This window comes from Populus trichocarpa, chromosome 7, assembly GCF_000002775.5.
Source record: "Populus trichocarpa isolate Nisqually-1 chromosome 7, P.trichocarpa_v4.1, whole genome shotgun sequence".
NCBI lineage: Eukaryota > Viridiplantae > Streptophyta > Magnoliopsida > Malpighiales > Salicaceae > Populus > Populus trichocarpa.
Window position 1 is genome coordinate 1 of NC_037291.2, and position 69,288 is coordinate 69,288.

Below are 69,288 nucleotides of genomic sequence, written 5' to 3' on the forward strand. Positions count from 1 at the left end.
AAAAAATACCTAAATTTGTGCAAATTATAATTATAAAATATATTTATATTTATATTTATAAAAAAAAAAAACTTTAAATAAAATATCTTTTTGTTGTTAAAAAATAACCCTTCACAATAGGCCACTTTTTTATATATTTTTATAGTTTACAATTTAGTCATAAATTAAAAACTAATTCTCTTTGAGTGAGGATGGAGATAGTACCGCGGTTTTGGATTTTTAATAATAATGTAAAGTTAAAGTTTAATTTTTCACGGTTAGATTTTGTTTTTTTACTAGAATATATTTTCATTAGTTTGGACAATAATATCTAAGAAAAGGACATATTACAAAATAACGTTATATTTAGTGACAATGTGGGAGCAATTAATTTTTTTACGACATATTGGAAATTGCACCTAAAATATAAGAATAAGTTGGGGCTTGTTCCTTTCTTTTTTTTGACTTTAGGGTTATTTTCAGTATAATATTAATCATGTATATATTATGTGATTGATTATGATAGTTTGACTGGAAAATGTCATTGGAATGACAAATTGAAATCTCACTTACTTTATAGATACATAATTAAAGATACAAGAACAGATTAGACAACATTATACAAGGATAGGATTTTGTCATTACCCACTCTATTGATAGCATATCTTACCCTGCTTTGCTGCAGCGGTGATTCTGCTTCTCGGTTATCGTTTGCTTAAGAGTCTGTTTCGCTGCAGGCCGTGTCATCATATACAGTTCTAACATAGGATCCTGTCCTAAAAATTACAACGAGTCCATATCCATGCCTGCTGTTAAAACTGTGGTAACTATCAGTGCAATAAATAAGGTTGGAAGTTGAACCAAAGTAGACGAGGAATTCAAGATGGCACGTTCAGCTAATAGAAGTGCAGGCAAAAATTATACCATTCAAACCACCAAATCAATGAATACTTGCAGCTAAACCTGTTCCGCAGCTGCAGCTGATGCTGCTGCACAAATAATGTTCGCTCAAAACAGTTAGAAGTGAAAAAGAAAAGGATTTCTCGATGTTCAAACAAAAGGCAGGTTGACCCAGGAAATTTGCCCAGTAGCTAGCAACAAGTTTTATGCGAAATTTGATGATACAGGATCGGATGACTTCAGTTCTTTAAATTAGCCCACTGTCAACCCAAATCCAAATTTGTAATCCTTTTTCTTATGATCCAACTGCAATATGTAAATTCAAAACTGGTTAGAATATGTACATGACACAAAAACCTCCAAGAAAGAAGAGGAGAGAGGATCAGGCTTTGGGAAAATCTGTTTGAAGGAAGTGCACATATAAATGCAAATAGAAACTGACAACATGGCAGAAGCATCATGCTAAGAATCTAAAGATAAAATGGTCACATACCTCTGCAGAAAGAATAAAATTGAGACCCATATTCAAGCGTTCTTCCAAGAAGGCAGAAGTGCACCCATTGGAATCAATCTTTCCTCTCAGACGAGCCTGAAACAACCACAAAGATCAGTATCAATTTAGTTCGTCTCATATCTAGGCAAGTTTAAAATTTGAGGCCCAGCAGGATTGATGATCAAGGTTACAGGTCAGAGTATGTGTAGACAACCCAGGCAATAATATGTTGACACTCTGAACATGATGTAATATCAATATATCATAGCATAGTGCATGATTTGCTCAAGGAGTTTGCTAGAGCTAGGCTATGTTGGTGGATCAAGTCTTACCAACTAGCAAAAACAGAGGAGGTTTAAATCCTTACTTCAGGACCGTATCAGAGAGCCCAAACCCAGTGAGGAGTCGAGCCATAGTCTGGCCCAGTTGCCAAACTGAGATGCGCAAGCAAGCACTCAACTCTAAAATAAAGCACACGTTAAAACTAAATGACAAACATCCTTTCAACACAGTGACACCACATCCACAGTTCAATTTGTTCAGGCACACTGTTTTGAGAAAATGATAGTTTTCAGTCCAACCAAAATCAACCCTCAGATTTAAGCTAAAGGTTTATTAAGATAAAGCTCATAACAATCCTTAGATTTAAGCAGATGTCTATTAAGATTAAGCACCCAAGACATCTATCAACCTTGTCTGTAGAGAGGGTATAGAGTAGGATTTAAAATATATATTATCTATTGCAACCACTTTTTGTAGATAAATTACTGCACACAAGAAGTATATGAAAGGAGTGCTAAAATGATACAGGTATCTAAGTGCTAAAATTCATAGTTTCTAAAAAGGAAGAAAAATTGGCATCGCTCCACTTACTTGTCTGAGGGCATAATCATAGCCAACACTAACTGTCACATCTCTTGATAAGTAGTTGTACATGAAGTCTGTTGCTAGTGAAACCTAATATTAACAGAAAAGATTATGTAAGAAATTTATTTAGATAACAAATTACAGCTTCCTCAAGAAACTGATTACCTTCTCAGAAACCTTCTGCACATAGCTCAAAGCCATCAATCCAGTGCTAGCAACTTGCCCTGCAGCAACCTGTAGGGAAAGAAGTAATTTTATCCGGTCAAAGCAAGAAATGAACAAGTCCTGGTTAGAATCCCAGTACAAGTTTGTGCATGCATAATGAGTTGAAATATCTCTAACAAATGGTGAATTCACAGGGTTTACAAGCTTGGAGATTCACTTAAACTACCAGCTAAGCAGAGATCAATAGCCTTCTCTCTTTAGAATTCTTGCTCTGCAGAATCATGGCTAGACTAGACATCTCTTTCATTATCAAGAGTTGCATATAACAACATTATATTAAAAATTATGCGTGACATTCAGTTCTACACAGTGTACATAAAAGTAGAACCTGCTCAAGTTTATGTTTTTCTACATCTAATTTCATTCAGCATTTAGTTTTCTCTCAATGAACCATATGATCTTTTGCACATGGAAATCAACTCATTAGGCCCAGTAGCTTCCAATTGTGGAATTGAAAAACAAGATTTTACCCAATTCCTTGAAAAGGGCATGCCAAGTATTCAATGCCACTCCAACACTTAGAAACAAGAAAGCATGTGCCCCTTAGCTCATTGATCAATGCAAGTTACAAGAGCCAAGGAACCTAACATAGTTACCCTTCCACAACAATCGAACTATGATAGGTCAACGAGCTCAAACATGCAATAAAGGATGAGTGCCAAGCCAATTACCATCTTGTCTGTCTCGTACCGACCAGCATATCCAACACCAGACTTCCGATGTTGACCAGCCCAAAATACTTCAGCACCCAAGGACAAGTGAGGGGTCACACTCTGCATTATGAAGATCCAATAAACAAAATAACAATGAGCAAAACAATTAAAATGCAGCTGGAGAGGAGGGAGAAGAGGTGTAGGCATTTGTAAGGTATTGAGAATCACAAAAGATAATGATAACTAACACCACCAGTGATTGAAAAAAAAAACTAGCTATATAAACTGTTTTAAGAGAAACAGTGCATTCTGAATCATAGCAACTAAATTATGGAGCTCGTTGCCAAGAACGATCATATATCCAAACATATTGTTGAAGTTATGCTCTGGTTATTCATTGAGAATGACCCTTTGGCTTATTAACTACTCACTCACAATCACAACGATTACAAATTCATATATCATTCTACTAACAGAAATTGTTGTTACCTGAATGTAACTGGCACCAAATAAGGCACCATTTCCTAGTTGCAACTGGCTCCTGTAGTCTTTACCCTGTATGAAGTAAATCATATCATTATAAACAGGGAAAAAAGCATGATCATTTCATCTTTAAGATGCTTGACACTAATACAGATGCTTAAGGTAACAAAAATGTCTGCCACACCAACTTTCATTGTTTGTGAGGGAGAATGAATATGGAAAGATATGTGCACATTTACATGGTAAAGAGAGCTTCACCTTGTAATCAAAGTTCAACATGACATGAGACATGTGAGGCTCGTTTGTGAGCTGCACAAAAAGAATATGACAGAAGTTAAAAAGCTTACATGCTTGTCCATAAACTTTGCTCACATTACCCAAAAAAACAAAAAACAAAAAAACAGGGGTAGGGAAGAAAAGAAGTCCAAAGATAAGGTGAAATGAGCAAATATTTTACCTGAGCATTAGCCTTCAAGGCAAGATCATCAGTCAAATCACACTTCACTCTTGCATTTAGTCTCCCATCAGTCAACACCCTCCCAATAAGCATTGTCTGCAGAGACCCCATAAAGACACTTAATTGAAATTATGATATGATAACCCCCCAGAGGATCCATTAGTAAATGATTTGGAAAGGAAAATATGGCTGTGACAGCCCACCCTTTGGTCTATAAAGTTAGCACCAAACTCGTAGTGAGCAGTCGGGATTTTGATGGCTTCCGAAGATTGAGAAGGAATTTCCATTGGCCCCATCATTACACTGAGAGATGGTGAAAAATAAGAGCCAGGCTCCAGAAGAAAAAATGAATTAAGCTGTTTGGAAAGAATTTGAAGCATAAAGAAGCCAAAACTACCTGTGACTCAGTGAAAATTTCTGATTCAGTCCTTTGGTAAAATCAAAACGCATCCCCTCAAAATATTCAGGCTTTAAAGACACTGCATAAACATTTTTATGAAATTAAAGTCAAACATATTAAAAAGGAGAGAATTCTCCAGCCTAAACTTCTAAAATGAAATGCATTTCCACAACATACACAATATGATTCAACAACTAAATATTTAAGTGACTATAACAAACACATAACATTCAGCATGTATGTGACACTCTAAAGGAATCAGTCCCAAAGCTTAAAGCATACTGCTCTTTCCACACAGGATTTGCTAGCACAATTGGCCTATGAGAGCACCATGAATGTAAAAGTTTCAAAAGCCAGTCTCTCGATAGCACCAAGAACTAGCCAAGACCTGCTCTTTGTTAAAACAGCAATCTAGTTCATACCAAATTCAATCATAAATCCAGAATCAGACAACTTTAAAAAAAAAATCTGAAATAAAAATAAAAAGGTTAGTTTCTTTTTCCACTTTTGACAAAACTAACCACAATATCATTGCAAGAATTACAATTGAAAGACATTTAAACATCAAAATCCATTAAATTTCACAACCCAAAAACACTTCAAATCTCAAACTCACACAATCCCACTTCACTTCCCACACAAAACTCTCAACACAAGACCAAAAACCCATATTTAAATCACCTCAACAACAAGAAATAACCAATAAAAAAAACCAAACTTTACAAACCAAATGCCCCAAAAAAGACCAGCCAAAACTTAAGCCTATTAGGGTTTCACGGTCAGATTAAATCACTAAACAACAAAAACAAAAACCCATATCAATAAACAGATCAAAAGACGAATACAGAGAGAGAGAGAGAGAGATTGGAACTGAACTGAGTGCTTCACGATGGAGTTCTTCGTATGGAATTGGACAAGGAAGGTTCATGTAATCAACGTTTTTGTGCACTTCATTGACCTTTTTGGCTGCTGCAGATGTTGCTTCATTGCCTAACAACGTTGTACCTGGAGGTACAAACCCCGCCATTATTGTCTCTAGAGTTCAGTTTAATTGGTCACCAGAGAGAGGCTGCGAAGGGAAAGAGAGGGAGAGAGCGTGTGAGACGGTGCTGGGGGGATTTTGTCTTTATGGGGTTTAAGAAAAGGGTTTTAACCATAGTTTTAAAACCTGACCGGCTCGGGATCCAGCCGCTCCGAGCTAGAAGCGGGCTGGATTAAAAAAAAACAGGGGAAGGAAAAATCTGATGTGACCCGGCTGACTCGGCGGGTCGACCTGGCAAGACCCGATCAAAAATATGGTTGTAACCCGTTGATTTTTGTTTTTTTTAACTAAAACAACATCGTTTTGATTTAAAAAAAAAAAGAATTGATCCGGTGATCCAATCAAAACCCGGGCCTTGAACCGTGTCTAAAAACTATGGTTTTAACTTTGTGAACTTGTCTTATGGGTTATACCTCTTCTTTTTTGTTTTTAGAATTTATTTTTTTGCTTATTTTTTTTTTCAATATAGTATTGGCGGGTTGATTTAATGGTTAGATTGATTTAGTGGATTTTGTTGCCAGGAAAGATCGGCAAAAGTAAAAAAATAATTAGATCTGATTGATCGAGGCAACCTAACAAAACTTGGTAGAAAATTTTTTTTTTTCAAATGTTTTTTTTCTCTTAACTAAAGACCTCTTTTTTTATATATTTTTTAGCTGGTTATTAACTATATAAATATTATAATAATGTTTTATTTTTTCAATGTGAAATTTGAAATATTTTAATATATATATATATTCTATGTTCACAAGATAAAAAATATTTGAAGCCTTTTAGTATATATATACTCTATACTTATAAGGAAAATGTTTTTTTTTTCAACATGGGATAAAAAATCTTTTTGATTTAAATACTTCACTTAAAAAGATAATATAGTATTTTTTTCAATGTGGGATAAAAAACACTTGAAATGATCTTTTAAACTTCACTATTTACTAGGTGTGTTCAAAAAAACTGATCAATCGATTAAACCGATTAAAAAATAAAAAATCATCCGGTCCGGTTCAGTTCCAATTTAAAAGCTTAAACTGATTAAACAGGACTAAACCCCTTCCTTTTTCCCCTTTCCTCCTTCCCATCCACCCCCCCCCTTCCCCTTTCCCTTCCCTCTTTCCAGCCGCCCCATCCCTCTCTCTCTCCAACTCCCTCTCCTCTATGCTCCTCTCTTATTTTCTCTAATATGTTAACATTAAATCTTATTTTATTTTATCACTCTGGTTTATTTCATGGTCAACTTCTCCTACAATCACTCTTGCTCTCTGGTTTATTTCATGGTCGACTTGCAACAACGGTTGCAGCAAAAACGTTTCCATTTTTTCTGGTTTTTAATGCTAAAAAATTGACCCGAACCGCACAAAACCGGTTCAGTTTGAACCGGTTCTTGGTTCGGTCCGAGTTATATTAACAAAGAATACTATTTTCCAGTTCGATTGAATTTTTGGGTTAAAACCGAACCGTGAACACCTCTATTATTTACAACATGTATAGCTTATATTCACATTGATTTTTATTTTAATTTTTTTCATATGAAATATTAAAATTTCAAATATTTTTTTTAATTTTCCTGGGTTGATTCGGGTTGACCTGGGTTAACCCGTGTAACCCGAGACCCGGTTTCTTGACCGGGTCAACCCCGGGTTGGGGTTGATAAGATTATCTATGATTTTTCAAGTGAAAATTTTAAAGTATTGGTTTGAGCCCTCACTGGAGAAGAAGAAGAAATGTTCGTGCTGTTACTTTAATATAAGTTTTATTTAGACCTCGTCTGCATAAGGTCTTGCAGTTTTATTATTAAAGTAACGTTTGATTTAAATTTTATTTAGCCCTTAATACTGTACTTTAAAACCCGTTAAAAAAATATTGTGCAAGTACCGTATATATAGACTCATTATATTTTTTTTCATTTTTTATTTTAAAATTTGTTGCAGCGTGTTGGGTCAAAGCATGGCCGCCTGACCCAAGAATCTTGGGTCCGGCATGGCCGCCGGACTCAATTTTTTTTAAATAATAATTTATAAAAATAATAATTAGAATTTTTGTTTATAATATTTCAAGGGTAGTTTATTTTTTTTATAAAAATAATATATATATATATATATATATATAATTAATTAATTAGCATTTATGTTTAGAATACTTTAAGGATAGTTTAAATGTTTTTTTTAATAAAAAACACAAAATATTTATAAAAAGGAATTATTTAGGATACTTCAAGGGTAGTTTTAATGTTTTTTTTATAGAAAAAATTAAAAAAAATATATAAAAAATTAATTAGTATTTCAATTTATGATACTTAAAGGGTAGTTTATTTTTATATATATATAAAATAGAAAATGTTTATAAAAAAATTATTTAGGATACTTCAAGGAGAATTTTAATGTTTTTTTATAGAAAATAAAATTATACAAAAATCAATTAGAATTTCTGTTTATGATACTTTAAGAGTAGTTTAAATATTTGTTTTATAAAAAATATAGCAAATTTATAAAAAAAATATTTAGGATATTTTTAATATTTTTTAATAAAAAATTATGATAAATTTATAAAAAATATATTTAGCATTTCTGTTTGGGTCAATACATGGTCGCCAGACGTAAGGCTCTTGAGTTTAGCTTGGCTGCTAGATTCAAAATTCTTGGGTCTGGTATGTTTGCCAAATATATTTTTTAAAAAATAAAAATTATTTTTTAAAAAATTAATTAGAATTTATGTTTAGGATACTTTAATGGTAATTTATTTTTATATATATATAAAAATACATATATAAATTATTTATGATACTTTAAGGGCAGTTTTAATTTTTTTTTAGAAAAAATAAAAAAATTATAAACAAATTAATTAAAATTTATATTTATGATATTTTAAGGGTAGTTTAAATATTTTGTTATAAAAAAATAATAAATTTTTTTAATGCCAGCTTGGTGCTAAACTCAAAACTATTAGATTTGGCTTGTTCATAGATTAAAATATTCTCAATTCTCTTTATATTTTTTATACGTATATATTGGCAATATTTTTTTAAAAGTTTATATAAAAATAAAAAATTAAGTTCAAAAGGCCTCTCAATTTAACAAGGCCTCTTCTATCAAAATAAGCAAAGCCCACATTTTTATTAAACACCATTTTCTAGACCCAGACTCCTGACCCGCATCGTTCTCGGGTCATCCATAAAACGCCACCGTTGGTCCTCTCTCTCTCTCTCTGTCTCTCACACACTCTAACTTGCGGCAAGAATGTACTCAAGTTCAGGTGACAGTAACGGATACCACCAAGACAACAAGCAGCAACTCGGGATGAGTCAAAGAGACCGAGTTAGAAGAGTACGCGCCAAGTCACGTGATGGATATGGTGAGGAACAAAAGGTCACTCCTTGTACCGAGTTTGACAAGGCTTACTTTAACTCTTATGCTCATGTTGGTATCCATGAAGAGATGATTAAGGTAAGTGAAAATGATGTCATCCTTATTAAAATGTACTTACTTTCATAATCTGGGTTTTCGTTTTTCTTGTAGGTTGTTATGGTTTTTTTTTACAAGGCTTTAGGGTTTTAGGTTCTGTTGTGGCTGTTTTGTTTGATGTGTAAGTGAAGGCTTTTGGAGTTTAAGGTTGTTTGAAATGTTTCTTTGTCTTGTTAGTGTTGTGGCTGTTTTGTTTGATGCGTAAGTGAAGGTTTTTGGAGTTAAAGGTTGTTTGAAATGTTTCTTTGTCTTGTTAGTGTTGAAATTCTGTTTCTTGAATGTGAAATGGGGTTTATGCTTTGTTTTCTTGAAAGATTTTGATAGGCTTTTTTGGGTTTTCACTTAGTAGTTTTTTGTGTGTTTGATCATTTTTGGAATGCTTGAGTTGAAATTGTTAATTGCAAAATCTTTTGTCCTTGGAAGTTAGGAGTTTGGTTCATTTGTGGTTTTTCATTTTGTAATCAGAGTGTTTTTTATTGAATGATATAAAAATATCTAAATCTTTATTCTATCTATGTAGGATCATGTGCGGACAAACACTTATAGGGATGCAATCTTTCACCATCAGAGTTTGATTGAAGGCAAGGTAATGCCATTGTGATCAGTATTCTGTTGTTAATCTATAATATTGTTCTCTTCTTGATGTAAAACTATGTTGGAGGAAGCTTTGTGTTTGCTTGGCACTTTGGCATAGAGCTTATACAACACGTATGATTTCATATGCAGTAAGACCATGAAATATATCATGTCATAGAATTGTATAAAAAAAACTTGGAATAAATATGTCGAGTATCAATATTCTGCATAGTGGTAAGGAAATTTTAGGAATATTTCATGCAGTACGTGTCCTGATTGCTCGATTTGAATGCATGTTCAGGTTGTCGTGGATGTTGGTTGTGGCACTGGAATTCTTTCTATTTTTTGTGCTCAGGCTGGTGCAAAACGGGTAAGATACATCGGAGTGATTCTTTTACATGAAGTTTCTAGTAATTTTGGAACTGAATTAATGAATTGCACATATAATCATCACTTGCCCTCATTGTTGCATAGTATTGTCTCATAAGCATTGTCTGTGATATGGACGAATCGAACTATTGAACTCTCATACTAAATGGTCATTTCAAGTGGTGCACGGAAAATGCTAATATTTCAATGCTGATATAATGTTTATTACGTTGCTCCATCTTAGAACTTTTATATTTCTGTTCTGAATTCATGAAGTGATCATTATCAATTGATTCCTTCTGACATTCTGCACCATGTTAAATTGTCTCCAGAAAAGTGGTTTTGTGCATTTTATCGTGTTTTTAGAGAAAATACTTTGATTCTTTCCTTATGTTCAATATTCAATTAAGATGGTTTACGCCTAGGCACAATTTTACCACTGTGCTTGCATGAGTTTCAATCTACATGTGTCTTACATTTGAAAGATATTGTTTCACCAGGTATATGCAGTTGATGCAAGTGATATTGCTGTGCAGGTACTGTGTTTGTGCTCATCTTTTTGTATTACATTTTCAGTCTGTTATTTAGCTATTTGGTTGCTACTTTCCATGTGGCTTGTGATGAGTTTGAACATTCTTTTTCAATAAAAGAAGGACGTAATAGATGTTCATTCTTATTAGGAGAGAAAAGGATGTTGATGTGTCTAATGGTGTTCAATTGTCAAAATGGAAAATTCATAATATCACATTACATGATCAGTGGTGTGCATAATATACAAGTTAGTATTGTAAAATCAGCATAACTTCTCAACAACCTTTAAATTATACTGCCAAGCATAATTGATGCACAGAAAAATGTAATGACTGCAAAATATCTTGTCCCCAGCTTGCATCTGAAATTGCTAGCTGTTGATAATTATAAGACAAAATTTGCAAATTATTATTCAGGATTTGCTTATCTTAGAGAATGTGGAATCATAGTTTATGTCTTATATTTCTTACAATCATTTCTCATGTGACCTTTTTCCTGAGTGGGATATGGTTAGGTGTTCCACATTTTGGTCTTTGGTAAATATTTGTGATGGCTATTAATCATATGAAATCTTGTAGGGTTTGCATGGTATGCATTTTGTATTGATTTTATTAATTCTTATAAGATTCTTAAATGTATAAGAACTAAGTTAAGATGCAGTTTTGAATTGATTTTCCTTTTCTTTAAACAGGCAAATGAAGTTGTGAAGGCGAACAATTTATCAGACAAGGTCATTGTATTACATGGACGAGTTGAGGTAGGCTTCTGTATAAATAGCTAACATGATGTCTGTGCTCTGAAATGGGTTCCCAAAGGATCTGTAGTCTTAAATTATCATGCAAAAGAGTTGTGTTTATTTATTTGATTAGTTTGATTGTTTATAAAATAGCAAGCATTTGTACAGAATATATCAGTTGCTGTTTTTTCTGTACAGAAAATGCAAACATTGATTATTGACAATTGGAATCAAACTTATCTCCCAACGCAAAACATACCTTTTTACCAGACTATCACCACTTGCTTTCAACCCTATTTCAGCAATCATCATTCATGTCAATTCTGTAGATAGGCAGTCATGATATTGATCGGAAAATGTTGGAGTGTTACTGTCATTTTTTCTGTTTTGGGAATGCCTGTTCCAGTGAATGATGTAGCATAGTTGCTGGTGATGAGATAGAGAAAATTTGTTGGCTATGGCTGTCTGGGGCACGTACAGGTCATTTGCACAACTTGTGAATTGGCAGATAGAGTGCACTAAGGTTGTCGTGGTTTGGGGAATATAAGGTTCACAGCCTGATTTCTGCTGTGCTGTGAAAGGCAAATGTAGTGTTTAACATTATGGTAGTGGTTGCTTTTCAAGTGTTATTTTGCTTGGAAATGCATCAAAGTAATTTTTTTTTTCATTTTTTAAAATTTATTTTTTACATCAGCACATCAAAATGATCCAAAAACATTAAAAAAAAAATAATTTGAAGAAAAAAATCAAAATTTTTGAGAAGCGCGGCTGGGCCGCAAATACAAATGGCCCCAAAGGAAATGGGCCAACCTTTGTCTGTCTTCTTGCATGACTTTTGCAGTGGAGGTCTGGCTGCACCTCTATGTCACATAGTTTGCATGAGGGTTGAACTTTCATGTCCTCTTCTTTGTTTATTGGCTTGAAAAACTTGGCCACTGGTTGAGTGCCCAAGTTTGTTAATTAACAAAAGGTAGCCTCATGCAGATATGTCTATACATGTCAATTGAACCCTTCAAAGTCTGATAGGGTAAGTTTCATGTAAATTTGAGGGAGAGAACCAGAGTGCTGGCTGAATTGTGTTATTTCCTCTTGCATTAACTTATATGCTTCCTATCTGCTGGTCACTTCACTGTAATAATGATTTCTGCAGGATGTTGAAATTGATGAGGAGGTTGATGTAATAATTTCAGAATGGATGGGCTACATGCTTTTGTATGAGGTGACTGTTAAAATTTTGAATTTTATATGTTTGTAATCAGCAAATCCAGATCCAATGCATTTAGTATGGACATGACATTATGGCATCTAACCTTTTGTAGGCAGATGTACTGTCCCACGTTGCCTAATTACATACAATGTTTACCATCTTGAGGACTTCTTTTTCTCTTAATTTGTAGAGCATGCTGGGAAGTGTCATCACTGCCAGAGATCGCTGGCTAAAGCATGGAGGCCTTATTCTTCCTTCAAATGCAACTGTAAATTTTCTTCCTGCTTGGCAAGTTGTCTTATACCACAGTATTATGTGGATTTATTAGTCTTTTCTGGTTCCATTTACATTATGTAACTAGGTTAAATGTTCAGCAGAATCACACTTGGGAAGTCTACGGTTTCTTACTTGTCAATCAAGTACTCATGTGTTTTGTAATGCTGATTTCTTCTGAATACTGCCTGCAGTTGTACATGGCACCTGTCACACATCCAGACAGATACCGTGAAAGCATTGAGTTTTGGCGAAATGTTTATGGAATCGATAGTGAGTATTATGTTCATATGAAACTCTTTAAGAAGCTACATATCTGGATGAGAACTTGGGATGGTAGTTGGAAACTTAGTGTCTGTTTTTGGTTGCAGTGTCTGCCATGTTGCCCTTAGCAAAACAGTGTGCATTTGAAGAGCCGTCTGTGGAAACAATATCAGGTGAAAATGTATTGACATGGCCACATGTGGTGAGTCTCCTCACTTTCTTTGTTGTACAGTTAACTTCTTTGTAAGCCTTTTAATGACTTATTGTACATCATTAAAAAAAAGAACAAGAAGAAAACTTCCTCTCGATATGTGGCTTGTTAACCGCATTTGTGACATGTAAATGCTCAAGCTGCCTACTTCTTCATGATGCACTCCAATTGAACACATGTGTCCATTTGGTAGCATGTTCGGAAGTGGGTGAGTGACTGAGCATGTCCGCACGCTCGCTCATGTGAGAGATAGAATCTGCAAAACCTACAGTGGCTCAGATTTTGTTGAAAGTTTTAGATTTGATGTCCCTTTAAATCTAATGCTTGGATGAAAGCAATTTTAAGAGGTGATGACTGATGAACATATGGTCCTAATGATATTTCTTTTCATTTGGACTTATTTTTATTTCCACAGAGAGCATGCTTGCATAAACACTGCCCTTCTGTTGAACATGCTTTGCAAGGGCTGTAAAATTCATGAGGTGCTCCTCTGAGAAAATTTGAGGCCTATATTCATACTTTCACACATTTGCTATGTTGTGTATTTGGAAGGAGGATAAAGAGACTAAAATATCATGATAAATAGGTTTTGTTGCTCTATATGAATAATGTGACGAGCAATCTCAATGGATTTGTTTTATTTCATTGGTTATGAAGTTTATTGGTCCACCACATGCCTTATTTTATTCAATGAATAATGCTTATATTAATATATGGACCTTGTTATCTGATACAAATCCTCGTGTGCCCCTATTGGTCTGAGATGTCTGTGTGAATGGATTTTGAGATTCTTTTGCTATAGCTGCTCTGATTGTATATTGAGCAACATTCTTATATCTTGTTTGGATGCATGCACACTCTTGTGAAAGCTACTCCATTCAGAGATTTGAGATTTAGTGTCGGTTACAGGTTAAGCATGTGGATTGCTATACGATTACAATTGATGAACTAGAATCTGTCACAACGACATACAAATTCAGGTCAATGATGAGAGGTATGCTCCCTTTCTTTTATTAATTTTGAAATCCTTTTCTTTGAACACGGAACTTTCCTGCTCTGGTTTAGTGTTAATCAATCAACCACTTCAAAGTTTAAGCTATCAAAATCTGGCATGCTGAATAAAAAACATTCATATACCTTCTCAAATTCCTATATATCATCTTGTTTTCCAGTCTGAAAATTCTGTTTCCATTCTTTTCTGTTTTGCTGATTACTAAAAGTGTGGTTTGAATGTTATTCTAGCTCCATTTCATGGGTTTGCGTTTTGGTTCGACGTTGAATTTGGTGGGCCTGCAGCTTCTCCGATCAATCCTCGAGCACCAGTCCTACCAACTGCACCATCAAACAATTCTCCAATGGATGGTAGTCAGAGGAAGAAAAGGACAAATCCAAATGAGGCACTTGTGCTATCCACTGCACCCGAGGACCCTCCAACACATTGGCAACAGGTATTGTGTATTCATGTCCTTGTCATTAATGTGCATTATCTGCTTTTGTTTGGTTGGCCCTATAAGCAGAAGCAAACATTTCCAACTGCTACACCAGCATAATAAGACCTGTGTAGATTATTATGACCTTAATAATTAATTCCAGCAGTTACCTTGGTCGGTGTTGTTTACCAGAAATTTGTTTTGGAATCACTGTTTATGGCTGAATTCATGTGCAAATGTACACAGAAACTGATTGGTATAGAATCTGCTGAATCTTTCCTTTTGACATGGAGAATTTGCATGGGAGGCATATGTTGGGCAGTTAAGAACTTTCCAGTGATCAATGAACATAACCCTTGTTCAGTCCAAAAACAGTATCCTGTATGTATACTTGGTGAAAAAGTAGAAGAAATGTGCACTAATATGATATTATCCTTGTGATTACTAAAGTAGCTATCTTCAGTGGAATTAAGTGTTATTGAAGTTTTATTAACTGAAGTGGTGTTTTCATATTCATTAAGTTACAAAATTTAAAAGAGGTAAATATGATCACAATTTCAGGAGGATTGTTGAAAAAATCATGAGAGGTCGATTTTTTTTTCAAAAAGTTTTCTTTCATGTTGCATCTGTACGGGTCCTGGTGAGCTGATTTTTTGTTTTTTTGTTTTTTCTCCTTTTCCAGACTTTGATATACTTCTACGACCCAATAGATGTGGAGCAAGATCAACTCATTGAAGGCTCAGCAACACTAACACAAAGCAAAGAAAACCGTCGATTCATGAATATTAACCTACGATACTCGTGAGTCAGCAGTCATTTAAGCTAATAGATTCATCTCCTCTTCCATCATCAAAGTAGAATCAGATCACATCTATTTATATATTTCTGCCTATTGATCATTTGCTTTGATCATTGTTCATACAGTTCTGGCGGGCGGTCCTTTGTAAAGGAGTCTGTGATGAGGTGATTTTCTTAAGAGTGTTTACAGGTTTGATGAGTCCCAATAGTTCATTCCTGGGTAAGATAATTCCAAGCCTTCCGAGTTAGTGCGTGGCACAACTTAAAGCTCTCGTCTGCAGAACCTGGCAGACTTTCTTCTTCAAAGGGAGCTCCTCAATTGACTATGCAGATTCATGAATTTTTAAGAATTTCTACCTTCAGGACATGGAGATGAAACTTACTGTAAACACAAATATAGGTGAGCTGATTTACAAAAATTCATTTAAGACTGTTCTTGGGATGCGGGCTGTGTAAGAAGAGCAGGCAATGTCATTGTTGTATTTTTACCCATTTGACGTTCGCACATGCAATTTTTCCGAGCTAAATGTCTCACAGAGCTTCCGCAAGTACCACACCACGTACAAATACAAACAACATGCAATACAACTACCTTCACAGCATTATTCCGAGCTAAAAACATGAAAAGCAAATAGACTAGGGTTTGGAGGTGCAATTAGGAAAACATACAGGCTGAGCCGGCAACACCTTAAGCTGTTAAATAATGTATTATTTTCTTAACAGTAATGTCATATTGGCTTCACTTTTAACATGACATGCATAGAGGATTCAAAGTTCACAGATAGCATGGCCATCCCTTGTTCATTTCGCACAATTACACCAAACCCCACACCTTCTTCTTGATAGCAGCATCTGTGTTGATTTTGACTTTCCCTGCTGTAGGAGCTGTCTTGAGAATATGAATACCATGAGTCACCATAATCGAACTAGATGGCTGTTTATAGTTTTCCATCTGATAATCAAGAAGGAAATTTAGGGATGGGGAGATGGGAGTCTCCTACCACATTGTTGAAAAATAGTTCATTTCTAGACCTCCACAAAGCCCATACGATTAACACAGAATTGCTCTATTATATCCTTATCAACTGACTTCTGCGGACCTATTACCCATGACCTAAAAGGAGGAAACTTGCATGTCATCACAACGTGGAGATACAGGGGACAAAAACAAAATGCTTCTTGTCCAACCACAATCCTTGAGCACATGTATATTATCCTCGCAGCCACATCTGACACAGGATACATCATCAATCTGCACTCGTTTAGCAAGGTTTGATCTTGCAGGTAGGGCTTCTTTATAAGCACGGCACACAAAATTTATAACCTTCGGAGGAATACTGAGTTTCTAAAAGGTCTTCCACCGGTCCTTTTCTGCGTTCTCCATCTCGTCACTGGAAGTACACGCCTGGTATCCACTCTTGACACCATTTTCCATCCCTAGAATAATGCCATATCAACTTATCCTCAGGAAGCTTCCAACTAATAGGAATGTCTGTGATCTGTTCCACTTCAAAGGGGTAGAGAGTGGAATTGAGGAGTCCCACATTCCATGAGCGAGTATCAGTATCCTTTAGCTGATGTGCAGTAGCATTTGCATCAGGATTCATTATTGGAGACCACACTCGAACACCATGATGTCGCAGTAGCCACTTGTCTTTCCAGATTTTTATCCTCGTTCTACCCCCCACCATCCACCTGGTTCCATGCTCCAAAAGCTCACGGCTCTCCACTACACTACGCCATGTATAACTAGGATTATAGCCCTAACCAACATGCCAAAAATTTGACAGAGGCTTTAAGAATTCTAGCCAACAAAGAATCAGGAAACTTATGCAGCCTCCAACCCTGTTTGGATAAAAGAGCTTTATTGAAACAGCATCAACTTTCTAAAACCCAAACCTCCTCCTAACTTGTTTCTGCATATTATGTCCCAAGCCGTCAAGCAGATCTTTCTCTCATGATCCTCATATTCTGCACATAGTAGGAAGAGGTATGTAGAAAGCGGGGCCCCCTTCTTCAGTCCTCTCTCAGGATTAAGATTCTCCCCTGGAATTCCATTAATCAGAATAGAGTATGAAGCCGTGGTCACACATCGCATTACTAGATCGACCCAATTGTGATTGAATCCCATCTTCAATATAATACCCCGCAGAAAAGACCATTCAACCTTGTCATATGCTTTACACATGTCCAGTTTCAGACTCATAAATCCTTGACGGCCTCTCCTCCTTCTCATACTGTGAAAAGACTCAAAATCTATCAAAGCATTATCAGTAATCAACCGACTAGGAACAAAAGCGCTTTGAGTTTCATGAATTATCTTCGGCAAAATTAATTTCAATCTATTAGCTATCATCTTAGCACCAGTTTAAAAACTAGGTTACTCAAGCTACTTGGTCGAAATTGAGTGCGTGATTCTTGGTTATTAACCTTTGGAACCAAACAAATATGAGCATAGTTAATAGCAGTAGGATCCCCTCCATTATTAAGAATACTCAAAACATAATCACAAACCTCAGACCCCACCACAATCCGTTAAGATGCCTTTCCATAAAAGTAAGGTGTGTTCTTGTCTCCTTCCTTCTTCCATGAAGACCCAGACCGTTGTGCCCACATAATTTCCTCCTTTTTAAGTAATCCATCCATCTCTTCTTACAGATCTGTCACTGCTTTAAAAGTCTCATCCGAGGGAGGCAAATACTGTAGCCTATCAAGTTCTTTCCTGTACTCCTTCAGAGCCCTGGCCATATGGCCAAATGTATTTCCAACTCTACTATTGCAGTTCATTCCCCCATGCTTCTATTCTATTAGCAAAGGAAAAATTCTGCGAATCCAAAGACAGATTCATCCGAGGAAGCGCCCATTTTCCTGCCATTTTCATTAGAGCCATTAATTTTTAGGTTCAAATGAATAAGACAATGTTCTGAAACAAAACGAGGAAGGTGTGTAAGAGAGGCACCTGGAAACAAATTCCTCCATTGGAAATTCACAACACATCTGATTATTTATCCATGTATATTGGTTCCCAAAGAAACCAATATCTTGAAGACTACAATCATTCAAAGCTTGATTGAATGTTTACATGAGTGCAAAATCTCTTGGCAAACCACCCTGCTTCGCATGGGAGTAAAGAACTTCATTAAATTCACCAATACAACACCATCATTCTAAGGCTTCAAATCTCGTAATGACTTCCAAGTCCTCTCCTTTTCTGATCTCTGGTCAGCCAGACACTCTTGCAAACCTCCACTTGTGCTCTGATAATGAATCACGGTAGACTTCAGTATCAATGTAGTGTACAGATAGTAAAGCCAACCCACCATTTCTCCTATTGCCTTCCCTCTCACAATCTACAACTAAGCAACTTTTGAACCCCATACGTTCATTAACCTTCTGAAATTCATGATTTTTTTTTAAGTCCAGTTTCCATCAGGAAAACTAGACTGGGAGCTTCAAGCTGGATAAACTCGTGTAATCTGTTAACTGCTTGAAGCTTGAAGGTTACCAGGCCCTCGCAGTTCGGAACCATAGCTCTAGGCAGGGCTGTGCCACAGCCTTCGCCTCTCTTCCCCTAGAATGAATCAACTTCAGTTATAATTATATCATCTCTCATTAGTTTCTCCATCGGAAAGGCTCCATCCCCATCACTGCTATCTCTACCAACTCACCCTTACGCTTCTCCATATTAAAACTCGCCCCACCAATACCACCCCCATGTTAAAACTCCCTCACCATCTGTCTATTTTCCTTCAGTTCTCTGTTGACGCTTACAGGTTTTAGAAGAGTAAACAAGACTCTTTTTTTCTTAGGGTTTTTACTTTTTAGCATGCGGTAGTTTGAGTAGGGTGTGTTTAGGTTGCAGGCTGGGTTTGATAAAGAGATTCTTCTCCAACTGATATGCTTCTCCAGGGCGGGCGCCACACATGCATTCTTGATTGTGTTCGTACGTAAATGCTTGAGCATTAAAAGGACGGTCCCTAACCAGCCTTGCAACTAAACACCATGTTGGAGGTATCCATTGGTTCGCATCAATGTCATCTACCATCACAATCTCTTCCTCCTCCATTATTTACTCCCTCTTGTCTCCACCATCTGAACTAGTAGCCATTTATAGTGAAAAGAAGACGAATAGCCTTTATTTATTGAAAGGGAAATTCTCACACTGATAAATAATTTATTTATGCTCGGTCTAAATTACACGTTCACCAAGGTTAAACCTCTTTTTCATACCTTTTTAAAAGCACCCCTTTATACTTCGAACTTATATTTATTAAATAAAAAAATTGAATATATATTTATCAAGTAAACATGCTTTGATTCTTGACAATAAAATTAATTAGTTTAATTTTTAAACCATATAAATATTTTTAAGTGGACTTAAAGTAAACATTATGGGCAGTTGAATTATCTTTCAAATTAGTTAGGATAAATATATAACTCTTAAGAATAATTATTACCGACAAATCTTGACTCACACATTATATTATTATTACGAACCCTTGTTATTTTAATAGTTCTTTTCAATTATATTATATGTGACATAAATATAAATCATAAACACATTCATAAACAAATAAAAATTGTATAGATTATTTTTTAATATCATCACTATTTCTCCGGTTCGGTGGAGTAAAAAACAATGCAAGAACTATTTTTTTATGAATTCATAATGTAAATAATTAATAAAGTAAGGTTTTACAACAATAGCAGAAAATAATAATTTAAAAAATATTAATTAGAATCCATAAATTTTGATGTAATTTAATTATTATTTTTTAATTTTAATACTTTATATTTCTTATTAATTTATATCTAAAATCATATGGGTTTTGATAGCAAAAATAAAAAAAAAAAATAGCTCCAACAAAGAAAAAAAACCTAAAATATAGGAAACTAAGAATGATTTTTTGAAGAAAAAAAGGTGGGAATTAGTTTTAAAAAAACGAGAATATTTTTGCCAAATTAAATATTTTCACCTTATCACAAAAAATATCAATTAATATTATCCACTTACGGAGAAAAAAATTCCAAGTCGTGGCTTCTCTCCACCCTGCTCAAACTCAAAGCCAGCCATGGAGAATTGTTGCAGCTTCATGAAATTGAACTTATCATCTTCCATAACCAAACCCGCTCTATTCAAAACCACCAACATCTTCTTCTCCTCTTTAAATGATGAAAAACTACCCTCCACAACTCTCAAAACCCCCCTTTCAGTGTCACCCCACAGACATAAAACAGCAGCCACTCAAATCTTTAAAACCAGTAAGTACCCATGTCTTTAGTTGTCAATTCGAGAAGAAATTCCCATTCAAAATCTTAACTTGGCTTTAGATTTTTAATATTTCTTATTTATCTTTTGTGTCAGGTTTTAAAGCAAATAGTAGCATAGCAAATGCTGAAGTGCCTGTGGAAGTGGAAGTGGAAGTGGAAGTGGAAGTTGCAGAAGGGTACAGTATGACCCAATTTTGTGATAAGGTAATTGATGTGTTTTTGAATGAGAAGCCTAGAGTTAAGGAATGGAGAAAGTATTTGGTGTTTAGGGAAGAGTGGAATAAGTACAAGGAAAGTTTCTACACTAGGTGCAAAACAAGAGCAGATAGAGAGACTGATCCAACTATGAAGCAAAGGTTAATTTCACTTGCCTCTAAAGTTAACAAGGTAAAATAATGATGCATCTATCATTTTTCACCTCTTCTTTCTGTTACTTGGAAAAATTTAGTAAAACAAAGGAAATTGATGTGTTATTATTTATGTTGTTCTTGATTTGTTTCCCAGGATTGTTGTTTCCTACTTGGTGTGTTTTGATAATAAAATATTCTGAATTTTAGGGGGAAAAGAAGATTTTTATGTTTTTGTGTCTTAAAAAGAGAAATATGCAATTGGGAAATCTGGTTTTGCTTCTGTTTCTATAAAAGGTTAAGAGTTGGATAAATGTATATATTATATACTCCTTTGGGTTTAGAGACTCTTTGGATTGTGGTGTACTAAGGAATAAACATTGCAGATTGATGAAGATATGGAAAAACATGATAAACTTCTCAAGGAGATTCAAGATAACCCAACTGACCTCAATGCAATTGTTGCAAAACGGCGCAAGGATTTTACTGGGGACTTCTTTCGTTACCTTGCTCTTCTTTCAGAAACTTGTGACAGCTTGGAGGACCGTGATGGTAATTACGAGAGCACTTGGGATGTGTATTATTTTGATGGATTGTGCGCATTTTTTTACACTAAATTGCATGGTTCGTGAGAATCCCTTTTTGCTATGATAGTTTGATCATATGCTAACAGAACTCTTATATATGCACATAAATACTGAAATGTTGGTCATTTTGAGGATGCTATTGTTAGCCTACATGTTTTTAGAGTAAATAGAGACCGTAGTTATTTACCAGAGAATGAGGCCTAGCTTGAATTTGTTTTGAATGTAATCTCAAATTAATGCAACGAGTTAGAATAGTAGCCAAAATAATCTGAACTATATCCGCCTTGTCATTTCTTTTCCTTTCCAATCTATATCACTCTATTATACTCAAGTCATTCAGAATAATTCCAAATCTGACCACCTTACTTGTCCTGTTGCTGTGAGAATGATTAAAAAATAAAGTGATTGCATCATGCTTTTATTTTTTGTTTTATGTTTTCTAATATAATTTTTATTTTTATTTTCATGAATTGAGAGAATGGATTAATTAATGAAATGACATATCCTGGAGTTGTTCCAAAGTAAAGAGTACATAGAATGATAGAACATTTTGTACAAAAGGTAAAGGTTATAGCACCTTGACAAGCATAATAATGGGCTTATAATATGTGAACCAGAGTGAAAATCATGAGTAAATGCCTACCAAAATTCGTTAGAGGGCTTATGATTAGTTTAGCGGAAGAATAATGAGCTCGTGTTTCTTGCTTGAAGTCAACCATCTAACGTGATTGTCTGGTGGTTTGAACAGGAGTAGCTAGGCTAGTGGCTAAATGCATGTCTGCTGTCAGTGCTTTTGATAATACATTGGAGAGTTTGGAGACATTAGATGCTGCTCAAGCCAAATTTGATGATATCCTTAACTCTTCTTCAGTGGATGCAGCATGTGAAAAGATCAAAAGCCTGGCCAAGGCAAAGGAACTTGACTCTTCCTTGATCCTATTAATAAATAGTGCTTGGGCGGCAGCAAAAGAATCCACTAGTGTGAAAAATGGGGTAAAATCTGTGTGAACCTTGTATTGAGGATCTTTTGCGTAACTACTTAGAATTGCATATTTCCAGAAGAAGATGGATAAGAAACTGAACTAATTAAATCATGTTTGTATTTTTTATTTGATGATGAAGGTATCTGGGCAATTTGGCTTGACTAATACTCTGGATACCTGCAAACTGGTCTATTCACATGTACCTGGTAAATCATGGACCAAAGTCCACTGACATGATATAAAAAAGGAATTGTTTGCACCTGGCAGTGGTGGGAAGCAAACCTAAGACGTGTGCCTAATCCACACAACCCAAGCAAGCCCTAACCAATAGCCAACCCTACAGGGTTAATCCTGTTTGCAATTTCAGTATCTTCAAACAATATTTCCTCCTTTTGTGGCCTCCACTGAGTGTTATGCATGCATGCTAACTATCATGGATTATTATGTGTAGTCTAGAACTATTGAAGCATTAAATGACACAGAATAAGAGTGCTGCATTTCCATGACTTCTCTTGAATCTTTACAGCATTCTTTCCATTACATTCATGAGTTTCCTGTGCTACACTAGCCACTGTCGGCTTAATGCCTTAGACTCTGATTTCAGGTTAAAGATATAATGTATAGTTTATACAAAGCCATGAAGAGCAGTCTTAGGAGCATTGCCCCAAAAGAAATAAAGCTCCTCAAGCACTTGCTGAACATCGCAGATCCTGAAGAGCGGTTCTCAGCATTGGCAATAGCATTCTCTCCAGGTGATGACCATGAAGCCAAGGATCCTTATGCTTTATACACGTAAGAGCTTCATATTCTCTTGTGATTCAAGAGATTCAGGTATTGGTTTAATGTATAACATCCTTTAACACCTCTTTGTTGCTGTGTAGGACTCCCAAGGAGCTGCACAAATGGATTAAGATAATGCTCGATGCATACCATCTCAATAAGGAGGACACTGACATTAAGGAAGCCAAGCAGATGTCTCAGCCCGTAATTATACAAAGGCTGTTCATTCTAAAAGAAACCATTGAAGAAGAATACTTGGAAAAGACAACATTTCAGACGCGACCAGAAGGGGACACTAAGTCAGAGGACTAGTGAGGTACAGTCCAGTTTTATCAACACCTCTAGCATAGTCTTTCTACATTGTGACAGATTTATAGCTTCCAAGATGAAGCCTCGAGCTGCAAATTGTGAGGCTACTTTTCTGCTTCTGTTCTGTACTGGAGCTGCTGGGAGAACTGAGAAGAGACCTTTTGTGTAGCTCCCTGCAGTGTGAGACGATTATATGACTTGACCGTATTATTCTTCTCTTTTGGGGGACTGACGACCTGTTTCCTTTTGATAAATTTGTTTAATTAAAATGTTAAGTACATTTATTTTGGCAAAAAAAAAAGGATTTTCAAATCTTTTGTCGATGGTTAAATATGACCAACATTGTTCCAATAAATGTTTGTCATGTGTCCACCACAAGAATTAGAGGAATATCACTACACACACAAGCTTCCAATAAATGTTTGTCATGTGTCCACCACAAGAATTAGAGGAATATCACTACACACACAAGCTTCTGATATGTTTTGAGTGACAATAATTGGACAGAAACCTATGTTTAGTTATGAAAGGATACGATCAAGATTCCCACTTTTATTTCAGGGACTATTGGCCTTGAATTATTTATTTAAGAACTATCTATGCTAGGACCAGAAGTTAAAGGGGGTGTCACATTTTACAAATAACTAGTATCCTATAAAAGAAATTGACTTGGATACTTTCTAGAGTGAAGATTCCTCTGCAATATAAATGCAGATTTCACTCTAGCTTCATCACAAGATTGCTTCTCGAATATAAATGCAGGGCAAGATCACAAGAATTGTGGAAATGACAATTCTCGTCGCTGTGTAAAGATTGAGAAGCGTGATTGAGACTATGTAGTTTGGATTCCTTACAGGGACAATCGGAAACGAACAAGAAATAGAGCTTCGAGGTGCTTGTCCAAGGTGGTCATACCTATGGAGATGAAGAGAATGGCGGGAAGAAAGAAAGAAAGAAAACTTGTATCATTTTTTTTTTAACATGGTATTAACGGTGTATTTCTGTCTCCAAAGTTTTATTGCTATGTTGATTGAAATTGTTGTCGTTAGCTTTTAGATTTCGTAGAAGTTAGCTGACATTTTCAGCTAAAGATCTGTTGTGATTTTAGGGATGTTGAGGATGGTTGTTTTTTTCTTTTTATGTAAATGATACAAATTGGCTTTTAAACAAGTTATTTAACGGGGTTTTTTCCCTTGAAAAATATCTAGTTTAAAGGGATAATCATCAAAATACCCTGATAAAAAAATTTCTATACAGAAAAACTTATTAAAATACTTTTGTATTTATAAACGACTTGTTTGAGATTATAATAATAATGGTGGTTTAAAATGCTTTTTATTTAAAAATATATTAAAATAAAGTTTTTTTATTTTTTAAAAATTATTTTTAATATTAGTACATTAAAACAATTTGAAAATACAAAAAAAAAAATCAATCTTAAAACATAAAAAAAACTTTATTTAAAAAAAATCAAAATTTTTTAAAACACAGAACATTCTCAAAACCCTACTAGCCCATTTTCATATCATAAAAAACCCAAAATTTAACACCAATTTATTTTGATATAAAAGTTTATGTTTAGTTTTATAGATTCACAAAAGTTTCATTGATTTGGATAGAAATTGTTTTACAGGGTTTTATATTTAATATTATTTTTTAATCATATTTATCTTTATAATATTTACATTATATTATATTTATGCTTTTTTCCCTTTAATCTGTAGCTATTGTAATAAATATATACATATCAAATTAAAAATAAAATGAAATGTCTGCGCACACTTATTAAACATGTCAGCATGTTAATTTGAATTTGATAGGATTTAGAAGAAATACTTGATTAGAAAAAAAATTGAACATTTATACACTTAAATGGAAAAAATAAAAGCAAGTATGCTCAAACAAAAAAATCAAAAAGTTTATACACCAAATTTACCATAATCTCGTTCAAGCTTTTATTATATATTTTATTATGATCAATAAATCTTCTAATAATGAGTTTTCAAAAATATTGACGATCAATAATATGTACATGGATTCTGTTTCTTCTTATGGTTATGTATATTTTTTTTCATTAATTCATTGCCCTCGCATTATCAAACAACTAAATTGATTTAATATAACCCCTCTCGAATTTTACTATACACTGCGGTTACAGTATAATGACTATTTTATTATTTTTGTAAAAATTGCATATCTTTGTACTAGGATTATTTTAGTACTTTCATGAAGTGCATTAATCATTGCCGGTTTGTTCGGAGTATCTATGTCAATTCAATATTTTATTAAAAATATAATACCTCTAAAAGCAAAAAAGAAATTAGTGTCCTCAGGGCAGTTTATGTATTCAGATCAATTTGACTTCATCTCCTCAACATGAAGGCTGAATTTGAAGAGAGAGGGAACTGTCTAGTCAAAGTCTTATTTGCATGCAAAGATCGAACCACCTAAGGCTAAAAGGGATGGGTATTTAGGTATTTTTATTTTTTATACACAGTTGAATTACACATGTACCTTTCGATGCAATACATTTAGTTCATTGTAGCCAAGGGTATTTGAGTCCTTTTATCCTAGATTTTGTTGTTCTTTTGGTTGAGGACAGTAATGTAATTTTCCTTAAAAATAATTATTTCTTAATTGAAAAGTTGTTGGCGCGTGCAGAGCAAGCGCCAGCATGTTGGAACTGTCATACATTAGTGGTTTCTAATTATAAAAAAAAAATCTCTTATGCCATGTACTCCAAGTGTGGCTGATATAATATCACCGGTGATCATTTTTTTTTTCTTCCTTCATTTCTCTCTCCTACTTCGGTAAATACACTATAGTCCTCATTGCTATTTTTTTTTCAAGTTCAAACATTTTAGTTTTGATTATTGTTTTTTAGTCATTTCTCTTTTGTTTAAGTTTTATTTCTTTTCAATTTAACCCTTGTTTTTTAATTCACATATATAAGGTATTTTGATTCGTTCCTTTTACTTTTCATTTTTTATTTTTTTTCTTTTTCCTTTTTGTCGAAGTTTTTATGTTTTTCAATGTTATCTTTCAAGACAAGTTTATGATTTTTGTTTTTTCAATGATAATAATGATTTCAATTTGGTCTTTTTTCTCTTGATTTCTTATTGTTTTTCTTGGTCATTTTGTCTAAGTTTTCGTAGTTTTGAATTATATCCTTCAAATCAAGTTCATGATTTTTATTTTTTTTTTCAATAATAATAATAACAACAATAATAGTAGTAACAATAATAATTGCAATAATGATCATGGTAATATTAATAATAATGATGATGCTAATAAAAATACTAATAAGTGTAGTGGTGATAATGATGACGACGATGATTATAAAAAATAAAATGAAAATAATAATATTATTGATGGCAACAACAACAATAATTAAATTAGTAATAATGATGATGATAATAATATTATTAATGATAGCAGTGATAATAATAATAACAACAATAACAATAGTAAAATTAATGATGATAATAATAGTAGTAATTGTTATAGTGGTTGTGGTGGTGATAATACTACCGCTACTACTACTACTACTAATACTACTACAAATAAAAATAATAATATGGGAGAGAAGAAGAAGAAGAATAGTGATGTAAAAATACTAATAATAGTTACGATGATAATGATAATGACAATAATAACATTAATAATAATAATAATAATACTGATAATGATTATGACGATAATGTTAAAATAGTAATAATATTAATGAGAATGTTGATATTATTACTAATAATGACAATGTTAGCAATAATTATGTTGATAACAACAACAACAACAACAACAACAACAACAACAGTGATGGTACAAATAATGATAATGGTCATAATAATAACGATAATAATAATAATAATAATAATAATATTAATTATTAATAATAGTTGTGATAATGATTTTAATTATTATTTTTTTAAATTGTTTTTTTTTTAAATTCTTTTGTATGATTATAATTTTTTTTTCTAAATTCATCATTTAATACTTAATTTTTAAGAATTGAACTTCGTAATTTTTCTAGATGGGATGCTTCAAGTTTAATGTCTCGGGTCACAGGCTTAAAAAAGTTAACATATATTTTTTAAAATTTTTAAATTTTTTTTTTTAATCGGATTATTCCAGTCACATAATCTAAATCACGGGTTTGATAGAATATCTCGTTTTAACTTAGCCTCAATTAGCTTTTTTACATATATATCAAGAACATGTTTTTATATTTTTTCTTATTTATTTTCAGCATCTAAATATTATTTTTTATTCAAAAAATAATTCAGTTCTATAGCCAAATGCGAGAACAAAAACTGGTGTGTATATATATATATATATCCAAGAAAGTTGCTTCCTTTGTATAAATAAAATGTAAATATTGAGAACAACTCTTCCTAAATTTAAGCTACTTTTTTTCAATTTGCATGTCTCATATTTTTCTTAAAAAAAAAATAATTCAAAACCTTTGACATTATATGTGCTGTTCAACAACGTTACTCTATTAACAATTTCATCCCTCCATGCTACTCTAACAATGACCCTTAAAAATTTGCAACAAAAGCATATAAAAGGATATAAATTGTAATATCTGAAAACTGAGGGATGAAATTGTTAGGAAGAATATACTAGAGGGTTCTGAGTGTAGTTTAGCACCAACATATAAGTCTCAATGCCTCTCTCTCTCTCCCCCCTCTCCCAGCAGTCGCAGGCAGGGTTTAAGAAACCAGTAGCACAACTTTCTTCTTCTTCTTCTCTCTCTTTGTAACTTCATCTAGGCCAGGCTTTGTTTCTATTTTTAATACATCGAAGCTTCATAAGAAAAAAATCTCTGCATTTCGTTTTACTATGGCTTTCTGGGGTTAGTTTTTCCTTTTGAATGGAGTACGTCCACCTATTTTCGGGGGTGGTTTTTAGTATTTTCATCTTTATTTTTTTTTGGATTCTAATTTAAAAGGAAAAAAAAGAGAAAGATCAATTGGTTTCTGAATGTTAGATTTATTTTTTGGGGATTTTGGCAGGAGTTGAAGTGAAACCCGGAAAGCCATTCATTCATGCACCGAATAATGGAAGAAGGCTCCACATTTCACAGGTACTTATAAAAGATGCTCTCTTTTCTTTTCTTTTTCATGTTTTCTGAACTGGATTTTTTCTATATAGCTTAAATTTGAAGTTGTTAAATTTTGATGTTTTACAGAAGAGAGTGGATTTTGTTTCCTATGTTTGATAGTTTCTTGTGTTGTTTATGGTTTCTTAGGCAACTTTAGGGACTGGTAGTTCAATGAAGAACAGTGTGGTTCAGTGTAATGTAGGAAATTCCAGTCCCGTATATCTTTGTTCTTTGTTTCCTGAAAAGACTGAGATATCCCAATTGCATCTGGAATTCGAGGAGACAGTTGAAGTTGTTTTCTCAGTTATTGGTCCTCGGAGTGTTCATCTTACTGGTTATTATCTTGGTGGCCGCTGCGGTCAACATTTTCATCCAGACGATGAGACGTATCCTTTGGTTGGCCTGCTGCTATATATTACATAGACTTGAATTTAATTGAACAGTTTTTTTTTTTTTTTTTGGATGTTTTAACTAATTTTGTTTCTTAAACTTGCTGTAATTACTGGAAAAATTCAAAAGGAAAAAAAAGTGAGAGTAACATCTATCCCTTCCGTGTAAAAGTAGCTTCCTTTTTTTGTTATTTTGTTGAATATTTTCCATCAACATATTATTTGTTTCTCCCTCATTTTATAATTTTTAGAGAATCTTATGGAGAAGATATTGCAGATACAGAGACAGAAAGGTCTGCAAATGGCAGCGATGAAGATGAATACGAGGGTAGTTTCATTAATGATGATGAAGATCCAGAGATCATGTCACCATCCACTGTTTATAGCAGCGAAGGTAACCTTTAAAAAAATGATGATGATGCACAATACTGCAAAGCGTCAAATTAAAACAAAAGATTTTCTAAAGAAAAAACATGGAATTCTGACAAACATGAATTCCGAGTTAAGGTCAATCCAGTGGCTTCCCAGCCTTCTATTGTCCATTTCCTTTCTTGTTTATGCATGTTATGCATGTGAATGCTCCATGCGGTTGTATGCTGAGTACTTTTGGCATGCTATATAAAGTCATGGACTATTTGGTTTTGCTTTGAATTGAGTTGCATTGGGCTGCTATGAGTGTTCACGTCATTTGTTTCAGTAAAGAATAAACCACTATATTTCATGGAGTAAATGAAGTGTACTATCTTATAAATACTCTTAAACTTCAGACATGCTATCTACGTATGATTTAAATGATTCTTTCAGCTGTCTTCAATGATGCATGCATGTGCACATGTGCTAGCAAGTTTCTTGGCTGTTATGCTTATTGTTCAGTATTTTCTGTGATGTAGTTTCAGGGTAAAACCAGCAATAGATTACCAGGCTTGAGGGGAAAAAACCACCTAACTTAGGGTTTACAGAAAACTCCAGTTTTCTGAAATAGATCGCTAAAAGGAAAAGGCATGTCTGTAATTTAGACTTAAGCTTACTTATACCAGTTTCACAATAGCACCCTTAAGGCCATAAATTAAACTCCTAAGCATATTTATTATAACATTTGTGTCATTTTACATGCACCTAAAAAGAGATGTCTATCTTTCAAATTGTTATAATAAAACTGTGTCAGATACCTATGTCCTGATTTTGGGTTAAAATCTTGTTGATTTCTGTCTCTGGGGATTTTTTTATGAATTTGTGTTTGATCTGGTTCCTTGTTTTTGGGGCTGCATGTTTTGGACCTATCCTTATAAGTTTGCCTATCATGAGCGTTGTTCATGCTAAAGTTCGAGGAATGGCAAGTGGGGTGGTTTGTGTTCATGTAGTGTAATTTACTGTATTGTATCGATTCAATTTATGATCTTCCCTAGAATTTGATTGCAGAGATTACTCAATCAAATGAGTTTATTATCACGTGTTGTTAATTTAAAAGTTTCTCGTGTTCTTCCAGACATTCTGCTTTCCCTGTATATTAGAATCCAGGGGTGTAGCGCTTATCTTGTCAATGTTATCAACTTACTTTTGATAGTGGCATGCACTCTATTTTCCAATGAGGATGATGTTTAATCAATTTTATTCTGATGTTTTGCTGTTTTAAATATGCTGGTTTTACCATTAGTTGAAGAGATATTTGATAAGAAGAAACGTAAGAATGGTAAGGGCAGCCACAAACGCCTTAGGAAGAAATTCCAATTCATTGAATCTGATGATGAAGATAAGATGCCTATTTCCTTCCTCCACGAGAGAGAATCTGCTGTAAAAAGCATGGGATCAGAAGCAGGTGAAAAATGTGAGAAGGAAAAAGGTGAAACAAGCGAGAAGAAGGTGAAAGATAATGGCAATTGGGTAACTGTATCAAAGGGGAATGCAGGTGCTATTTTAGGTGTGTCCAAAAGGTAAGGGTGCTGTGGAATCCCTAGTTGTAGGGTTTTTCGTTTTATGTATAAAATTTACTTAGTTGTTAACTTGCTTGTAAGTCTTCCTATTAATCCATATGTTATGCTTGGTTTATGTACTCAAACAGGCAGATAGATGATCACCATTCTTTCCTACCTTCATCTGATATGGGTTCTCAGAATGGTGCAAAACCTAAGAAGAAGGGGGAAAAACATTACAGGGAGGAGGTACCACTTGAAGATGACTTTTTCTTTTGCAGGGCTCTTGGTCAGCAGAAATCCATCCAAAGTGAGGTAGAGGCTGACAAATTGGACCTAGATTTGCCTGTGACTAAAGAAGACCAGAAGACTACAAATGACAAGTAAGTTTCATAACTGTCTCCAGAATCTTATCACAGGTTCATGATATGAATACATGTAGGTATATGTTTGAATTTGGTATCCTCAATGGCCATGGGGCTTAGAGGACAAAGAAATGTATTCCGTTCTCCTAATAAATTGTGAACCAGATTTCAAGATCAAACACTGCAGGTATACCCCAGGTTGGTTAATCATTTTGAAAACCAAAAGAATTCATGCCTTGAAACCATCTAATCTAAAATGTTTTTTCCTCGTGAGGTATAATTTTTTGGTCAAACTAGCTAACTTTAAAAGGATCTGCCCATTATCTACAAGAGGATTCTCTCAAATCATAAAGCAATGCATATTTTGCTTAAATTAGAAAGCCTGTACGGGCTTTAATGTATTATCACATATGGAAAGCATCAACACACCCCTTTGTTTGTAATTCATCTAACGTACCTTTAAGCATCTAAGAATCATTTTGGATGGCTACTGTTATAAATTATGACATCCATTTTTTTGGGTGGCCTCAGAGGTCTGCATAACCTCCCTGTTTGTGTTTCTCCGTTCTCTTTTTCTTTCTTCTTTTGGTGTGTGGTATTTGCACTAAGATTGGATTTGTGAGTAAATAAATTTCTTGATTCTTGTTTTTATTCTTCTCTGATATTTTCACCTGGGAGGTGATCTTGCTCAATTCTCACTGAAATCCTCATGTGGTCTGTAGAAATGTTGAAAAGCTGAAGAGGAGAAGGAAAAAATATGCAAAGGAGAAGGAAAGTCTTGATGCTGACAATCATTTGAGTTACAAGCATAAAGCTCAGTCAGATGAGGCTGAAGCTAAAAACACTTTGCAGGATATGCTGGTGACCGATAAAGAAAGTCACAAGGAAACAAATGATGAAGTTAAAAACACTCTGCAGGATATGCTGGTGACTGATAAAGGAAATCAAAAGGACACAAATGATGAGTTAGTGCAATTCTGCATTACATGTCACACCAACATGCATATTACACGCCCTCCTCTCCCCCCACAAATCAAATACTAGTTTTTGTGGCATGTGCATCATTCAAGTTATCATTGAAAACTTGATATAGTATTAAATTGAATGTTTGTGATATAGGGAATTGCTTAGTTGTCTACTTCATTTCTTTATTTTTCTCAAAGTTATATCCAAACATAATAAAACATAGCTAAAGAATCTGAGAAGTTGATGGCCTATTTGATCTTTTTCTCAGGGTAAAATAACAAATAGATACTGAGGGTAGTTTGTTAAATCAAATGTTTCAATAAATTTTGTATTTTTATAAGATGTATATTTATCTATCCCTCTTTGTGCTTGAGTTCTGTGCAAACCTTTAGGAAAGGAAAAGAAAACATATTGAAGCTGACAGTCATTTTGATTTCCATGTTGTTAGAGAAGATAAAGTCCAAGATGAAGCTAAAGCTGGAAAAACAGGGCAGGATATGCTATTGGTGAAGAAGGAAAATCAGAAGCAAGCAGATGATGAGTCAGTACTATTGGTTTTAGCCTCTTACTCTATGTTATCTGCACAACAATACATGCATATCCATCTTCTTCAGCTCATACTAGTTCATTACAACTTAATTAGGAAAAGACCTGTTTATCTCGTTGCTTTATTGATTTTACCTGGTATACTCTTGTAGTAGGGCTGTCTTGGCATGGAATTCCAATCTTCCTCCCACACAGTTGGACCTTGAAAGTGTTACGAAGCCAAAGAAGAAAAGGAAACATGCAAATAAGAAAGTTCTTGATGCCATTAAAGAGCATGAAGGCAAGGAAGATGATTTCAAGACTGACTGCCATGACCATGAACTGTCTGTGCAAGATGAGCATGAAATTGGTGCAAAGCCAAAGAGGAAAAGGAAAGAACAGGCAGATAAGAAAATTCCTGGGACTTGCAGTGGCAGCCACAATAACGCCATTAAAGAGGAAGAAGGCAAGCAAGATGAGGACAAGCCTACCAGTTTAGACCCTGTTGTGTTTATGCAAGAGGAACAAAATCAGAAGCAACAGAGCTTTGTGTGAGTACTGAATATCTCTATGTGGAACCTTCTGATTCCTGTTTTATCCATTGCTTTTGAGATCCTTTCAGTGGATGCTAGCCTGTTATTTAGGTTAGAAATTTATGTTCAGGTTAATAGGCAAGGGGAATAAACCCAGGACATAGTGAATCGGAAACAATAATTTTTGTACTAATTCGTAGGGTGTTACGATGCATTATTTTTTTTTCTTTTCTTTCAAGTCAAAGATAAGTAGACTCACGCACATGACATATATGCACAATACCTGATCATTTTAAAATACTTTCAAAAGCTTGCTTTGAGGTGGTACCAAGTGGCTTATCTGTACTATGGTTCTTTCAAGTCAAAGATAAGTAGACTCACACGCACGACATATATGCACAATACCTGATCATTTTAAACTCCCTTCAAAAGCTTGCTTTGAGGTGGTACCAAGGGGCTTATCTGTAATATGGGTGAGTTGCCTTTTTTTGACACAGGACAAGTAATCTTGTTTTTTTTCTCTTTTTTTCCCCCGAAACTCATGGCATATAGCTACAATTCTTTTTTGGCAAAGACCGTGCATCAATTTCTGGAATCATGAAGAGCATTTTTTTTTACTTGTGAAGAAATTCTCTGTTGCTAGCTAGTTTAGATGGTGAAGTCACTTGGCTGCATCCAATCTTATTTACATCCAGGACAGGAGAGATTTTGAGACCGGGAGAGCTATTCTCTAGCCTCCCAATGAACACAAAGGAAAAAAAATACTTGAACAGATATTTATGGAAATTTGCAATTTACTATCCGTTCTTTTCATTGAGGATCTTGGGAATTGATGTAATTCTTTTGTTGCGTGCAGCATTCTTTTCTGTCTACTTCAGATTTGCAATACTAATGACTGAAAATAACATATACAGGACTTTTAATGTTGACCAATCTGCTGAAGAGAGTCACTCCAAGAAGAAAAAGAAGATGAGGAAAAATGAAGAGAGTAAGAAGAGCAGGACTCGGGAAAGCATGGAAGCTTCAAATGGAATCAATGCATAAAGAAGAAAGCAATGCTTGTGATAAAAGCATCTCAGAGTAGGACCTTTTGTAATGATGTAGTTGTTAATATGAGATGGCAAAATGGCTGCTCCAGGTTAAAGGGGAAGTTAATTTTGAAAGTGATAGTGGTTTTATAAAGATAAGAGCTCACAATTAAGGGTAGGAATACAAATATAACACATGAAGATGGAAAAGCATGCTATGTGGTTGTTCTACCAAGAGGATTAATGAAATGTTATTTCAGGAGTATCTAATATTGGATCAAGTGTAAAACGATATTATTTTGCAATGTTTGGTAAAAGCACTTGAATTATAGCATCAATTGAATACAACAACTAAATCACGAAATGGAAGTGGTTTGATTTTTTGTAGGAAGATGATTGTGCAGTGTTTGTCTATGCACAAAATGAGAAGACAGGTACCTGGTTTTGTTTCTGCTCCTAGTAGGATCAACCTTAATCTAATATTTACACACCATATTCTAAAGCATACTTGAATCAATGAAATATTGATTAAAATTAATTAATTAAACCAATGTCAACAATGTTTTTGGGCTAGCTAATTAGTACAAAGACGCACCATTGTTGTCTTTGTTTTAATTCCTCTAATTGTTTGCCAGGTTACGACATTGGAGTTTTTGTTTGAGTGGTTGTACAAAATTTTTCCACTTTAGGTGCCGACAGCTCAAAAGTTTTTTTTTTTTTTTTTTTTTTTTTTTGGGGGGGGGGTGGTGGTTTGTAAATAACCCCATACCCCATATGAAGACTGACCCAGAGAGAGAAAGCAATCAACTCTTTGTATGGCACATCATGATAGCTCCCAGAACTGCTTACAGCTTCTTGTAACCATGGAGTCACCTTTTGGATTAAGAGCTTGTATGGCATTGAAAATGATTTTTATAGAGCACAGGGATCATGTGAGAATCCAAGTAGCTGTACAAGTCATCAATTGCATTTTGGATTGGTGTTCCACACAAACACCTTTCGGCACAAACGCTGATGCAAGCTCGAGCCACCTCGGTTATTTTTATCGTTTGAGCTTTCATCCAGGATCGCTACAGTCCTAAACCAACCCACTTCATCTAGTGTCACCCTAACCCAACCCACTCTAGCAAGTGGACCACAAACTCAATCAATTGAGGAACTATATGACTTTAGACATCTTCTTCTCTTACTACTCGAAATTCAGAAGATAATCCATGCTAATAGCATAGTTGAGCTTGTAAAATCCTTGATTGAGGTGTAAAATGAGAATAAAAAGAAGAGGGAAAAATGAGTTGAGCATGCGCAGCTAAAAATAGCATGATTAAGAAGTTGGGCTCACCATTAGCATCATAATAATGACCAACTTCGACAATCCTAGGTATATCTGCTGTATTAAGAAGCTAGTCAAAAGTTGGCCCTAACACATTTCTAGGTTTACTGGAGAGGAAATGCTATGTTTTCTGATCTACTGCCTCTCAGAACTTTAATAGATTCAAATTGCTATTAGATTTCTTTCGCTTGAGACTCCCAAGCATATGCTTTTGCTTTCAAACTTGAATGAATACAGGTCTGTATGGGTCTACACTCTCCACGTATTTTGCAGCATGTGCCCTCCAGCATGGAATAAAATAACTGCCTTATAAATTATTATATCAGTTGCTTCCAAGACTTGTCTATATGTAGAAAAGAAATACAATGAAATCATTCAATATCAAAAGTGACAAGGAACAAAAGAAGATTTGAAGGCTAATAAGAAAGAAAAGAAGCTAAGAAGAGGAGCTAAAGAAAGAGAAGAAAAGGCTAGAAAAGAGAAGAATTGAGTTGGAAAAAATATGCAACTCTGTGAATTTTATTCAATTCAAAAAAAACTTTTTGTAATGTCAAGAAAATTACATATAAATAATAAAACCCTAATCATAATCAAATTTGGGCTTAAAACCCACTAACTAATAAAAGTCTAACAAAATAATAAAAATTGAAGTTTAATAATAAAAATAAATAAAATCTAATAACTTGGGCTTGGGTGAGCCCAATCTTTCAATCCAATAACAAAAGGGCTGGGCTATCCTCCGTCATCATAGATCGTACGGAAGTGTGAACCATGTCTCGGATCAAAAAACCTATAATGCCAATGACAAAATAAGATGTAATCTAGACAGGGAAACTTCATAAAAATTGGTAAATTGGGCGTTTATCCAATGTATGAGTTCATTTACATTTTGAAATCAGATCCAGTGCTTTGATTTGAGAATTATTAACAGACATTCAACTCCAAAACCAACAAATGGAAAGTATAAACCAACCATTATCACACAAAACACAAATTGGAACATTATCAAAATCATCATGGTACAAATCCATCCATCCATTAGAAAATAACTAGTACATCAACCTAGAAGCACACTTTATTGCTCTTGGTGTCAAAAAGAGTGTCTAGACAAAATAAACAGACAGTATAATTTAAGATAACTAGTTCCAAAATTCTATCATTGATAAATTATGAAAGTTCTCAAAGGCATGTACAATGAAAACATAGAGTAAGAACCTGGATGCTGATACCCATCCCTTCTGCATACACTTGACCCAAAAAGCTATTCTTAATGGCAGAAGATCCACATCGCAAGCTCCTTGCTTACCCCACAGTGATATTCATAGCATTAGTCTAATCCAATCAGTGTTGTGCCCATTGAATCTGCTTAATATCAATCCCTTCCTTTACCATCTCATAAAGCGGGCTCATTTCCCTCAACTTCTCAACTTGCTGCACCGTGAGCTCAATTGCCCTATCAATCTCCTCCTCCGTGGTAAACCTCCCAATTCCAAACCTAATGGAGGTATGTGCCATGTCCTCATCCACCCCTAATGCCCTCAGCACATATGAAGGCTCCAAACTAGCACTCGTACAAGCACTTCCACTTGACACAGCCACATCCTTCAACCCCATCAACAAACTCTCTCCTTCAACGTAAGCAAACGAGAGATTCAAATTCCCAGCATACCTCCTCTCAACACTCCCATTCACCACAACACCATCAAGCTTAGCCCTAACACCATTCAACATCCTCTCGTGCAACGCCCTAATCCTCTTATCATCATACTCCATTTCCTTTTTCGCCAATTCACAGGCTGCCCCCATTCCCACGACTAAAGGAGTAGGCACCGTCCCACTCCTTATCCCTCTCTCTTGTCCACCCCCATTCATTTGGGGCTCCACCCTTATCCTTGGCCGCCTACGCATATACAAAGCACCAACCCCTTTCGGCCCATAAATCTTATGCCCACTCAAAGACATCAAACTCACATTCCACTTATCCACATCAATCGGAATCTTCCCTAACGCTTGCGCAGCATCCGTATGAAATGGAACATTCAACTCCTTACAAATTTCCCCAATCTCCTCCATTGGCTGAATCACACCAATCTCATTATTCACCGCCATCACCGAAACAAGCCCAGTATCCGGCCGAATCGATCCCTTCAGCTTCTCCAAATCAACAATGCCATCATTCCCAACAGGCAAATACGTAACCTCAAAACCCTCTTGCTGAAGATGCCTGCAAGAATCCAAAACACACTTATGCTCCGTCTGAGTAGTAACGACATGTCGTTTCTTTTCCTTATAAAACTTCATGACTCCTTTGACTGAAATATTATTAGACTCCGTCGCTCCTGAAGTGAAGACAATTTCTTTCGGCGACGCGCCAATTAAATCGGCGATCTGAGAGCGGGCCGTTTCGACGGCTTGATCGGATTCCCAGCCGTAAAGGTGAGTCCGTGAGTGAGGGTTGCCGTAGCGAGCGAGATAGTAAGGGAGCATCGCGTCGAGAACCCTAGGGTCTACTGGAGATGTTGCTTGCATGTCGAGATAGAGAGGACGAGATGAGATTTTCACGCCTTTTATTATCATGGAATCTTCGGGTTCTGATGCCAGCGCGACTGCTTCTGCCGCTGCGGTGGAGAAGCGGCGGAAGGAGGAAGAGGTGGTTAGGGTTCTGCGGAGGGTGGAAGCTAGAAGCTTCGAGGTGGCCATTGTTTTGGATAATTTTTATTGTTTTGGATAATTTTTGTGGTTTTGGTTTCTTTCCCAGGGCTCGTTGCTATTTATTAAAGGCAAGATATTTTACCAGGGCAAACAACATCATGTTCCTAGCCCCTATACTTTTTCACATATTTCAATTAGATCCTCATCTAAAAAAGTGTGCGTCTTACACCCTGGCCTGAGCAAGTTACCAAATTGGGTGCATTCGGTCAAGCTACTAGATCATTACAAGCTAATGGATCATTGATCTGAGAGTAGGATGACCATTCTGTGTCCACGCGTGTGAAAACTACAATTCAAGCTAAAAAAACATACAAGAAATGGAGGGGGTTTGGATCTGGGATGTGCTAAGCTGCTTTGAATCGTGATCGAATATTGAAAGAGAAACTTGTCCCCGATGGTCAAGGTGCACTGGTCCTCGTTGATGGCAAAGATATACTTTTTATTTTATTTTATTTAATGTGTTTCTCCGTCTCCCTTGAAACCACCAGGTCATGACCAGGCCTCGGTGTCTGTATGTAGATAGTACACACACCACACACTCTCTCTCGATGCATTTGCACAAACAAATTGCTTGATATACATGAGGCAGTTATGATAATATTTACAAATAGTTTTGCCTTCGGTGTCCTCTGCACTTGATGAAAGCAAAAATGCCAATTATGGCTCTCAAAAAAAAAAAAAAGAACATCCAAAAACATGCCAACCCCCACGATTTTGATTTGAGCTACAACAAGGGTGGTAGGCATTCACAAGTGCAGCCACTAGATCCCTCCTGACTTCCTAACTGGTTAAAAATCATGTCACACTTGCCCCGGAGCATTTTCCTAGTCGAGTAAGAAATAGATGGCGATGAGATGCAAAGTGAATGAATTGGGGCGGTGTCCTAGACCATAAATAGATATTTGAGATCTTCCACAGTAAGACGAGTAGCTGAACCCCCACTTTGATCTTCGCCAAATGCAGATGCAACCATTTTTCTCTTCTCGTCCTGCAAATAGTGATTAGCACCAAATCATCTTACAAAACCAGAGTCAAAACTTCAAATATAAGATTGCAGAGAAATGCACATACAAGCAGGCACCCAAATTCACCCCCCCAAAAAATAAGGAAGAAGCAGCATTAGATCACGCTTCAAGATTACAAGTAATATTATCATTGTCATTTACAAAGGCTTGAGCATCTGGCACCTCCAAAACTGCCGTACTCATCTACCACCCTGGAAGTGCAACAGGTTGTCTTCTAGACATATTTAATAAGATTAAGTCACATGGCTACCAAGTCTTAACTCGTACAAGTAGCTATTTCAAGATGAAATGTTGAATGGTAATGCTGTTTCCAAATTTACCCTAAGAAGAACTTCAAAAGGACCATAATTGGCTAATAACCATTTCGTTTCTATAATTACATTCCACCTTGATTTAATGTACTCGTATTTTATAGCATGCATCGTTAGTCCTCAACTTTTCTCTCTGATAACTTTCCTCGATAAAAATAAAGGAAAAGGCAATTCTCTTGGATTTATCAAGTGCAAGGCACAGTAAACCTGAACATTGGTATTTTGAGAATTAACAGAATCCCGTGTGGTTCTGTTCAGGGATTCACTGTTCCTGACAAACCAAAAAAAAAAAACCCTTTCCACTCCCAGACTTCCTGCCTATTCTGGATTGGTGTTGGTATATGATATTTAGAAGAGATAACAAAAAGAGAAATGAAAGATTCAGAATTAGTTGAAAGAAAATACAACAAAAACTTCCCTCTTTAACCTGAGTAACATCTAGGCTCCCCAGGTAGCAAACCACAGGAATCACATTAAACAGTAATCCAGATATGTAAAGGCAGAAGCAATGACCTGTAGAAAGAAATAATACCTGAAGAGCTAATATTCTATCTTCAACGGTGTCTTTTATGGTAAGTCGTGTTACTGTAACAGGACGGGTCTGTCCAATCCTATGGGCTCGATCAATAGCCTGATCCTCAGTGGTTGGATTCCACCAAAGATCCAGAAGGATGACATGGCATGCAGCCACCATATTCAAACCTAGGTTTCCTGCCTTCAGGGACATTAGCATCACAGTTACCTGCAATAAATTTCAATCGTTCTGATGTTGAAAGACAATGCCAAGACAATAAACTTGAATCATTCAGATACTGAACGAATGTAATGAAAAAGTTAAGGCACCAGGAACAATCATCATGTGCAATGTCATCAATATTATAAACTTGAATCATTCAGATGCTGAATGCAATGCAAAATTTATGGCTTCAGGAATGATCACCACGCGCAATGTCATCAATTTGACAGAGGACTTTAGTATTGCATGATTTGGCTAGCTATTAAATAGTGTATATGACATGGTACTCTGTTTGTCAGCTAGAGGTCTTGATAATTAACAGGTATCCCGTTTGGAATAGATGAAGAAAACACCTTCATGAAATAAGATTATTTTGAGAATTCATGAGGTTGGGGGCAAACCTCAGGATCAGTGTTGAAATCTTTAACAGCCTTATCTCTTGAACTTAGAGTCATTGTACCATCAAGCCTCCTATACTGGATACAATGCTGATTCAATGAAAACTCAACCAGATCCAACATGCTAGTCCACTGGGAGAAAACAATTGCTTTTATAGGTCCTTCAGTTGACAACCTTGAATATGCCATCGATGTTTCAATGCATCCTGCAGAACCATTAAACTCTGAAATTGGACTCCCTGCCTTACAATGTGACTGAATAACCTCAAGAACAGCTTTGATTTTTGAGGAATTATACTCATGCTGAAGGACTATTGACTTATCATCAAATTTGGAATGTGAGGAACTAGCATCAAAGGTGTCAGAGATTCTTCTTCTAAGAGTAGCTTCAGAGAAAACAACATCAGAACCAAGTTGTTCTTTACAGTCAGAAGCAGGGCATGTATTATCATCTCCTGTCAAGTATTCTGATACACATTGATTGCAGAAAACATGGCCACACATGGTAACAACAGAGTCCTCAGGCGGATCCTGTAGGACCATCATACAATAGAAAAATTAGACCAGTCTGATGCAGGATGGTACAGTGTTTGTTTTCACTAGTCAGATGCTGTTAATTAATTTAAAGCAGGTACATACTCACACTCCAAAAAGAGATTCCTCTAAGGTGGCATAGACAAAGATGCAATCACTAAATGCTGAAAAAGGTGCAATCACCAAGTGACATGGAACAGGCATTTCCAGAAAAGAACTAAGTGGCATGGAACAAGCATTTCCAGAAAAGAACTACACACTAACATGATTGGCAAAGAAGTACATTAGCAACAAGGATTTAGGGTTCTCGTTGGTGAAAATTTGTGTTTTCACAGATACTAACAGGATTAAAATAGTACCGAACAAACAATGTCTAGGAGCAGTTGAAACATGCCTGCCAGCAGCCAGCACAGGCATGAATTGGGACAATTTCAACAAGTTTATTAAGCATGGTCGGCAGAGGATAAACAATAAGAATGCACTGTGCAAAGCTTTTTAAGTTGCTCAAGCAAAATATGATTTGCATTCAACTATGTGAAGGAGCTTGGCCCATGGATCAAAGACCATTATAATACCCCACAGATTAACTCCGCTTTTCCTAGTAGTTCAAATCATCAAACAGATTATTATTGCAGGTAGATACTCAAAATCAGAAGCTAGGCGCTATTTTCACTGCAAGACTTCGAAGCTCTCACATGTAAAAAATCCATCAACAAATGCATCACAAACAAAGCAACAATAGACGAGAGACAAGAAGCGCGGGGGGTGCAACAGAGATGATATTCAACACCAGTTGTTCTATGGCAACAGCAAAGAGAAAGCCCAACAAGATCTTACAAGGGGCATTGAATATTTGGGAAAGCAGTCCGGGTTTTTAAGATGACTCACATTGCATACACGACAGAGGGCAGAGGTCACGCGATTCAATAGATCCACCACCATCTCCCTGGGAAGTTGATTTGCCATTTCAGCTGAATCTTTTTCTACAGATTCAGAATTAAAACCTTTAACAAGAAGTGGATGGTCACAAGCCTGGCGAAGTCGCAAAAGCATCAAAAGTATATTTGCATAATTTTGGTTCACTGTGCCAGCAGCGGCATAAGCCTGAAAGATAGAAACCTATAACGTTAAGATACATGATAATTCAAAATGCCTAGTATTCAATAAAGCAGAAATCGATCTCCAAAATACGAGAAAAGAATCCTCTGTGAAAGTGGATGGGCCTTCAATATTTTTAGCATGTTTTAAAACCCAGTACCATCAGGCAATAAATGTCAGTCTAGCACCAATATGTGCGTTCAGGAATGGAGCATCATGATAAGTTTTATCACACAAACAGGAGGGAACATCGTAGAAATGGTGCTTAATTTCTTGGTCATAATTATCTCTGTCCATTAACCCCAAAATAAAGACAGCCCTGCCATATTTATTGAATATGCAAATACAAGAATAGTGCTGATTTCAACAACATATGCAACATGTAAAGGGAATCATGATGTGGGGGAAAAAAAACAAGAAACCAAATGCATCATGATAAAGATAGTGCTTAATTTTCTTTATTTATTTTGCAAGAATCCATGATTAATAAGCAAATTGTGATTTAGAACAAAAGAAATATGCAAATACAAGAAAGCAAATGCAACATGTTTTCTAAAGCAGAATTTTGCACAAGTGCTTCCAATTTTGCAAGCTTCAACAGCAATTTTAACAGCCATATATGAAGTAGTATTGATACTAGTAGTTCTTTGAGTCTGGCATACAGAGGTGATCATGATGCCAAGGTACCATAGCAAATGAATGTGGTATTGCAATGGTAAAGTAGGAAATTTAGCATTTGAAGATTATTGCAATCTCTAAAAATGGTGGGAAAGAAAGTGTTTGGAAACTGTATTAAACCAATAGATATTTGTTGCATTAATGTGATGCAACGTATAGCAAAGATAAAACTAGGATTCTCAGGTTCTAAGATTACAGACCGAATTGTAGAGAAATTTGGAGAAAATTCTTTGATATTTTTATTGAATTTGAATAATAATCTTGATCTCCATAAAATAAAATAGACATTCATATTTATACTAGTACTAAAATTCTTTATAGGAAAGAATTCTTAATTAAAACTTAACTAATTAATAGAATTCATCTAGCATTAGGATTCCTAAATAATAAAATATTAATTAAATTAAAAGTCTCAAGTCAAGTAGGAAACAGATATTAAAATCCAAAATTAATTAGAAAAATAATTAAAACAGGAAAATAGTAACTTCGAGCTTCATATGAAATGCTTCTCGGTTTCTTTGTGGACTTCTTTTTAGACTTGGCCTTGTCAATCTGGTCCATAAACTTTTGGGATAATTGTTCTACGTCAACCTCTCCCACTTAAGAAAAACTTGTCCTCGAGTTATCTATCAGAAATTGAATTCTTCCACCCCAAAGAAACAATAGTTCAAATATATTATTGTAGCTAACTTATTCACAAAATAGCAAGTCTTTGACCTATAAACTTTAAATTTTAATTTATAGTGCGTGTATAATAAGAAAAAATTCATATCTAATGTTACACTTTTTGTTCTTATGAAGGTCATTTATAGTTCATTCCCGCATTTTTCTACTTCAAACTTGAGTTCACCATTATCTATGTCCTTCAATACTTCAACTGTTGTTTTTAAAGGAACACCAAAATAATCTTTCATAATATCTCCGGAAGACTTGTCAGAAATTATCGGGCCCTCCATGTTCTTGTTTGCAAGATCTTCATCATCATATAATTCTTTTTCATCATCTCTTTCAGGTTCGCATAGAAAATCCTGGTCATCGAAAAGTTCTTGCTCATACTAACCTTCAATCACGTTGATCGATTTTTGTCTCTCGGGTTGTGGTTGTTTGTCTTGAATTGACAAGGTCCCACAGCCTCCATCTAGTTTATACCCTTCACATAGATAAGTGGTTGTCTAGATGGAATTTTAGAAATAGATCTAAGGTAAGGTAGACCCCGAAGTATGTCTCCAAGTATATTCCTCTCCTCTTTGCAATTCCTATTTGCGCCTTCCATCAACCAAAATAGATATTCTTCACCATATGAATATCGTAGTCATACTGACCACGAGGACTTGCACGAACTGGTTCAATGACAGGTTGGCCACGGGCATCAACCCCGGCACATGCCTATCTTCCTCCCCGGTTCATATTTGTGCGCAGCCTTAGTGCCTCAAGCCTGGTCATCAACTCTAGCATTGACGTCGTCAAACTCATTTTGCATTCGCCCCTTTAAAGTTGTTATCGCTACTGAATGGCAATTCAGCTGATCTCAAACAGCTTGCATCCCCTTATCAACGTCACGGAGATAGTAGCCACCAACTTCTCCATGATCCTCTTCACAGTTCGCCATCGACCCGAATGTTAACCAGCCTAATATCATCTGACGCAACGTATAGCAAAGATAAAACTAGGGTTCTTAAGCCCTAAGGTTACAGACCAAACTATTGAGAAATTTAGAGAAAGTTCACTAATATTTTTATTGAATTTGAATAATAATCTTGATCTCCATAAAATAAACTAGACTCCTTATTTTTATTAGTAATAAAATTCTTTATAGGAATGGATTCCTAATTAAAACTTATTTAATAAATAGAATTCATGTAGCTTTAGGATTTATAAATAGTAAAATACTAATTAAATTATAAGTACTAAGCTAAAAAGGAAACAAATAATTAAAACCCAAAATTAACTAGGAAAATAATTAAAACAGGAAAATAGTAACTTTAGGCTTCGGGCTTGTTTGGGATTGTGGTAGCGGTGGCGGTTCAAAGTGTTTTTTGCTTAGAAATGTATCAAAATGAAGTTTTCTTATTTTAAAAAAATTATTTTTAGCATCAACACATCAAAACGATCTAAAAACATTAAAAAAATTTCATTTTAAGCAAAAAAAAAATTCAAAATTTTTGGGAAACACACCCTTCATATGAGATACTTTCGAGTTTCTTTGTGGACTTCTTTTCAGGCTTGGCCTTGTCAATCTGGTCCATGAACTTCTAGAATAATTGTTCTACATCATAATGTTATAGTTTTCTCAATCAAAACGGCATATTTAATTCCCTTCCAAGAGTAGCTTTCCCTGGCCTTCTCTATTTACAATATGGACTGGCCTTATTTTCTGATGACATTGCAATTACAATTTAGATAGACATAGTTATTACTTAATCAGTTTCCTAATATCCCACATGCATGATAAATCCCAAAGAAAAAAATTAAAAAAAAAAAAACAGAATAGTGCTGATTTCAACAACATATTGGTTGGTTGAATCAAAACACTAGCTAATTCAGTAGGGAAAGAAAATATCAAATACAATTTGGCTTGACAAAGTAACTAAGTGGGGTAAAAAGTACCTTGAATTTAGAACGAGAATCTGCTTCTAGCCGAGTATAGAAAGCCCGCTCCTCAGTTGAGAAGTCTACCTTTGTCAAGCAGATTGATTTTGGTGGCAGGTTAATTATAGGCTGCCCATCAATCAATGTTGCTATATCACATTTAGCAACAAATATTATGTTAGAAGAAATGCTTGCACAAAAATCGCATCTCTGTTATGTGACAACATTAAAGCAATGGAACACAGTTTCAAAGGATTTAACATAAAAACTCAAGTTTGAATAAATATGTGTTTGTCAAGATACAATCTAAATAAAGCTGATAAAATTATAAAGCAAATATTTAACATCCCTGTGAAAGAAATCGTTCACGAATATCCATGTTCTTAATTATTCACGAAACCAATAAAATGAAATTCAAATCAGAAAGTTCAAGAGGCAGGCCTTTAAGCAACCCATAAACTCTTCCCATTCATCCTGCCGAGAATTACCATCTTTATCTCATTTATATGTGATGAATAAAAGATGCTGCTATAAAATATTTGAGTATGATAAACACGCAGCATGATTATACTCCTGAAAGGAAATCAAAAGAGAGAAACCAACTGCACAGGTCTCATGTAGAAGTGCTTGACATTAAAAAAAAAAAGTATGATTTTTTTAGGTAAACCCCCCCCCCCCCCAACTACATTGATCCAAAGAACGAGAGCGATCACCTTTTGTACGACGCAGCATTATAGCCCTTAGAACTGCCTGCAGCTTCTTGTAACCATGCAATGAGTTTCTGGATATAGGAACTTTAATGGTATTGTAAAATGATTTGTAAACAGCGTAAGGGTCGTATCTGAGGAATCTGAAGTAGCTGTATAAATCATCAATTGAGTTTTGTATAGGTGTTCCAGATAAGCACCACCTTCTTTTGGCACGAAGGCTGCAGCAGGCTCGAGCTACTTGAGTTCGGTGATTTTTTATAGTTTGAGCTTCATCCAGTATCACCCTAGACCAGCTCACTCTAGCAAGTGCACCGAAGTCACAATCAATAGAGGAACTATCCATTCCCTTTCTGCCTCTCTTCTTGCTGACTTTAGAAGTCTTCTTCCTCTTCTTATTATTTGAAAACTCCGAAGATAATCCATGCTTTTCACCATTTTTATCATCAGCCTCATCCTCATCAACCAAAGGCTGTTTTGGAACTTCATTAGTTACAATTGAATATGTAGTCAAAACCACATCATGTTTAGCCAATTCATCAGGACTCCTTGTACGATTGCCACCATGATAGATCAGGACAGAAAGTTTGGCTCCATCAGCAACTTTATCATCCAGCTCCCGGGCCCATTGTCGGAGAACACTCGCCGGACACACCACTAGTGTACCTGCTGCTGGTCTACGTCTACTAATTGCCTTTGTAGAAGAACCAGCTTCTGGGGTAGATTTAATATCAGCCGACTCTCTAGTCTGCTTGTCTTTATCCAAGACAAGAGTTCCATTATCATCATCGTCATCCAAATTCAATGCTTCAGTTTTGTGATTGCGCTGATCTTCAGACTTCGATTTTGTCTCCAAAGACTTTTGCATTTGTACAAGGGCAATCATTGAGATTGTTTTACCAAGGCCCTGGAGTATGAGATCATAATGAGTGATGGCAGATATGTAGGTCTAAACCAAAAAAAGAATTAATCATGAACAAACGCAATAAGAATAAAATGGACTTCTCTAAATGCATAACCTGATCATCAGCTAAAATTCCACCTAGACAATGCAAGCTTCTTGTTTCCTTCTGAAGCATCCATGCCAAAGCAATTTTCTGTAAAATAAAACAACTTCAATGAAAAATGTAAAATACACTAACCAACTTGTAGATTATCAGTAAAATGGTAAAACCTGATGTCTGAGAAGAGGCACAGACATAAGACCATCAGGTAGATTAGCTTCAACTTTTGGTTGATTAAGATCCTGCAAGAATAAATGTCCATCATCTTTATAAAATTTTCAAGAACTTCAAACATTGACTTGTCTCCCAGCAACTTGAAATATTAAGAAAAGAACTAGCATAATTTTGTTTGTTATACTCAAAAGTTTTAAAACAAGTAAGGCTATGTTTGTTTTTGCGGTGCCCCGCAAAAACAAATGGGCCCAGATACCAGCAGCGGAGACAGAAATAAGCCTATAAATCATGGTGGATGGTACTCACCTAGAACTGTACATAAAAAGTAAGGCATGCAAGTCAAAGATTGAGTACAGCTGTATTTGTTGTTTGTTAGGTCCCCAAAGTGGAAAACATAGGAAATTAAAATTGATAAGAGCTCAATATCTCTTCATGAACACAGAAATCAAGTCATTCGTTTTATGAGAGTTTAGAGATAACAGCGATCTGGCAATGCTGGGCTCTAAGATAGACCAAGTGACAAAAAAACTCCACACGTGTTTTCTTGGAAAAACGCTGTCACTAGCCAAACAAAATGTTACACAAACTAAAACTTGATTGTTATGAAAACTAGGCTTGAATAGTTTTTCTTGGCTCCAGATAATCAGGACAGAGAAGCACATTTTTTTTCTGTACCAGGTAATTATGTAATAATACTATCACAAAAATGCTAAATTTCATATGACCATAAACTAAAATTAAAATGGACAGGTTACAGTTCCAAAATATAATAAAAGAACGTAATCGATAGCTTTCTGAAATATGAACATAAGTTCATGTGCATTATTAAGTAAAATAAAATGTTGGTACGAATCAAAAACAAGTCAAAATTGTCCGGGTTTGCTTCATCAGTTATGCTTCTGAACAAGTCCAAGCTCTTAGCAAACAAAACTTGAAAGTTTTTTGCAATTAATGTTAAGGTTGAGGTGTGTTCAGGCTCAGTTTACATCTAAAACAACCAAACTTGAACAACATGCTGCTTGGCTGAGCTCAACTCTATTACAGCCCTACCAACACTTGAAAAGAAATGCTAGTTATAGTATGAAAAAAAAGACAATGACCGAAAATGAGTTGCTATGAAATCAAAATTATGCTCGTAACCAGCAAAGAGGAAACCCCAAATCCTGTTTATACAATATAAGCAATTAAAATAAAGGTAAAATTAACTCCACATACTTCCAGTGCCGCTTGATAGACCAGTCTCTCGTCCGTTCCAGCAGCATTTTCATCCCCAGCCATGGAGTGATACACAGGTTCACTTGGACCAGGAAATTGTGCAGAAGGTTTTCCATGCATAAAAGATGGAGGTGGGATCCTGCTTCCGTTATTTTCATACATCATAATATCATCATTATTGCGCTTGCTGTGAATGTCTCTCGTATAACCCCTGCTATTAGTTACACTTGGTCCTGCAAGATGATAAGCATTTCCATAGATATCACGAGACCCACTGCTGCTGGCATTCTCTACCGTGTTGTTTGCTTTATTACTCGGTTCAGATGGATGAAGAGATGACGGAAGGGTCCTCTTTAAAGCCTGTTGGGATGAAAGCTTCTCGTAATCTGCACCAGAAACATTAGCAATTTGAGAATTAACAGCCCGAGGCTGACCCACATTCCCAGTCCCTATAAAATGCCGAGTACCATCGCCTCGAGCACTAGGCCAACTTGTGTCTCTAATGTTGGCACCGTTGGTAGGTTGACCGTGGATCTTCATCCATGAAAGGTCATTTACATTTGATGAACTACTCCCATTTGAAGCATATGGTCTTTTAAGAGGGGAGGCATTTTGTGTCTGCCCGCCATAACCTGCAATGCAAATTTAGTTCATTGTCACCAAGATTAGTAATACATTCAACTTTGGTGAGATCGGCCATTTACGTATAGCAATGTGAGAGTGAAGTTTAGATAAATAGGGAATGAAAAGAAGAAGCGGGAAAGTCAGTCCTTGGTGGTATAGCAAAATTCAATGAGACCGACCTGTATATCTTGAGGTTGTGGGATGAGCAGTAGCCCAATCCGGAAGCGTCCTGGTATTGGCAGAGTCCCTTGCATTTACAGGCGATATTTCAACCTCATCATCGTCAGTAAAATTGAAATCACTATCAGATGAACTGATTTCTATAGGACTTATAGCAGCCATTGAGCTTTTATGAGGATCAATCCCCCTATCGTCAACTAAAATCTTCCCTTTCTTCAGCCAAATTAAATTAGCAAAATAATTCGTCAACCTGCATTTACTTGCAAGAAAAAAAAATTCATTTTTTGAAAACATTCCTCAAAAGAAATGGCATTGCAATTTTCCATCTAACGTGTACATTAGATACTAATTAAGAAAAGTTTAGGTTTATCTTTTTTTTTATAAGAGGAGTGAGCAAAATAGGCAAGACCCGTTGGAGAGACATTACAGCAATCAGCATATTAAAAAAAGCAGAATAATACATTGAAAGATGGAGACATCCAGGGCAAAGAAACAATAATTAATTAATAGCATCGAGATTTAGACTTGAAATTGAGTTTGAGAAAGAGAGAACGAGAGTAGTAGAACCCTACCTGTGATTGTGAAAGGACCAATCATCGTGGATTGAAAATTAGGGTTTTGCAGGGACAAAAGCAAAGCAAAGCAAAGCACTTGCAAGGTGTTGTGTTGTGTACTTGTGGTGGGGAGAGAGAGAGTTTAAAAAACGTAGAAAGGAGTGAAAGAGATGCCGTCGTTTTACGGCTTGTTATAATCTCACGAGATTTATTTATTTATGTGTGTATAAAGAGAAGATTAATTTTGTTCCTCAACGGTTAAAAAATAAATAAAAAAATTAGGAGGTAGAAATAAAAAAAATAAAAAAAAGTGGGAATGGATTATTCAAGAAATGGAACATCAATTATATAGTTTAGTTTTATGAAAACTATGAGAATAAATACACTATAAACAAAACAGTTAGGATGTGTGATTTAAAGGTAAGAGGAACAAGTTTTAAGGATTGATAATAACCATATGATCAATAATAATAATAATAATAATAAATAGTTATTATCAATTTTACGACACGGATAGATGCAGGGCAGGGGTTTAGTTTAAGTGGGCAGTCATCTTTACCATTCTTATGACTTGAATTTAATTAATCTGTTTAGAATATAGATATAGAAATGAATTGGATTAGCTAGCAGCCCTTACTATTTGATCTTTAAATTATTTTTTAAAAGGAAAAAAAAACATTTAAATGGACGGGACCCTTTGTTAATCGGTGCAGTAAATATAATACCATGAAGATCGTGGTCGAGCAAGGCCCATAAGCATCCTTGAATTCCGCTCTGTTTTCCTTTCATTTCTTCCCATGCCCATGACATGATGGGTACTCCTCGCCTTTGTTGGACTCCTTCCTTAGTACCGGCGATGCCGGAAGAATATATATAATCACTTGATCTTGATGTGCTGGTTCCCGGAGATGTTAAGCACGGTCGGTGTTCATAGCTCCTATTGATTTATAGCCAGTATGCTGCTATCAACTGTATCCTTTTGAATTCAGTTTCAGGACTCCAAACAGCCTGAAAAAAGAAGGGGAAAAAAAAAGAAGAGGAGGAGGAGGAGTTGTCCTTAAACTAAAAGCAAAGTCCAGCAAGCACACACCCATGAACCCACAAAAAACTCACGTCCTGACGTGGCCGATCTGGAAATTAATCTCGGATTCAACAAGTCCCTTTTCCGGGGACGGATGTGATTTCTGGCCAAAAAAACAGAGAACTCAAGCAATTGATTCACACGTGAAGATATTAATGTAGGGAAACATGCATGGGGTTGGATGAAAGGCTTCCATGCGAATATATAAAATCTTATCATTCAAATATTATTAATTATTCGCCGCCACAACTTTAAATTTGCTGAGGGGTTCAGAGAATATATGTTCTTAGGATTCACCAAAACCAAATCAATAATTCTAAAATTCCTATCAAAGAATATTAATTAAATAACAAGTTTAAGAAATAGAAAGAGAGAAGATATATAGTATAAGATGAGAAGATGGAGTAAGAGCAGGAAAAAAAATAGAAAAGAAAATGAAAAATTAGGAGCCAATTAAATCGAAACCAGAGAGGGAGAAGATGAGCTGAAAGAACTGAGAAGACATAAAAAAATTAATATGAGAAAGAAAAGTGAGAGAAAATAAAAGGATAAAGGGATTGTAATATTTTTAGTTATCTCATTTTATCATGACGTGTTGCCATGGAAAAATTCCCTATGAATTGATTAGAAGACCAGGGCACACGCGAAAAAAAAAAAATACATTAAGGCCCTGTTTATTTGCTGGAAAATAGTTTTATTTTGGAAAGTGAATTATTTTCCGATGTTTGGTAGTGTAATAAAAAATAAGTTGGAAAATATTCTACAATGTTTTGTTATGTCATGGAAAATAACTTATTAATGTTTTATTTTTCTTAAGTTTATTAAAACAATGAACAAACCTTACAAATTAAAAGGTTGAATGAGAATGAAATTGAAAAAAAAAAAATTTCATAAATTATCTCAAATAAAATAAATAATAATCAAAATAATAGACATCAAATCTAAAAAATAAAAAAAAATAAAAGATGAAGAAATTAAAATAATAATAATTAACATTTCATAAATTATTTCAAATAAAATAGGTAGCAATCAAAAGAATAAAGATCAAATTTGATAGATAAAAAATTTCAATAAAAAAATGATAAGGGAAAAGCAAATAACAAATATAAAATTGAGGACCAAAGTTAATATAAAAAATAAATTTTAAGAGATGAAATTAAAAAATAAATATTCAAAACAAAATATATATGATAATCAAAAGTTTGAGGACCAAATTTGATATAATCAGTAAATAATATGATATTTTTAAATTTTTCACAACTTTCGGAAAAACGTTTTCCGCCCAAATTTTTCAGGAAAATACTTTCCTAAAAACCAAGCCAAATTTTTCTTTTACTAGAAAGTGTTTTCCATTTACCAACTTTTATAATGACAAACAAACACAGGAAAGTCTGGAAAGTCATTTATCGGAAATCACTTTTCGAAAAACAAACATGGCCTAAAAAACAATGATCCGCTCTCTCTCGCCACGAGCGAGCCACCCTTCCATTATCCGATGAAAACCAATTAATGCCACGGGCAACTCCGACCATATCACAACCCTGAACCAGCAATGCATCCACCTGAGAAATCTCTAGCCAACCCTCGATCCACCACATTGAAACAGCCACCCTTCTTCAACAAACCTTGCCAAACTACCACCGTTATAAATTATAACTATCAAGTATTAAGCTAAAAGGTGCTTTGTTCTTCCACACCTATTAGCATTTGGAATTACAATCACTACCATAATTTTTATATTTATCGACGGAATTTTTCATCGGTATTTGTACTATCATTCAGTTGGTAATTAATTTACCAACAAAATCACCAACGCAAAATGTTCCGTCAGTCATTTTTTGCCCGTCGATAAGTCCGTTGGTAATAAAAAAATATTACTATCGATGGATTTACTGACGGAAAAGCCACGCAAAAAAAAATTATTCGCTTCATTCCGTCGGTATTTCATTCGGAAAAATACCGTATGTAATTTCTTCGGTAATTATTTAAAAATATTTAAAAAAAAATCCTAGGCTTTTATTAGGCATTTTACCGATGGATAATTAAATATTAATATTTTTAATCATTTCGTCGGTGATTCCATCTGTAATATTTAATTTAAATTTTCAATTTAATCAAAAATTTTCAAAAACCGCCAAATATCACCGACGACTTTTCAATCCATCGGTGATTTCATCTGTAATATTTAATTTAAAATTTTAATTTAATCAAAATTTTTCAGAAAACCGCCAAATAACACCGACAACTTTTCAATCCGGCGATGATTTTATCTGTAAAGAACAATAATTAAAAGTGCAATTGGGAAGTAAACAGTTCCAGAGCTCTCTGGAAAATACTGACAGACTTTTCCGTTGGTGATTCCCCTTGTAATTGACATGATGATTAGTGTTTACAGTTTACCAACGAATTTACCGACGGAATAAATATCGTCGGTAATTTTGTTGGTAAAAATAGCACGTCATTTTGTTTTGTTTTGTTTTAATTATTTTTTTCTCACTGTAATTTCCTCGGTAAATACCGAGGAAATATTTTCGTCGGTAAAATCCGTCGTCAATTTACCAACGAAAATATTCACTTGGTATTTTCGTTTGTATTTATCGATTTTCTGGTAGTGAATAAAATCTACAATGTTTTTTTCTTTTGCATTTTGATCCTTTTTTTTTCATTTGGTTATGGATATTTAAAAAATTTAGTCCTTATATTATGTGTTTATGGGAATTTAGAGTTGATAATTTATTTTAATTTATCTTTTATATGATTATTGCGGTATCAAAAAAACATCTCAGTATCAGGTTGGTATCAGAAAAACATCTCAGCATCGCGCTATGATTTATTTTTAAAAAAATTTAATTAAATAAAAAATGATTTAAAAAAAACTAAGTTATTAAACTCTTTGGAGTAAATGACCCGGTTTGTGAGTTTGGTAAGATAACTCTGGTTTCCCTGGTTCTCGAATTTAGCAGGGCACCTTTTGTTTCTTTTTTCTAATTATTATTATTATTATTATTATTAACATAAAATATAGAGGGTATGGAGAAACAATTGTTCACCCACACTTAGTATATTGCCTTTTTAAAAAAGAAATTGTTATATTTCTTTTTCAAATTTATTTTTTGTCTATTTTATTTTTTAATATTTGAGTGATTAGAATTGAATTTCATGATTTATTTCCATTTATTTTGCCTATTTACAAGGTTAAAGTTGTTTGCGGATTTGTTATGATAACCCAAGTTACCATGATTTATGGGTTTGGTAGGGTGTTTTTTTTTTTATTAAACTTGAATTTGTTATCGTCTATTTTTTTCTTGTATAGTTAAAAAAATAGTTTTAGAAAAAAAACCATGTTATTAAATTTTATAAAATTCATGGACTTCTCTTTGTTTTTTATTTAGTCATTGATTTTCTGGTTAATATATCTTTTATTTTGAATAATTTATGAAAATTGAATTTATTTTAATTTTATTATTTTTTTAATTTGTCTTATTTAGTTCCTGCTTTTTAATTATTATTTATATCATCTGAAATAATTTTTATAATATAATTTGTTTTAAGATTTCACTCTTTTATCCTTGCTCTCTTAACCGTAGCATCCTTCAACCAACAAATTCAGACAACAATGCCCCGTCAAGGAAAATGAAGTCAATAAAAATAATCTCTCTCTCTCTCTCTCTCTCTCTATATATATATATATATATATAATCTAGTTATTGCCCATGATTTAATTTATAATTAAATAATCCACAATGATTGAATAAATAAGTTGATAATGAAAAACACATTCTTAAGAAATGAATTAGTCACCTCTTTAATTAGTGTTGACTATACTTTTTTTTTTGGTTACAAGTGTTGACTATACTTAATTTAACATTACTTTGTTCCAAAAAAAAAAAATCTTCCCTTCTCGTAAATCTTTCCATGTCACCCGCTTCTTCTTTTTCTATCCCGGCCCGTTTCTATTTATAAAAGAAATAAATTGAAATCGAAAATATAATGGACGAAAAAGATTAAGCTATAAATAGATTTTAAAACATGAACCCTAATTAATTATTTTTTAAAACTAAATGCACTATTTAATTTGTTTTACAAGACTAAAAGGGCTGATCTATAATTTACTGATCATACGAGCAGTGATGTTAAGTTATTAGTCACACTAAATCCTAGGCTTATTTGAACAAACCAGACCCACTTTACATGAGACGAACTTGGTAAGATCAAGTAATAATGCACGTTGAGGGACACAAGGTTAATTACATCAAGCTCACATTAGCAGCGACGACTTGGATGCGTGAACCGCGGGTGGTAACCTCAAGCAGTGGCTCTGGACTCGATCGTATTGAGTTGGAACATTAAGCTTCTGGGCAAAGCTTATATTGATCATGAATTGTTTATATATAATGTTTGTTGCACATTGACCTCTCTCTCTATATATATATAAGAAAGAATCATAAGCATCTGGTGGACGCACCAGCTATATATAGGCAACTATAAGCAAACGTAATTTAAGTACGTTGTCCATCGATCCATCTGGTGGACGAACCAGCTAGCTAGGTACTGTGCAGTACTGCATGCAATGGACAAACCAAGCAATTAGTTAAAGTCTCGTGCGTGTATGGGCTGTTTTGTTGTCCCTCGTCCTCCTCCCTGCATCACCACGTACAGTACTAATGGCCATGGAATATTGATAACCTAGCTAGCTAGCTGATAGAGTAGTGCATGCAAGACAAGTGAATTTATAACTAACCAGACCCTGCTAAGAATGGAGGACAAAAGGTACAAGTGATGGCCGTGACTACATGTGTTGCCTCCGTGACAATGAAATCTCACCTGCCAAGGAGCCGTAAAGGAAGAGATGTTCCATTCCAAATCCAAAGTCCAAACCCAGATTTGCTTTAGAAATTAGGACCATGCATGTATTGAAACAGTGAATAACAATAAAAACATGGTGCCTTAGAGTTTCTCATCCTCTCTCAGAGGCTCGTTTATTTTATGTGATTGTGATGCGTGTGATTTGTGTTTTGTTTCGAGGATAGATTTGTAATTGTCTGATTAATCAATATATATATTCATTATATTGTATCTTTGCATGAACCCTCACGCCCACTTATTTGTATTGTGGTGGAGATCAGTATATTAATTTGTTTGGAAAAATAGTAAAATAATTTTTATTTTATTTTTAACATTAAAACATCCAAATCACTGCAAAACTCTTTCTTTGTGATAAACGCTACTGCGGCTCTTTACCAGCTAGCTGCCTTGGAAACCAGTACTGATCTTCACTGTTTGATCTCGAAGATGCATGGGCAGCCTGCAGCCCTTTAATTAGCCCTTGTCATGTTAGGAATAGATAAATGTGTTAATGAAGAGAGCCTTGCTCGATCCCATACCAATCTCGTTAAGAACTCGAAATTGAAAAGGGAGGGAGGGAGGGAGGGAGAGGGAGTCATCTTCTTACTCACAAACCCTAAAGCGACGACGGATCCTCAACAGACTGACATGCACTGGCAGCGTGCTTTAATTATGGGTGCAGTGGATTTAGGATTCCTCAAGTCTTTGCATTCAATAAAACAGAAGACTTCTCGTTTCTTTAAATGACTTCTTGTCAAATGCATTATCGTTCGTTACCCCCAATAGCTAAAAACAATATTAATCGCTCTGCTCTTGTCTTTGCTCCTAGATTTTCCAAAGGATAGTTTCTTTCCCGTCAGATGTGACAAACACACTAACCTTAACTTAAGATTGTTTGTGCGTCGGAAAGTTTTTTTTTTTTTTTTTAAATGTGATTTCTTTCAGAAATAAGTTGCTGATAGTGAATTATTTTTCATGTTTGATAGTTCCACATAAAATAAGTTTAAAAATATTTTTTAATATTTGATAAATAAATTAAAAAATAACTTGTTAATATTTTTTAAAAAATTATTAAAAGAATACGTATCAAATCTTATAGTTAAAAAGTTGAAGGATGATCCAAATTGAATAACAAAATTAAATTTATAAATTATTTCAATAAATAAATAAATAAATATCAATAAAAGAATGGAGACTAAGGATGTGTTTGCTATTTTCCAAACTTTTCTATGTTTGTTTTTCATTAAAAAAATTGATCAACGGAAAACACTTTCCAGTCAAAGAAAAATTTGGCTTGGTTTCCAGAAAAGTGTTTTCCTTTTATTTTGGACGAAAAACACTTTGTGAAAGTTGTGAAAAAATTAGAAATGCCATATTATTTTTTGATTATTTCAAATTTGATGCTCAAACTTTTGATTGCTATATATATATTGTTTTGAATATTTGTTTTTCAATTTCATCCCTTAGAATTTAACTTTTATATTAATTTTGGTCCTTATTTTTATAATTTTTATTTGCTTTTTCCTTATCATTTTTTAATTGAAAATTTTTATACATCAAATTTGGTCCTCATTCTTTTGATTGTTACTTATTTTATTTGAAATAATTTATGAAATGTTAATTATTATTATTTTAATTTCTTCATCTTTCATTTTTTTTATTTTTTAGATTTGATCTCTATTATTTTGATTATTATTTATTTTATTTGAGATAATTTATGAAATTATATTTTTTTTCAATTTCATTCTCATTCAACTTTTTAATTTGTAATATTTGTTCCTCGTTATTTTAATAAACTTGAAAAAAATAAAACATTAATAAGTTATTTTCCAGTTCATTTTCCATGACATAACCAAACACTGGAAAATGTTTTCTAACTTATTTTCCATTACACTACCAAACATCGGAAAATAATTCACTTTTCAAAAGAAAACTACTTTCCAGCAAACAAACGGGGCCTAAATATGTCAGATAAAAAAAATTAAAAGATGATGAAATTGAAAAGAAATCTCAGTTTCATAAACTATTTCAAATAAAATAAATAACAATAAAAACTAGAGGCCAAATCCAATAGATAAAAAATTTCAATTAAAAAAAATAAGAAAAAAATAAACAATAATCAAAAGAACGAGAACAAAAATTGTTATAAAAATCAAATACCAAGATATGGAATTGGAAGAAAAAAATTTCAAAACAAAATATATAATAAATCGAGGATCAACCTTGATGTAGTTAACAAATAACAAGAAATTTTTTATTTTTTCATAACTTATAAAAAAAGTTTTCCGTCAAAGATAAATAAAAAAACATTTTCATGAAACCGGTTAAATTTTCTTGACTATAAAATGTTTTTTATCAATAAATAAAGAAACACAAAAAAAGAATTTTTGGAAAAGAATTTTTAAAAAACCATCTTCATTAATCAAACAGGCCTTGAAAGATTCATGTTTGGAAAACAAAGCGACAACATGCAAACTGTTGATGCATGAGTACCGATCAAATCCAAAGCTAGCATGCAAGCATGACCCGTGGTATATATATATATATATATATATATATATATATATAAAGCAAGTTTTATTGCACCGTGATCTTCCCAGAATATTAATAAGAATAGAAAATCTCTGTTCTCCCTGATTCAGGAGGAGTTACTGTTGGCGAGTGTAATTATAATGAACGTGACTTGACATTGAGCAGGTGAAGAATTAGTGAGACGGAACACTTAATTGACTCCATAACCTCTTCACGCGCAGAGTTTCTATTCGGCATTATTTGTCGTGTACAGGATCAACTCCTTAATTGTCCAGGAAGGAGATCAGTTGTTACCTGTTATATATACACATTCAATCCGAACTAACCTTGAGAAAAAAAGGATTCCTATTTCCTGGGGCAAGTATATATGCATGGCACGTGGAAGGTCTCGTGAGTTGTATAGCTAGCTAGCTAGCTAGCTGTCAGTACAAATCTTCAATGGATTTTACATTAGAAAAGGGAAGGAGCCACAGGTCCAAGGGTGCATGAAGGCAAAGCAAGCTACAACACACATGACAGAAATTAATTAGCCTCCTTCTCTGCAGGAAACTAGCTACTTTGATCTTGCTTGTAATTCTTTACTGGATTGGGTTATAATAACAAGAACGATAATGTCAGGCTAATTTAATGCTGCACAGAATGAATGCTTGCTTGGTTATTATATTATTGGAGATTTTTTTGCCATGCATGCACCCCTTTAATTTTTAGCATATATATTTCAAAACTCCAACGAGCCGAGTTGCTATGCCATAATTACCCACTATTATCTCTTGATGTGTTTTGGTATTGTTTTGTGATTGCTTTATAAATATATTAAAATATTATTTTTTAAATTATTTTAAACTCAAAACTTAAAAAAAAATCATGAAACCATAATTTCTACCGTAAAAACAAGTAAGCCCCTAATATGAATTTGAAAATTTCGGTGGAAAATTGTCATGGAAGATAAGTTTTCAGAATTAAGGAAAGTTATAGAGATATTTGGCAGAAGTTGGAAATTCTATGAATAATTAAATTAACCAGTATATATACATATTCATTATTAAAAATATACAGGAACATATACAGGCATGCATGATATTTAAAAAATTAAAAAATTAAATTGGTATAACCAGTATATACCAATTTACACATCTACATGCTTTAACAAATTTAAAAAATTTTCTCGATCCCGATATTTAAACCAAGTAAAAGAAATAATATAAAAAAAACTCATTAGCCACCATAACACTTCGAAGAACATACATTCATGACCAATGTGAAGGTTTCATTTCACTAGTGATTTGAAGAGAAAGTTTGTCTAGAATTTAACATGTTTTTTTTATTAAAATTAAAATTTTAATGTTTTTTCATTATTTTAATACAAAACAATAAAAAAAAATATTTCAAAAAACTACCAATAATAATATATTCCGGATATCCTGCTTGCGCATTCAACGACACACGAGTTATTGCAACGTACTGCTATAACATTTGACATGAGGTAAAGAAAGATGAACAGGATCAGAGAGGAGGGTAGCGAGAGGCTGCGGGGAAGTTGATCATGATCATGTAAAGAGCTGAGTAAAACATGGGGTGATAAATTTGAGATGGAGGGAGAAAAGCAGGGCAACAGTGAAAGGGACTGGTCAAGCTAGGTGGGCATGCCATTGGCTGTTGTCACCGTGTTACCACTTACCACCTTTAGCATCAGCGGGCTCGTAGCTCGATACCCAACACGTTCGTAATCGCAGTACTGCTCCAGTCCACCTTACACTGCCATGTCTCAAACCCTTGATCCATTCGATCATTACTACTTAATAATAATAATTATTTACACTTTAAATCATGGAATTTGAGCTCTTCAAGGCAAGATAAACTCACCAGGATTCCCTCTAGATTTCCTTGCAGGGGACCAGTGGTGGTGGTTGCTTGCTGCCAGTCTCCACTCTCTGGGCGATGTAACTGAACAATAGTAAATTAGTTGGCTTGTTATGTATGGACTATGGAGGAAGATGTTTCGGGACATTACCAGACCGGACAAGGAGGAATCTTGGCAGTATTGTTACTCACCTCAAAAGCGTATTAATTTCGGCGCAACATGAATCTTGGCTAAACTACATGAATCTTGGAATTTGGATCATACCCTAATCATATCCCTAATGACCATGTTTGAATTCTTTTTTTTTTTTATGGCTATGCGCGCATTACCTCTGTGATCATCGACATTAATGGTCATTGTGTGGACATATATATATATATATATATATATATATATCCATATAGATTCAAGACCATTCTAATACACATCTGTCATGGGATTGATACATTGCAGGCAGCTAACGCAACATGCTTATGCACTTTCACTATTTTCTAAGGGAACTTTAAGATTGCGGTTGAACCATACTTTTTAAATGTTTTATTTGTTTTTAAAAAAGCTTCAGATTAATATATTGTGAGTATTTTTTTATAGTCTTAATATTTTGATATAAAAATATTATTTTAATATATTTTAAATACAAAACACTTTTAAAAAATCATTTCATATTACATCTGCAGGCACTTGAAGGGAAGTACTAGCAGTAGGAAGTAGGAACAACAAAAGCAAACAGTGGATCAAGCCCCGTCCTCTCAATGTTCAAATATTATTTGATGGAGAAGTCTGTTTCCTTCCTGCAGCCATAGTATTAGAAAATTAAAGAAAGGAAAATAGTAAATTGGTAGGTTATTTTGACGGGGATAACACATCCACGCATAGATTACGCTATTCTCAAAAACACAGTTCAATATATATGTTATCTTGCTAGAACAATGTAACCTATTGAAGTATAAATAAAAACCTTGTTTTAATCGTTTTTTACTCGTTTTTTAATCGGTTGTTGGAGATTTCTAGTTATCAAAATAGATTTTTTAAAATTAGATTTAGAAGATCATGTTTTGCCGATTATCTTTGATTTTCTTGGATTTTTTGCGTTATTTTAAATTTTATAATATATTTTTTATATTTTAGGATAGTTTTTTTAGCCTATAAAAAGGCAAAATTTATTCACTTTATCTGCAGAAAAAAAAACTAGAATCGAAACTTGCTACCCTCTTCACCTTTTTATGGATGTCTTTTTAATAAAAAAAAAAAACCTTAAGAAAAAGGGGTCGAAAGGACAGAAACACACATCCAATCAAGTGTCCATCAAAAGTCTAAGGGAGAGAGTAGAATCCACGCATCCAGTCAATTAAATACACACAGTATGGCCAATCCAAGGCAGTGTAGTGCTCATGTAACAAACAGTATGGTAGCAGCTTTCAAAGGCAAAGCCTTGCTGTATACATTACACATGAACTTGGAACCCTAACCTCAACTTTTGTCACCCATGTACAGGAAGCACTCTTAAGCCAGCCAGCCAGCCCCATGTGAATATAACCCATAATATCACTAGCTAGCTAGCCAGCCACCTGTACCCTTTCGGACAACAGCCATCAGACTTTTAACAGTCTCGGCAGGGACTCCCTTTCACTTCACTGCCTCACGCTCAGCTTTAGTCACTGCTCCGGAGAATGATACAAATTGTTTTTTAAATCAAAACAATTAAAATAATATTTAATTTTTCAAAAAGACAATTAAACCGCAATGCCAAACTTGCCTCGCTAGCCTTGCCGTCCAAGCCAAAGCCAAAGCATCGGGCACCCTTTTATATATATATATATATATATATATATATATATACACAATGTATCCTCCACAGTCCACATAACTATCAGCACAATACACCTCTTTCTTCGCTCTTGTGGACGCTTGTTTTTTTGGTTGTTTGAAAGAAAGAGAGAGAGGTACTAGTTCAAAGATGGGTGTTATTGGGTTTTGTGTTGATTCAAATAGGGTGGTTTTGTGTGGTAAGAGGAAGCTAAGGAGCTTGTTTTGGAGGGTTAGAGCGGAGATAAGGAGACAAGTGAAGAGCAGCAAGTCCAAGCAAAGGCTTAGCTTCAATTACGATCCTTTCAGCTATGCTCTCAACTTTGATGATGGCAACTTTGGTTTCTTCTGCTGATCGTGAAGTTTTCAACTCTCAACAACAAAATGACAGTAGATGAGGCACAAGCGGTAGCATCTGCAGTACTTTTAGCAAGAGAAGTTACTTATCAAGCAAAAGGATATGCTTTTCTTTTGTTTTTCCTCTTGATTCTAACTCCTTGCTATTCGAAGTCTAGTTCTAGGTCAAGTTTTAATATTTAGTGGAGAGATCAGTGTATGTAATTTTGAAATTAGAACCCAACTTCCAATGGTTACTGCTCTAGCTTATATATATACACGATCTTTCAAAACATCATACGTTCAGTTCTTGATCTCTTTCTCTTAACAATTCATCAATGGATCAAGGTGGAAGCAGGAAAAGTTGATCTTTATGTCATTAATCTAATTGGGATCCCACTTCAAAAAACTGAAGAAGTAAGGAGAGAGTACAGAATGAGGTATAGATCCTATTCTTTTCTGGTGCAGTGGTTGCTTTCAGTACTGTTAATGCCAAACCTGTTGTGCTTTCAACATCCTATATGCGCAGATCTACATGGTTAGTTTTGGTTTAAGTCAAGAACTCAATGGCTTGTCATTTTATACACTAGTTATTTGTGAATTCTCTGCTTGATTTGATTAAATTCACCATCCATTTCTTCTAAACTGTATGGCTAGTTGGACATGGTTGAATTGTCTCTATCCTCCTCCTGCACCACTTCAAGGCAAAAACAAAATGTATGCCAGCTTGGCTTGAATCATCTGTCAACATCTTCTACTTGTTTTGTTACCCAGTGCCATCCATTATCATTCTTTCTTCTTTTTTTCTTTTTTTTTATAACCCAGGATGTCTTGGTCAGTTTACACAGGCAAGTAAAACACTGCAAAAATGATAGATATGTATATTAAGGCTTGAACTCAGGATATATAGAGAAATCTGACAGGACCACTGGGCTAGAAGCCTCGGTGCCATTATCATTCTTTCTGATCTCCTTGCTTGCAGTAATTTTGTGTTGCACCATGCTGCCCAACTAACTTGTAAGGTCATTATTATTTTGTACAATCAGAATTTTGTCATTTTTATGCATAGACTACCGGTGGAAATGGGAAATTTGCTCCCGTTTCGATTTATTGGTTTTCGAGTTTGAAGAGAGTGGACCATGATGAAAACGTAGAGCCTTTTTTATGACTTGAATTCTTACATAAGTCAATGTAGCCAGTATGAAGAAAGCAAACAAAATGCATGCCAGCTTGGCTTGAATTGGGTACTGTTGGTTTTTCATATGGTATTATTATTATATTACGCAAGAGTTCGTGGAAACTGGATGGTGATGATCCACCAGTTCTACAGTAATGCTCGCTCACCCTTGTTTGCCTCATCCATCCATCCATCCATCCATGTCCTTTGAACCCACATTATCACATAAGCTATTATATGGAATTTGTCCTCCTGCTCCGCTGGAGGCCGCCCTCTGACAAAAGAGAGATTGCATGCGAAGGCTTGGACCATTTGATCATCATCATCATCATAGCAATGGCCCATTTCACCACCGAGTCTGAGCCCTACCTCTATATATGATATCAACAGAACCTTGTATCTTAGTTCCAGTGGTTTAAATAGTTCACCGTTCAATGTTCTGGTTTTTATCCTTTCTTTCTTTACCCATTTCCCCTACTATTTTACACAAAATTGAGAAACAAAGTGTTTTGAAAAAGAAAATGAAGCTGATATAGAGGATTTGTGTTCTTAAGAAATATGCATGGAGGTGATTCAATTCTAGCTGATGCTCAAACTTGCTTGAAAATTCTCTTGATGGTCGGTCGAGTAAAAACATAGGTATGAAATAATAGTTATTCAGACCATGAGGACTAACTAATTAAATGCTTAAACTACAGGGACTCGATCATAATTAATTATTTTTAACTCTCTAACTTTAGGGGTTCTAAAGACCCGCGCGCAATTTCCTCGAAGAGAGAGAGAAATCTAGACCGTCGGTATAAAAACCCGAGAAAACTCCAAGGGTGGATATATGTTGCCAAGTCATGGATCCACGTCAAAAAATCATTTCCCTCACACATCAAAAACCGAAAGCAACCAATTGGCCCCATTGTAAAACCGCCAAAGCTGGAATTTCCCTCTCTTTTATTTTCATTTCCCCCCTTAAAAAACACAGCTAAGCCCATTTCTTCTTATTCTCAAAACGAAAAAAATAAAAAGCATCACTCAAAGAGAAGAATTAGGTAAAAAAAACAAATTTCTCACGAGTTAGAAGAAGAAATGGCAAGGAAGAGAGTGGAGGCTGAGTCTACAGATGGGTCTGTTGATGCCAATACTACCACTTCACTTGTTCGTGCGAAAGATGGCAGTGCTTTTACTAAGTGGTATTTACTTGCTTTCCCATTTTCCCCACCTTTTTTATGTTAATAATCCTGAGTTTTTCTTATCTTTGTCTGGAGGTTTTAAAGAAATGTAGCTTTTTTTAGGCAAATTCTGTTTCTGGTTTTTTCTTTCTTAATCTAAGTCCGTGTCATTGACTTGGTTCTGGGGTTTAAAATTATGGGTTCTTTGAATTTCCGAAGAAATGGAGAAACCCAGTCACAGAAAGTAATAAATTATTGAAATAATTGGCGGGTTCTGTTTTTTGAATTGATTTGATGAGAGGAATTGGATTGAAATGTGAAATAAATTTATGCAGTGAGGAGTGCAAGAAGGATGTGCCAGTGGCTCTTATAAGTTTCCACAGCTGTAGCCTTGATGCTAAGATCAAGATGAATTTGGGTTGGTTCGGCACCATCGTCTTTGTGTAATTAAACAATTAGTTTTATCACTTATTAGTAGGTCAATTACTAAATGGGTTTTAATTACTTTTTATGATTTAGAGGCTCAAGTTGTTGAAAAGCCAACTGAAGCTAAGCAGAAACCAGCTGAGAGGTACTACTTGTTTCTTGTACTAGCTTATTAATTGGCTAATTATTTGTTATAATTTGGTTATTATGAATTTACGATTTGGTTTGTGATTTTATTTTTCCTTTTGTAGGAAGAAAGGAAGTTCAACTGAGCCAAAATTGAAGAAAGCTAAAAAAGAAAAGAAGGGCAGGGATCCAAATGCACCGAAACGCCCTCCCACTGCATTCTTTCTCTTTATGTAATGCTCTCTGCTGCTTGTTTGTGTGATGCAGTATAATGTTGTGATAATTTGTTTAATTGGGGATGCTTGCATTGACGTGTTTCATTGTTTAATTAGGGATGACTTTAGGAAGGAATACAAGGAAGCGAACCCGGACTCTAAGGATGTTAAGAAGGTAAATTAAATGTAGTGTTGTATGTCATTTTCAGGTTTATTTTGTGGGTTGGGTTTACTAATGCTAATGCTGTGTTTAACAAAATTCAGGTTGCGAAGGAAGGTGGTGTGAGATGGAAGTCAATGACCGATGAAGTGAGTGTTGGTTTAACACATTGTTATAATCATTTGTGTACACACTTAATAGCTATTGAATGGTTTGTAATTGTTTTGTTTTAACTCGAATTTATTTCAGGAGAAGAAGCAATATGTGGATAAGGCTGCTGAGCTCAAGGCAGAGAATGACAAGGCATTGGAGAGTGACAACGCTGAAAATGAAGATGTGGGTTCGCAATCATTTCTGAATTTATTGATTTATTGACAATGTTGTTATGGATTTAATACTATAAGCTGTTTGTTTTGTTTGTTCTTATTCAGGACGAAGGGGTTTCTTCAGAGAAGGAAGTAGCCGATCTTGAACTGCGAGATAAAGAGGAGGAAATTTGAAAGTGTTTATTTTGTAGTTCTGTTTTCTGGTAGTGAGTCTGCCTAGTTGCCTTGTAAATTTTGGATCTGCTTTGGTTAACTGGTATGGAATTTGTTTAGAGCAATGCAATCTTGGTGTTTTTAAGTATGAGTTGCAGTTTATTTAGATTCTTGGATGCAGCTTCTTATCTTTTGAGCCATTAATGTGGCTGAGCTTTTAACTTCTTTCTTTAATGGTGATTGATGGTGCCCCATCATACCTTTAATATGAGATATGAATTGCTGTTGCTGAGATTTGGATGTTCAATTTGATTCTACCATGGCCTGTCAGATGAGTTGTGCCAAATAGCAGTTTTTATAACTATAATTATAACATGGTCAATGCCAATCTTGAGTTACCAATCCTGTAGACAAGTTGTATTTTCATGCATGCTTGTAGATGGTAAAAAAAGGATGGTACATTGCAAATATGGAGTGAAAATGGCTATAAATAATGGGATTTTATTTCTTCAATGACATGATATGTATCACTAAACATGGCTACAGGAATTTTAAGCAAAAGAACAAAAAATGAACTATAACTGTTGCAGAAAACATAAACTGTCTTCCTTGCCTCTCAGGTGACAATGCTCATTTGATATTGAGCTTGTATCCTTGGTGATTGAGTCAGCATCAGACTGGCCCATTTCTCCTTATTTTTCATTTCTTTGTCCTACAAAGTGGCAGAGGCTTGCCACATAAGCATAGATTGTGAGCATAAGCACCTGCAGGGAAGATATTATAAGGTCTACCTTGTGGGATCTCTCCACAAAGCCTGTTGGCCCTGAAGCTTGCATGTCTCAGATTTGTAATCCCCAACAAGCTGGCTGGGATTTTCCCTGTGAGTCTGTTGATAGAAAGGTCAAGCCATTGAAGATTCGACAAGAGCCCCAAGGTAGTTGGAATGGTGCCTGTTATCTGGTTCCTTGAAATATCCATCCTCTCCAGTTCTTTCAGGTTTGAGATTGAACCAGGGAACTGACCTGTAATCTTGTTGCTTCCTATGTTTAGAACCTTCAAGCTCAATCCTTCAATGAATTCTGGCATTGTGCCTGAAATTTGGTTCCCTGATACATCTAAAACCTCCAAAAAGCTGCTTGTCCTGTTATTTAAGATCCTTGAGAGAAACCCACTGAGCTGATTTGATTGGAGCTCGATTGAAGAAATTCCATCCGGCAATTTGATGTCGAAAAGGTCAAACTTCAATTGGTTGTTTGACAGCTTGAGCTTTTGCAAATTAGACATGTTGGTGAAGAAACCAGCAATGCCATCTACGAGGAAGTTATCAGATAGGTCTAAAGAGCTCAAAGAATCTGGTCTTGTAAATTTTGGAAGGTTTCCTTCAAGTTTACAGCCAGCTAGATGAACATCTGAAAGTTGTCTATCTTTGATCCAAGCAGGAACTGTCCCTAAACTGAGGTGGTTGTAGGACAGGTCTATTGACAATAGAGAAGGAAGACCTCTGCCTTCAATAACTGGAAAGGGATCTGAGAGCCCATTTCTGGATAAGTTAAGGTACCAAAGGTTCTGTAAGCTTGAAATGGATGAAGGGATTTGACCTGTAAGCCTATTAGAACTCAAAGAGAGATGAGTAAGAGATTTTAGGCCTGCAATTTGGTTTGGGATTCTTCCTGTCAGCTGGTTATGATCCAGGGACAAGTCCTGAAGTTTGACCAGGCTGAACAGTGAAGGTGGTAAGAGCCCAGACAATTGGTTATTGGACAGGTCAATGAAGGTGAGGTTTTGAAAGTGCCCCAGAATATCTGGAATCAACCCAGACAACAAATTGAAACTCAAATCAAGAGATTGCAAACTAAGGAAATTTTGGAAAGTGATTGGGATAGGACCTGATAACAAATTTCTTGCTAAACTCAACTGCTGGAGCTTTTTAAAATTACCTAGGCTTGGAGGAATCTGCCCTCTCAAATGGTTTCCATTCAATGAGAGGATATTGAGCAAGGGCAAACGGCCTAAACCAGGAGGAATGTTCCCTTCAAGAGAATTATCCTCTAGGACCAATTGTGTGAGATGGGTCAAACTAGAGAAGCTTTCAGGAATAGGACCTGCAATATGCTTCATACCACTTATCACCATCACCTCTAAGAATGCCAAACTGCCAAGAGAAGGTGACAAAGTGCCCCTCATGTAAATGCCACTGTCCCTCGCAGGTCCCTGCAACACCAAATCAGTAACCCTACCTGTAGCAGGGTTGCATTGAACACCCTCCCAATCCCCTCCACAACAATCCTTCCCTATCCATGAAGAGAGAATATCTGTAGCATCCTTCAAGATTCTTGCTTTGAAGCCAAGAAGAGCTACCCTGTCCGCCTCTGAGCAAACTGAGGTCTGCAGTGGGGTTATTGTTTGAGCAAGTGACAGTGGTGAAACCACAGCAAGAAAGAAGGATAGCAGTAAAAGCTTAGAAACCCATCCTAGAATCTGCATTTTGGGAAGTGGGTCTTGATCAGATCAGAGAGATGGGTCTTAGAATATATGGATTTTTGATCTGACAAGAAGAACTTTGAATGGGAAAAAGCTAAGACACTCTGAGCACAAATAAAGTAAGAAAAGGGTGTAAAGCAGACCTCTGTGGTTTATTCTATTCCATTTCTTCACGTAGACAGGAAGGTATAATGATGATAAACATGATTCTTAAGAGAGATTTCAAGAAATATAATTGTGGTTTCAACAGAGGGCTGCAAGAAACTGAACCATGTCTCTTAT

The 69,288-nt window shown here is 34.9% G+C and overlaps 8 protein-coding genes across 21 annotated transcripts in view; 4 read left to right on the forward strand and 4 right to left on the reverse strand.

Annotated features, from left to right (window-relative positions):
* Positions 1-856: 856 nt before the first annotated feature.
* On the reverse strand, positions 857-5,589 carry LOC7497762 (mitochondrial import receptor subunit TOM40-1). The gene is made up of 11 exons (XM_002310328.4): positions 5,334-5,589; positions 4,455-4,536; positions 4,261-4,360; positions 4,058-4,153; positions 3,859-3,909; positions 3,607-3,672; positions 3,136-3,237; positions 2,405-2,473; positions 2,246-2,329; positions 1,373-1,468; positions 857-1,185 (listed from the first exon to the last, which is right to left on the reverse strand). The coding sequence occupies exons 1-11, from the start codon at positions 5,482-5,484 to the stop codon at positions 1,132-1,134; spliced, it is 951 nt and encodes a 316-aa protein (XP_002310364.2). The 5' UTR covers positions 5,485-5,589; the 3' UTR covers positions 857-1,131.
* A 3,077-nt stretch (positions 5,590-8,666) lies between these two features.
* On the forward strand, positions 8,667-15,844 carry LOC7465593 (probable protein arginine N-methyltransferase 6). Its single transcript, XM_002310874.4, has 13 exons — positions 8,667-8,939; positions 9,478-9,543; positions 9,835-9,903; positions 10,403-10,438; positions 11,125-11,190; positions 12,320-12,388; positions 12,567-12,644; positions 12,844-12,922; positions 13,021-13,115; positions 14,034-14,118; positions 14,367-14,572; positions 15,237-15,355; positions 15,479-15,844. The coding sequence occupies exons 1-13, from the start codon at positions 8,733-8,735 to the stop codon at positions 15,519-15,521; spliced, it is 1,218 nt and encodes a 405-aa protein (XP_002310910.2). The 5' UTR covers positions 8,667-8,732; the 3' UTR covers positions 15,522-15,844.
* A 4,499-nt stretch (positions 15,845-20,343) lies between these two features.
* On the forward strand, positions 20,344-25,419 carry LOC7497759 (uncharacterized protein At4g37920). Of its 4 annotated transcripts, XR_008059750.1 has the most exons (8): positions 20,345-20,614; positions 20,718-21,010; positions 21,357-21,522; positions 22,306-22,550; positions 23,145-23,332; positions 23,422-23,636; positions 24,486-24,593; positions 25,289-25,419. XR_008059750.1 is itself a non-coding variant. In XM_024605888.2 (7 exons), the coding sequence occupies exons 1-6, from the start codon at positions 20,425-20,427 to the stop codon at positions 23,630-23,632; spliced, it is 1,170 nt and encodes a 389-aa protein (XP_024461656.2). In that variant the 5' UTR covers positions 20,344-20,424; the 3' UTR covers positions 23,633-23,636; positions 24,392-24,803. The 4 variants fall into 4 exon arrangements, 3 of the variants coding, with proteins under 3 accessions (XP_024461656.2, XP_024461654.2, XP_024461655.2); XM_024605888.2 differs by lacking the exon at positions 25,289-25,419 and having other exon boundaries at positions 20,344-20,614; positions 22,429-22,550; positions 24,392-24,803; XM_024605886.2 differs by lacking the exon at positions 25,289-25,419 and having other exon boundaries at positions 24,392-24,803.
* Positions 25,420-28,306: 2,887 nt separating this feature from the next.
* LOC7465592 (peptidyl-prolyl cis-trans isomerase FKBP43) lies at positions 28,307-34,719 on the forward strand. Of its 6 annotated transcripts, XM_052454642.1 has the most exons (11): positions 28,307-28,484; positions 28,645-28,715; positions 28,881-29,119; positions 29,374-29,516; positions 30,777-31,053; positions 31,182-31,415; positions 32,120-32,233; positions 32,300-32,362; positions 32,812-32,904; positions 33,062-33,439; positions 34,336-34,719. In XM_052454642.1, exons 1-11 carry the CDS (start codon positions 28,472-28,474, stop codon positions 34,463-34,465), a joined length of 1,755 nt encoding a protein of 584 aa, XP_052310602.1. In that variant the 5' UTR covers positions 28,307-28,471; the 3' UTR covers positions 34,466-34,719. The 6 variants fall into 6 exon arrangements, with proteins under 6 accessions (XP_052310602.1, XP_024461044.1, XP_024461045.1 ...); XM_024605276.2 differs by having other exon boundaries at positions 32,120-32,362; XM_024605277.2 differs by having other exon boundaries at positions 32,120-32,362; positions 33,065-33,439.
* A 2,077-nt stretch (positions 34,720-36,796) lies between these two features.
* LOC7465591 (cysteine desulfurase, mitochondrial) lies at positions 36,797-38,537 on the reverse strand. Its single transcript, XM_002310327.4, has one exon. It carries the CDS (start codon positions 38,477-38,479, stop codon positions 37,121-37,123), a length of 1,359 nt encoding a protein of 452 aa, XP_002310363.2. The 5' UTR covers positions 38,480-38,537; the 3' UTR covers positions 36,797-37,120.
* A 507-nt stretch (positions 38,538-39,044) lies between these two features.
* On the reverse strand, positions 39,045-50,509 carry LOC7497758 (helicase-like transcription factor CHR28). 6 transcript variants are annotated; one of them, XM_052454641.1, is made up of 12 exons: positions 50,337-50,509; positions 49,764-50,014; positions 49,428-49,592; positions 48,961-49,346; positions 47,742-47,813; positions 47,587-47,664; positions 46,574-47,474; positions 45,879-46,009; positions 42,384-42,599; positions 40,965-41,492; positions 40,360-40,569; positions 39,045-39,479 (listed from the first exon to the last, which is right to left on the reverse strand). In XM_052454641.1, the coding sequence occupies exons 2-12, from the start codon at positions 49,924-49,926 to the stop codon at positions 39,375-39,377; spliced, it is 2,955 nt and encodes a 984-aa protein (XP_052310601.1). In that variant the 5' UTR covers positions 49,927-50,014; positions 50,337-50,509; the 3' UTR covers positions 39,045-39,374. The 6 variants fall into 6 exon arrangements, with proteins under 6 accessions (XP_052310601.1, XP_024461039.2, XP_024461040.2 ...); XM_024605271.2 differs by having other exon boundaries at positions 48,961-49,592; XM_024605272.2 differs by having other exon boundaries at positions 48,961-49,592; positions 49,764-50,023; positions 50,337-50,494.
* A 14,389-nt stretch (positions 50,510-64,898) lies between these two features.
* LOC7465590 (high mobility group B protein 7) lies at positions 64,899-66,673 on the forward strand. Its single transcript, XM_002310870.4, has 8 exons — positions 64,899-65,140; positions 65,455-65,537; positions 65,639-65,690; positions 65,797-65,904; positions 66,004-66,061; positions 66,151-66,195; positions 66,296-66,382; positions 66,478-66,673. Exons 1-8 carry the CDS (start codon positions 65,037-65,039, stop codon positions 66,544-66,546), a joined length of 606 nt encoding a protein of 201 aa, XP_002310906.3. The 5' UTR covers positions 64,899-65,036; the 3' UTR covers positions 66,547-66,673.
* Positions 66,674-67,006: 333 nt separating this feature from the next.
* Positions 67,007-69,288, reverse strand: part of LOC7465589 (LRR receptor-like serine/threonine-protein kinase RGI5) — a 2,296-nt gene continuing 14 nt past the window's right edge. Inside the window, exon 1 of the mRNA XM_002310325.4 lies at positions 67,007-69,288. This exon is cut by the window's right edge and continues 14 nt beyond it. Within this exon, the coding sequence (XP_002310361.2) occupies positions 67,225-69,009 (1,785 nt within the window). The 5' untranslated portion in view covers positions 69,010-69,288 and the 3' untranslated portion in view covers positions 67,007-67,224.

What these genes read in the sequence shown, in the direction of transcription:
- LOC7497758 (XM_024605271.2), bottom strand. Translation starts at nt 49,926, where the DNA reads ATGGCTGCTATAAGTCCTATAGAAATCAGTTCATCTGATAGTGATTTC. An exon ending in TCTATCAAGCGGCACTGGAA is followed by an intron (nt 47,814 to 48,960) that starts GTATGTGGAGTT and finishes TTATTCTTGCAG; the next exon opens with GATCTTAATCAACCAAAAGT. An exon ending in ATTCTCGTTCTAAATTCAAG is followed by an intron (nt 42,600 to 45,878) that starts GTACTTTTTACC and finishes TCTATCTTTCAG; the next exon opens with GCTTATGCCGCTGCTGGCAC.
- LOC7465591 (XM_002310327.4), bottom strand. Translation starts at nt 38,479, where the DNA reads ATGGCCACCTCGAAGCTTCTAGCTTCCACCCTCCGCAGAACCCTAACC.
- LOC7465592 (XM_024605276.2), top strand. An exon ending in CACTGTTTATAGCAGCGAAG is followed by an intron (nt 29,517 to 30,776) that starts GTAACCTTTAAA and finishes TTTTACCATTAG; the next exon opens with TTGAAGAGATATTTGATAAG. An exon ending in CAGAAGCAACAGAGCTTTGT is followed by an intron (nt 33,440 to 34,335) that starts GTGAGTACTGAA and finishes TAACATATACAG; the next exon opens with GACTTTTAATGTTGACCAAT.
- LOC7465593 (XM_002310874.4), top strand. Translation starts at nt 8,733, where the DNA reads ATGTACTCAAGTTCAGGTGACAGTAACGGATACCACCAAGACAACAAG. An exon ending in TATTGACATGGCCACATGTG is followed by an intron (nt 13,116 to 14,033) that starts GTGAGTCTCCTC and finishes TGTCGGTTACAG; the next exon opens with GTTAAGCATGTGGATTGCTA. An exon ending in ATTCAGGTCAATGATGAGAG is followed by an intron (nt 14,119 to 14,366) that starts GTATGCTCCCTT and finishes ATGTTATTCTAG; the next exon opens with CTCCATTTCATGGGTTTGCG.
- LOC7497762 (XM_002310328.4), bottom strand. Translation starts at nt 5,484, where the DNA reads ATGGCGGGGTTTGTACCTCCAGGTACAACGTTGTTAGGCAATGAAGCA. An exon ending in TGTTGAACTTTGATTACAAG is followed by an intron (nt 3,673 to 3,858) that starts GTGAAGCTCTCT and finishes TACTTCATACAG; the next exon opens with GGTAAAGACTACAGGAGCCA. An exon ending in ATTTTATTCTTTCTGCAGAG is followed by an intron (nt 1,186 to 1,372) that starts GTATGTGACCAT and finishes TACATATTGCAG; the next exon opens with TTGGATCATAAGAAAAAGGA.
- LOC7497759 (XM_024605886.2), top strand. Translation starts at nt 20,425, where the DNA reads ATGGAGAATTGTTGCAGCTTCATGAAATTGAACTTATCATCTTCCATA. An exon ending in CACTCAAATCTTTAAAACCA is followed by an intron (nt 20,615 to 20,717) that starts GTAAGTACCCAT and finishes CTTTTGTGTCAG; the next exon opens with GTTTTAAAGCAAATAGTAGC. An exon ending in CAGCTTGGAGGACCGTGATG is followed by an intron (nt 21,523 to 22,305) that starts GTAATTACGAGA and finishes TGGTTTGAACAG; the next exon opens with GAGTAGCTAGGCTAGTGGCT.
- LOC7465590 (XM_002310870.4), top strand. Translation starts at nt 65,037, where the DNA reads ATGGCAAGGAAGAGAGTGGAGGCTGAGTCTACAGATGGGTCTGTTGAT. An exon ending in TAAGATCAAGATGAATTTGG is followed by an intron (nt 65,538 to 65,638) that starts GTTGGTTCGGCA and finishes TTTATGATTTAG; the next exon opens with AGGCTCAAGTTGTTGAAAAG. An exon ending in ACTCTAAGGATGTTAAGAAG is followed by an intron (nt 66,062 to 66,150) that starts GTAAATTAAATG and finishes AACAAAATTCAG; the next exon opens with GTTGCGAAGGAAGGTGGTGT.